The sequence below is a fragment of the Primulina tabacum genome, chromosome 4 (genome assembly GCF_025594145.1).
Source record: "Primulina tabacum isolate GXHZ01 chromosome 4, ASM2559414v2, whole genome shotgun sequence".
In the NCBI taxonomy this organism is placed as follows: Eukaryota; Viridiplantae; Streptophyta; class Magnoliopsida; order Lamiales; family Gesneriaceae; genus Primulina; species Primulina tabacum.
The window spans coordinates 19663135-19735223 of NC_134553.1; the positions used below are offsets into that span (position 1 = coordinate 19663135).

The 72089-nt window shown below is 38.7% G+C and overlaps 1 protein-coding gene across 8 annotated transcripts; it reads right to left on the reverse strand.

The window, feature by feature from the left end:
- Nucleotides 1-8667: 8667 nt before the first annotated feature.
- On the reverse strand, nt 8668-14249 carry LOC142543175 (uncharacterized). Of its 8 annotated transcripts, none has more exons than XM_075650265.1 (9): nt 13654-14019; nt 13509-13564; nt 10871-11080; nt 10675-10767; nt 9702-9846; nt 9425-9535; nt 9258-9340; nt 9113-9170; nt 8668-8949 (listed from the first exon to the last, which is right to left on the reverse strand). In XM_075650265.1, exons 3-9 carry the CDS (start codon nt 11036-11038, stop codon nt 8870-8872), a joined length of 738 nt encoding a protein of 245 aa, XP_075506380.1. In that variant the 5' UTR covers nt 11039-11080; nt 13509-13564; nt 13654-14019; the 3' UTR covers nt 8668-8869. The 8 variants fall into 8 exon arrangements, with proteins under 8 accessions (XP_075506380.1, XP_075506379.1, XP_075506382.1 ...); XM_075650264.1 differs by having other exon boundaries at nt 10871-11086; XM_075650267.1 differs by lacking the exons at nt 13509-13564; nt 13654-14019 and adding an exon at nt 14125-14249 and having other exon boundaries at nt 10871-11086.
- Nucleotides 14250-72089: the final 57840 nt, after the last annotated feature.

A 72089-nucleotide genomic window follows, 5' to 3' on the forward strand; every position in this document is an offset into this window, starting at 1 on the left:
ATCTCATCCTTTTTGATGATCACAAAACTTCGACAGTTAAAACAATTTTAAAGAAAGTGTTAAAAAAATATTTCAGTTTGTGGAATAGCTGAAATAAAATCTCCCCATCAACAACTGAATGAAGTGATTTGAAAACAGTTTTTCAGTTCGAAGGATAATTTAAACAAAACTCCCCCTTAGAAACTGAATTAAAAACTCCCCTTCAAAATTATAAACATTTACGCGATTAATGAAGTTTTAGTATCAATCAAGAACTTTGGGCAACAAATCTTAAAATAGCAGTTCAGTTATGTAAAAGCTAACTAGATGAACAAGATATTTATTTAATCAAATAAGCATCCTTTGTATTATACTTTTGCGCACATCAACAAGTGTAAGGGAAATGGCCACTCCACTGGCAGACTTTAAATAACATCAAACATCAGTTAATTTATACATAATAGAACTGAATATACTAACAACTGGTCACCTTGAATGCTTTGAATGATGCAAAGATTTCGAGTTTCTTTTGCTAGAAGATCAAGTAATTTGCCTTTGGACTTGATCTCTGTGATGGCTAACTGGTCGAGCTGACTAAAACTAAATTCAACTGATACTGAACCGCATTGATCATTTATATTTGATCTGATATGGCAATGAAGCGGCGGTACTTCTGATGATTAAGTTCCACTTAACTCATCAGTTTCAGCTGGTAGTTGGGGTTTCGTCTGTTAATAAGTTGGACTGGTAGACTAGAAACTGAAATTTTGTCCGTTGAGCAGTTTAGTTGAACTGCTGTCAGCTGAACTCAAAGCCCTGCAATCTGCTAAAAACAACAATGTTAATGAATCAAGAGAAGTGGCTACAGTGTTAGTTGCTGAGCCAAGAACCTTCTCTCTCCTCATGGCAAATGCATAAAATATTTAAGAGGATTTTGAAATCCATTTTAAACAACATTTTGAAACATATTTAAAAATATCAGTTTTCAAATGTCCTTCTTAGAACAGCTAGCTCTGATACCATTTGAATGATCGTTTGCAGAGCACCTTGAGGTGCTTCAAAGAAAATATTCTCCAAGACCTGCAATAGCTCGTGTTCTAAGAATGTATACACCGATGAATTATATCGAGTTTGGGAGTTAAAACCAAGCGAAAAACATTCTAAATAATCCTTCTTTAAGAAACACTTATATATTTTGTATATCCTGTGTAATTGAATAACTAAAAAAGGGTAGATTAGTTTTTGCATTCATCAGTTCAGTTATGGTGACAACTAAACTGACGAATACTCTAACTGATCCAAAGAGTTTGAAAACAACAGTTAATCAGAAAAATACACAAGATATGTTTATGGACGTTCGGAGACTTCAAATGCTCCTACGTCACCCCTTCTACCCCCTCGGCTAGGATTCACTAGAAGACTTTGATTAATACAACTCTTTGTACAAACCCACTCTGCTTAGGACTTACACTACTGCCTAACTGAACTCCTAGACTAGACTGAATGCAGCACCTTCCAGTCAACACTTCTTAAACGTCTATGTGAGAAAGACTACATACACAAGTTTATTGTCTTTGTGCAAGACTGTATTTGAGTGGTGGTGTGTGTGTGTGAGAACTGATCTCTGAAAACTACCCGAAAGTGTTCTTACACACTGAGGGAAATATGTTTCTAAACTAAGCTGATAACACGATGAAGTGTCCCTCTGGGATGATTGATTCTTGTAAGCTGATATGCAATATGTGTGCCCTTTCTTTTTATCTTCACACACTCTAGTATTTGCTCTATCTTGTTTTTTTTTGCTGATGGTCTTGAGCGTGTATATATAGAGGCATTGAGACCGTATTTCAAGACTCATCACATGTGATCGTTGCAACTTTGAATGCGTTCCTTGGTATATGTGTCTTGACTTTTCTGACATGCCTCCAGGAATCTCTCGGCTTTAATCTTTGCTGCAACGTCCATTATTGTACCTTTGATTGTACATGTATTTGTATCTTTGTGCGTAGCTAGAGTTCACTAAGATAAGCTTGTCTTGATCTGCAACTGAATGGTTCCTCACTGATGTTCCTAACTAGTCATCTGAACTGATCTTAAGTTGGGCTGATGAAATCAGTTGACTCGTCAGTTTAACTGATTTCACTCTTTTAGTTGAACTGGTCAGCTGGGTTCTTCATCAGTTGAGCTCTTCATCAGTTGGCCGAGCTTCTGAAGGTCTTCTTCTGAACTACCTATCAGCTGGACAATCAGTTGAACAGTTTTTTGAGATATCAGTTGAGCTGATTCAGTTTGGTCGATCAGTTGGTCTCATCAGTTAATCGTCTTGATAGCTTCAGTGTTACCTCGCTTAACTGATCAGTTAGAAACCTGATTAGTTCCAGCTACCTGCACACTAAGGTAAATCATTAGAAACAAAATAGCAAGTTTTGTTAACATCAAAATCAAGATTGCGAACATGAAATGTTCCAACACAGCTCTACTGCTGCTCATACTTTCACCCAATCTCAAGAACCTCAACATGAGGTAGTTGAAGAAATTATTCGAGAAATGGTTACAGCTGTGAGTGAATCACCAAATAGGGCCTTGGTCATTTTCAATGAAGAAGATAGGGAGCAAGAACCAGAATCGTCTGAAAAGCCTTGTCTCCTCACATACCAATGGCTACTGATACTATGATAGAAGATATTCAGTCCAGTCTGCACAATTTAATTTCAACTATCTCCGATATGAAGTCAATCCAATTGCTGCATACTTTGAAGATTGATTCCCCAAAGGAGGATAGCTTAAAAAGCCTACACCAAGTTACTAAGGATATCACTTCCTTATTTCTTCAATTGGATCAATTGAAAAAGGACATAGTGACAGTTCCAACACTTTTCCAGACTCAGGACATGCTAATCAATAGAATGGATTTTATACAAACCAGCATGACCAAGAGATTTGATCTGATGCAAGAAGAGATGATGAAATCTATATCTATAGTCACCTCAGAAGTCTGTATATTATCCAGCAAGGTTGATGGGTTTGACAATAATGAGGAAGAACAGTAGCAGGTATCTAAAAAAAGATCCAGTCAACCAACTGATCAAGGACCAACTGATAAAAGAGCAAATAAATGAAGAAGTCCAGAACAGTTCATTAGAAATTGTGAACCGTTTTCCGTACTTTTCAAATGTTCCATATTTCTAGCCGTTCAAGAAGAACTTTCAACCGCCTAAAAACGATTGAAAATAAATTTTAAAAGCAAATATTTTTAAAGAGTTTATTCACCCCCCTCTAAACTCTTTCTCGATCCTAACAAGTGTTATCAGAGCGGGTTTTCTTGAACGTTGATATCTACAATCAATATGACATCATTTAACAAGATTCTTATGTTTTCTAAAGAAGATTATGATGACTGAAAAATATGCATGCAGACACATTTAGCAGCCCAGGACGATGACATGTGGTATGTCATCACTGACGGGCCTATGAAGATCTTGAAAGTCAATCCATCTGTGGCTATAACTGAAGGTGCTCCCCAAATGGTGGAAAACATCGATCCTAATGGATAGCTGAGGACAAGAAGAAGGCGAATCTTGAAAACGTCACTAAAGATATCCTTTATAAAACTCTGGATAAAAATATGTTTGTCAAGATTAAAACTTGCTCTACAACAAAGGAGATATGGGAAAAACTCACACAACTGTGCGAAGGCAACGACCAGACCAAAGAAAATAAACTGACAGTTACAATCCAGAAGTTTGACAACGCAAAGATGAAGCCAGGAGAAACTCTCTCCGAATTTGATGAACAATTTAGTGGTATTATTATAGAACTTACTTCTCTAGGTAAAGAATACTCTAACCGTGAAATTGTCTTGAAACGATTTCGAGCTCGGAATACGAATTGAAGAAGAACCATCCACTTCTCAAAAACCAAGGCCCTGGAAGTTACCACAGTGACTCTTCCAGTTGAAGAGTCCACAAGTAAGAAATCAGCCGAGCAACTGAGCAGTGAAGCTATGTCCCTATTTTTCAAGAAATTTGGTAAATTTATGCGTAAAAATTAATCTCAATTTGTTAAACCATATTACAAGAATGACCATACAGATGATGGTCAAGCTTGTTTTAATTGTGGAGAAAAAAGGGCACTTTATTACAGAGTGCAGCAGGCCCAAGAAGGATGAGAAGAGACTGGTTTATAGGAGACGGTCCAAAGATGATAAAAATTTCACCAAAAAAAAGAATAAAAAGTTTTAATTGCATAAGGAAAAAGCAAATGGGCCGATTCAGATTCAGAAAGATCCATCTCCGAGGAATCTTTGAGTGAAAGCGACAATAAGATAGTACAATGTCTCATGGCTGATCAAGCATCAGAATCCATCGAAGAAATGGTATTTGATTTTGACTCTCTGGAATTTACATGGGAATACCTTGTCAAGACACTGCATGACATGGTGAATGAGTTTAAGGGACTATCGCAACAATTCGATGAGGCCAAGGTAGAAAAACATGATTTGAAAAACAATTTAACCCTCTCCAGCTGCTCGCAGCAAAAAGAGGTTGACGGTTTGAAAGTAAAGTTAAGTCTGCAAACGGCTGAGAATGATGACTTGTGAAGATTATTCTATGTCACGTTAAAAGAAAATAAACGGTTGATGAACACAGTCCACTCATGGAATAAGTCATCTGCTTCTCTTGAAATGATGCATGAGATGCAGAAACCGGCCGGAGATAGATTTGGGCTAGGTTATAACATCAATGAATGCAGCTCCTCTGAAGCAAAAAACCAACCTCTACAAGAGAAAGACAATTAAAAATCAATTAAATTTGTCATATCTAGTACGGTACATGAACATAATGAGCCTGAAGTCCAAATCAATCAGAATATAAATTTTGAGAACTATGGAAGGCGACGTGGTCTAGGTTATGTCGAATTTGAGAGTGCAAAGTCCAACCGTTCACGGCTCAGACAGGCCAAATTCAACCGTTCACAATGATTCAGATTGGTCCCACAGAAAACCAAGTTCAACCGGATATCACTCAAAAATAAGACCTAACCGATACTATACAACGGTCGACCAGTTCAAAAGAGGTACAAATTGAGTGATAATGACAGACGGCCAAGACAACATATTGTAAAAGAAACAACACTGCACACACCACCAGTTCATGTACCTAACCCCATCAATCTTGAGACACTCAATGAAAAATCCCTCAGGATAATCCAGATGTGGGTTCCTAAGGATCTAATCAGTTCAAGATCCAAATAGAAAAGGGTACCAAGTTCTCATTTCAATTATTTCAAGTATTGAAGAAGAAGAACTTGAAAGAATCCATCTATTTTTGGACAGCAGTTTTTCCAGACATATGACAGGAAATAAAAATCTCCTAACAGAAGTCATCGAATACAAAGGACCAAGAATCACATTTTGTGATAATTCTAAAGGTAAAGCAGTGGGTAAAGTTAAGATTACCCATGACAAAATTATTATCAAAGGTGTACTCTTAGTTGAATATTTATGTTATAACTTGATCGGCATAAGTCAACTTTGTGACAACGGTTATATTGTTTAATTTCATAAGCACATGTGCACTGTTAAAACTGTTGCAGGCAATATTGTATTAACTGGTCTTAGAGAGCAGAACACATATAAGGTAAAATTGAATGATGATAGTTTAAATGCACCTACTTGTTTTATCGCCTTAAAAATGGAAATAAAAATTGGGTATGGCACAAATGGCTCAATCACCTTAATTTCAAATTCATTGCCACTATTAGCAAGCTTAAGTTGCTATCTGGTTTACCTAACATTGATTTTACAAAAGATAGAATTTGCAATGCTTGTCAAGTAGAAAACAGGTTCGCTCAACATTCAAAAACAAAATAAGGAACTCATCAGCTCGATGCTTGGAACTACTTCACATGGATCTGTTCGGACCTATATCAGTAATGAGCTTAGGTGGAAAGAAATATACCCTAGTGGTAATTGATGACTTCTTTCGATTCACGTGGATAATATTCTTGAGTTCCAATTATCAAACCGTTGATCAGCTCATCAAACTCCTCAAGAGACTTCAAAATGAGAAAACTAAAGCAGTGGACAGGATCATGAGTGATAGAGGAACTGAATTTCTGAACCAATTCATGTCATCCTATCTTGAAAACCACGGCATCAAGCATAAACTCTCAACTGCCAGGCCACCGCAACAGAATGGAGTTGCTGAAAGAAGAAATCGCACTCTCAAGGAAACAACTAGAAGTGTGCTAGCAAAATCCGGAATTTCTCAGAGATTTTGGGCAGACGCGGTCAACACTGCTTGTTATACTCAAAACCGGTCCATGATCAACAAAAATCATGAAAAGACTCCATATGGGATCTATACCGGCAAGCAACCCAAAATTGGATACTTCCGCATATCCGGTTGTAAGTGCTTTATACATAACAATGGCGAGATATATTTAACTGCATTTGATGTTAAATCTGATAATGGTTTCTTCATGGGATATTCAGCAGTGAGCAAAGTATATAGAGTATACAATCAAAGAACTCTCACTGTTGAAGAATCCATATATTGTATTTGATTAATCATCCATCTGTTATGACAATAATAGCAACAAAATTCATGATTTAATTAATAAATTAAATGCTACTAACCTTGAATCTAGCAGTGATGCTGAGATAGATTTAAGAAGAACGGTTGAGAACATTTCTGAACAAATTCCAGCTGTCCAAGAACAACTTCATCAGGCAGATGAACCGGTGAACAATCACCCACAGGCCGCAGGAAAGCTAATCAGATGGAGGAGGAAATGGTGGAATAAAAAGATGCAACGGCTCAACCAACAGAGCCCAATCCATATGGATCATGTCTCCGGTGGAAAAAAGATCATCCACTCGAGTTGTTCATAGGTAACCCAACCGCTCCTCTTAGAACCAGAAAATAAATGATAGATGAATTTATGCACGCCGCTTTCGTTTCTCAGTTAGAACCTATGGTGATGCACTAAATGATACCAATTGTATAGATGCCATGCAGGAAGAACTAAATCAATTCGAAAGAAGCAAAGTTTGGCATTTAGTTCCTCGACCTGCTAATCTGCATGTAATTGGTACTAGGTGGGTGTTTAAAATAAGTTGGATGAGAATGATTCAATAGTTAGAAACAAAGCCAGACTAGTTGCTCAAGGTTACAGACAGGAGGAATGTATTGACTTTGATGAATCATTTGTCCCTGTTTCCATACAGAAGCAATTAGAATATTTATTGCATTTACTGTGTTCAAAGATTTTAAGTTATATAAAATAGATGTTAAGTCAGCATTCTTAAATGGTTTGCTTAATGAGAAAGTATACGTAGAACAACCACTTGGCTTCGTTAGTCACACTCATCCTGATCATCTCTATAAATTAGATAAAGCATTATATGGACTAAAACAAGCACCAAGGGCATGGTATGATACTTCAACCAAATTCCTACTTGATCATGACTTCTCGATCGGAACGGTTGAGAAGACACTTTTTAGATTTTCAAAAGACTATCATTCATTATTTGTGCAAATATATGTTGATGATACTATATTTGGATCAACTAATCCTAAATTGTGTGAGAGATTCTCCAAGTTATTGCAGGATCAGTTTGAAATTAGCATTATGAGAGAATTAAACTTTTTTTCTAGGACTGCAAGTCAAGCAGTCAAAAAATGACATCTTCATTAACCAAACTAAATACACAAGAGACATGCTAAAGAAGTTTGGTATGGAGAATTGTTCTAATCCTGCTACCCCAATGAGCTCGTCAATCAAATTGGACAAAGATGAATGGAGATCTCAGTAGACACAATCATCTACCGAGGATTAATTGGTTCACTGTTGTATCTGACCACTAGCCGGCCAGACATCATGTTTGCGGTTTGTTTATGTGAACGTTTTCAAGCCAATCATATGCAATCGCATTATACTGTAAACGTATTCTTAAATATCTTAAAGATACTACTAATGTGGGTCTTTGATATCCCAAATATTGAAGTTTTAATCTTGTAGGTTATTTAGACGCAGATTACGTTGGATGCACCAAGAGCACCAACGGTTCATGTCAGTTCTTGGACGAAAGACTAATATCTTGGTTCAACAAGAAACAAACGTCTATTACCACATCAACCACTGAAGCAGAGTATCTTGTAGCTGGAAGTTGTTGTACTCAAATGTTGTGGATGCAACAGCAACTTAAAGACTATGGAATTCAAACCGTTGAATCTCCCATCTTCTGTGACAACACAAGTGCAATAACAATAACATAAATCTTGTCTTGCACTCTCGGACAAAGCACATTGACATTAGATATCATTTTATCCCAGAACATGTCATGAAGAAAAAATTCGTCTTGAATATGTCCCAATAAATTAGCAGACAGCAGACATATTCACAAAACTGCTGTCAGACGCCAAGTTTTTTATTTCTGAAGTATTCTTGGATTAATTGATTTTTCTTAATCTCTTTAACATTTTTATATGTTTATTCATTTCCAGGATTAAGTTCCAAGATTAAATGCAAAAAATAATAAACGGAAAACATAAAAAGAAAAAAACAAGCAATAAACATAATAAAATTTATTAATAATATTGAGATTTTACATTGCCTATTTCCCAATCCACGGTCTCCTGGAGAGACGGTATTTAACGTAGATTTGAACATATCGATCATCCCTTAAATTGGAAATGATTTATGCCACGATGCCACGCTATTATGTATTTTAACGTGGATTTTAACTAAACACCATCCCTTAAATTGGAGTTGACATATGCCACGTACGATACCATGTGATGTTGCAGAAATGAAAAATGTGATCACTAATAAAAAACCAACTACGATACTGAGAGCAATTTAATGAACAAGAAGTTAGAAAAAGTCAAAAGCAATTCCATTTTTCTTCACATGCACCACAAATCATATCAATGCAAGTTGCTGCGTCGACCGGATAATCTGTAACTGAAGACAAAAAAGGATGAGATATAAATATTTGATGTTAACCAATTAGCCAAAATATTTGCAGTAATCCAAGAGTGGAATAACCATGTGTTACAAAGCTTGTTATTGCCCAATAATTTTTTCAAGTAATGCTGCAGCCACATAAAGATAGATCATATATTACCTGATATAACATCTGCTGTATGTGGCTGACTGATTTCCCCACTTGTCGACATTCCAAACTAAACATAGTAGCAGCAACAGCCAATCAACAGTCATATAAATCGGCAGGCGTCTCAATGTTGAAACAACTTCTGAAAACAAAATACCACAAACACTAGATGTGTCTCATCACTTGTAGCATTGACAAAGCTTGCCACGTCTACTAACTTGGGAGAACGCGTTGAAATGCCTAGAATCAAAATTGCAAGAACCATTCAAAGAAATAACTTGTGCATGATTGAAATGAACAATGCAAATGAATCAGTAACATTACCTACTATCCTTGAATTGGCTGGTAAATGTCGTATCAAGGGTTCCTCAATAACACGCATCAATGTTTCATGGGTGTCACTCGTATGTATACGAGACTTTTCCAGTAACTCCATTACATCAATTCCACAAAGTGTAAGAACTAATTATCTCAAAATAGGAAGGGAAATAAGAAATGCAATTCACATATTTTAGAGGATTACGTGACAAGTAAACTAGATGGTAAGATTAAAAAAACAGTTCTTGGTTTCTGTCAGAATATATTTACTAAATTGGCTTACACATGAGACCACTGAAGCGGGCTAAAGTTCTTGGAATACGAACATGAGGTTTAACCACAAACAGCGATCCATTTGCGATTTTCACATAAATAGCCCCAACCAATCCGTACTTATTAAGTGGGCTATCTAGAATTGCTTTTAACACCTGTATATCAAGTTTGAAGGTAATCAATCATAATTTGAATATAGTTATTTTTCCAGTAACTCATTTTTCTACTACATAGAATGAGATATAGATTAGCAGACAAGTAAATTTGAGGATAAATATGAGTTTTTATGCATATCGAGAAAACATAATATAGCATCATCAAGAAGAATAGATGGAAAAGAGACATAATTTCCCTCACCAGTAAACACTACAGCTTTGACGCATATATATATAAGCTGACAAGAAGAATTCATTATAAGTATACCATCAGTTACGAAATAGAAGCATCTTTCTTTTGGCAGGCTAATTTAGTCTGACAGGTGTTGCAGCATCAGCATGCAGCTTATTAATAACTTAAGAGGACACCTATCAGTTTAGCTTACACTTGAAAGTCAGATTGACACATCTCACAACTCTATTTTTACAACGAAATCGTATCATCATCAACACTTTTAATCTTTTTTCAAGTAGATGAAAGTACAGTGTTTATAATATGAAGTTGTACTTCTCACGTTCAAACATGTTATGATAATGATTGATACACATTAGGTCTGCCAAATCATTCAAAGATATTTACATCTTAGAAACTTAATTTGAAACTTGTTATGATATTGATTAGCATTATAAGGTATGCTAAATCATTTAAAGGTATTTGCATCTTCAAACATGCTATTCATCAGGACCTTCAGCTATCAACAAACATGTAGAATACTAGAAATACAAAACAGGAGAGTTGGCTTCAGGTATCAACAAACATGTAGATTACTAGAAATACTAAACAGGAGAGTTGGCTTCAGGTAAAGGGTGGGCGGAATAGAGACAAACCACGTGCACTGTCTGGGACATGTACTCATCAGGATTTTTGTTCTGCCGTCGAAGAGCTGCTTCATCATCAATCCCATTTGTCACTACCCATTTCTTAGTAATACAGAAAATCCCAAGCACTTTTGAAGTTACATATGCTTTTAGCATTGATATGTATTAGATAGATATGTCATATATATAAATAATATTGACATACCTTCCTAATGAAAGCCTTTTTTATGCCAGCATTGTCAAGAATGAAGGAAACCTTGGGTTTCTGACTAACGAACTCAACAGGGATTTGAGGTGTGAGGGGCCCTCTCTCTTCGTCATGTGATGCTTCCTCTCGTTGTCTCTTCTTTGAGCAAGGTCTCAAACCTTCCATCTTTCCAAGTTTTTGTTGATATAATTGGTAACCTTCCCCAACCTGGAGCTTGAAAGTATGAAAAAAAAGAATAATCAGAGAATACTCAAATGCTAAACACATCAGACTTATGTATAGCTATGTCACACGACCTAAATATTTATTAAATTATATATATATTCATGTAATATTGTAATTTTAGTCCTATAAGTTGATCTGTTTTGAGTTGTAATTATGTAACTTTGCCAAAGTTTAGTTTTCGTTCACTAACTTGGATTTTCTTTGTTTTGGTCTGTCTTATTTTAGACCCAAAACTACAAAATCTATCTAATACGTTTATTTGACACCGATTCTATCCTACAGAGCACATTTATGGAGAATAAAAATTACATCACCCAAATTAAAATTAATCTGATAAAAAAGATTGGATATTACTCAAATTAAGATTTACCTGATAAAAAAGACAAAAACAATAAAGCAATAAGACCCTAATATTTCAAAATGGGAGCTTTATTATCTCTACATATGATACATAAGATGAAATCAGTGTCAAATAAAACATATTCGATGGATTTAGTGGTTTCAGCCCAAAAAAGAACCAAAACAAAAAAAATACAAGTTACTTTACGAAAACTAAACTTTGACAAGTTACATGATTAAAACTCAAAAACAGACCAACTCACAAGACTTAAATTATAATTTTTCATAAATATATATATTGTAATAGATATTTAGGACCTCAAAAACAATAAAAACTGGTCTAGTTAACTATAGTAATAGCTCATACAATTTTAATTTTATATAAAAAAAAAGCTCATATAATCATTCGGTTTCAAGGCTTCCCGATACTCCTTGCTTATAACCCACCCTCCCTAAATCTCAGTTTCCTCTTTCTCCCATTGCAACATTGGTCTCCGGCCACTGTTGCTTCAAAGAACAGCGCAAGTTTTCCATGTTCCTCAACTCAATTTGATATTTTGTATTTGCCTCGGAGTTGAAAGTAAATGATGGGTGAGGTTTTTCTCTAACCAAGCCTTGAATCCTAATTGAGAAAATTGTTGGGAAAGGCTGGAAATCGCATTGCTTTTGTTGATAATTACCCGATTAATCTCCTCCTCACACAGGCCGCGTGACATAGCTATACATAGTCTGAAGTTGTTCACACAAATTTTGATACTGCGGGCATGCAGCGTGCCAAGTGTTTTAAGCACCAATTTGGATGAAAACACTAAAAGTCTAACTTCTATGGAATCAAACGACAATAGATACTAAATTTGATCGTTCGTTATAATTTCCTAGACATATATAATGCCCAAAAAAACGACAACAGAACTTGAAGAAATAAAATCCCAACAAGATTATGTATATATAAATTAGTAGGAATTTACAAAACTTGGAAATATACAAATAAAGTTTCTGGAATAGAATAAACACGTTAAAAGCTAAATAACATTGGAATATTTATGGAAATATTTGTAGATAATTTGCAAAATTTTGTGCTGAATGTGTTGTGTGCCCTTTCTTCTACTGACTCTTTTCTTCAGATTGTTGGGAAGTTTCCCAAATCCCATTATCTAACCCACGATCTAGTCCATGATCTTCTCTTATCCACTCTGAAGTTTGGAATGTAAGGACAAAAACATCAAGCTCTCTTGCTTTGCACTCCAAATTATTGACATTTTCGTACATACATATTGCTTGTAAGTTTGGTTGACAACACGTGATGTTGAGCTGAGCATTGGCCATGAGTCTGGATGTGAACGAACCAAGCCGAGCCAAACTGTATCATGGTTGAGCTCTGCTGAGTTGAGGTATATATAAGTTCGAGCTCGATTCGAGCTTTTATTATGAGGCTCGACTCGGCTCGTTTTGAAATTACTAAGCTCGCGAATAGCTCGAACTCGGTTCGTTAATAGATGATTTATCATGTTTAACGAGTCTGGATCGAGACCGGCTAGTTAAACTTACCTGTTTTTTAGCTTGTCAAGCAAACTTATTTTGAGCTTGTCAAGCATACAATTGATCTAGATCTTGAGTTTGTTCGAGTTCGTTAACAAGCTGAATTCCTAGGAAATGAACAGGGACGACAACCGGAAGATATAGGACGTTTTTGGCTAAATCCGGGACCCGCCCCGCCAAACAGATATGGGACCTGGCTTGTCCCGCCTCTTTTTCAGACCCCTAATAGCCGGCGGGTCCGGGTTGGTCCCACAAACCCACTGTAAATTCAGAAACATGGTAAAAAGGTAACTGAACACAAGCTGGAAACTCACCGACAACATATAGTAGTTGGTAAGTAGCTTTACATGTTTTAACGTTATGCGTTCCAATTCAATAGACGCTGAAACTAATTAAAAAATAACAAAGAACGACATGTTAAATCAAATGTTGAACTTAAGTATTCTTGTCAAAGCAGTGGGTCAGTGGGTGTCTTAACTTGAAAAAAATTTCAAGTTTGTCATCCATGAAGAGTGAAATCACTTTAGCATACCTGCGAGGGATCTTCTCTAATCGCTCAGAATCCTGGGCAACTTCAGCCAGAAGATACTAGAATAAGGAAAAAATGGTAAATGGCCAGAAGCTTGTTCCAACATAAAGCTGAAGATGTCATAAAATAAACTATCTTGCGAATAAACCTGAAAGAAACACTGAAACCTCCTCACGTTTGAGTTTGAGAGAGGCAAGGACGAGGGAGTGAGACAGAAAGAGTGCCGGCGTTTTCATCAGATAGGGCATTAGGGTTATGGTCAGACACAATTATATATCCGGGGCGGGTGCGAATGGGTCTAGGACCCGACCCGTAACTCTTTGAGTTGGTTTGAACCCGTCTTGTTCGGGACGAGTTTGATGTGCGACCGGTTTTAACCTGATCCATTGCCGATCCTAGAAACAAACAAATAGTTGTACGAATCTGTTTCAAATTCTGGCTCACAAGCCCAAATCAATCAAAATTGATAGATACAATGTTACAAACGGTACCTTAAAAACAAAACGAACCAAAAACAAACTCGATAGAACACGGTTGTTCAGAGTGGTGCACGCTAATTTATGCACAAAAATAAAACTGATATAGACCCTAGAAGATATTAAACGTTACGAATCCTTACTAAAATACAAGAAATTCAGAAAAATACGACTTGAGGAAATCTTCGACGTTAGCTGCGCAGCACTACCAGAGTTAATGGGGAATTTAGCCGCAGAAGAATGCGTTTAGAAGTTAAAACTCAATAAGTGTTCGGGCTTTGGGCTCGGATTGAGTAATTTCTTTGTTGGGTCGACCCAATATAATGTTATAAATCTTTATTTGGGAGGCTAATATATATTCAATTGAGTATTTACTAAAAACATGACTATTTTATTTTTATGAAAGTAAATAATACTTTTACGACTCTAAAATTCCTCATGTTCAAAAGAAAACTATAAAATTCCTAAAATTTTATGGAAAAAATTATTTAAGTTTGGGAAGGGTTCAAAATGGGTATATATGGACGAAAATGATATACGGTGATCTTTCCTTTATTTTTAATTTTTTTTATACAAATTCATAAATATTTATGTACCTACTAATTTCAATTATATTAGGATAACTGCTTTTGGTATCATATATCACATAAAAAAAGTTTCCATTATACGATATACTATATATAAGATAAAGCACAATATGATACTAAACGTTGATGCGTTCATGGAAGGTCAAGTTCCAAGAAAAGCGTGAGATCCTTTAGAGTTGTCGAAGAAACCAATCACAATAGGGCGAATGAAGAAGTTCAAGGAGGCACTGCATGTATTCACGAGCAATCAAAGACAGCATGCAAGCAAGGTGTCAAATCTCGAAGGGTTCGTAATATATGAAATGTGCTTTGTGCAGGTTTTAAAAGAAGAGGAGGACAGAACGCTCGGCACTAAGGTGGTCAAATCTTACAGCCTGAGCGCACCCACCTAGGGAACAGACGAAGAGAAGCCTTCGCGCTAGGGCGATAGGAAATTATCGCCCGAGCGCCCCACCTGAGAAACAAGTTATGAATTACAGAATCATCAGCGCTAGGGCGGTCAAATATTACTGCCCAAGCGCGAAGACCTACGAGAAAAATCCTTGTTTTCTAATTTAGAGTCCAATTTAATTATGGATGTAAAGTTTAGAAAATTCGAAATACGTAACTTGTATGCATGCAATCTAGGGTTCTATAAAAATATATGTTTAATGATTTTTATGCACTTCATGCATGATTATTGCATGGGAATGGTTTATTTCATGATTATTTATAAGTTTCATGCATTATGGTTTTAAGTTGCATTTCGCTTTCGAACGAGTAGCGGAGACCGATGATAAGAAGGAAATAATTTTTATTGAATAATTATTTTACTTATTTAATATATGGTGTATTAAAGCATGATTTTTTAAAATAGGCTTTGGTTGAGTATTTTTACTCGCCAGATTATATATTTTACAAGTACGCAAATTTTCTCGATTTGGAGGCCTTTTTGATGGTTCGGGCAATATTTTCCAAATCGTACCTAAACGAAATATTATACGGGAGTGTTTTTGGGCTTGTTGGGTTTATTTTAGTGTTTAATGGGCCCAAAACCCTTTCAATCCTTTAATTTTTAATTAAGGGCTCATTAGTGTAATATATTATGGCTTAAACCTAAAAGATAAACCTAATCCTTTCTAGGCGACCCCCCCCCCCCCACCCCTCATTCAGCAGCTCTCTTTGCTCGAAAAACCAACAGCCATCTCAAATTTTCTCCAAGGCTTTCAAGAAAAATACCTCCCCGTCTCTCCGGTGTGTGTTCTACGCAAATGTCTTCAAGTTTTCGAGCGTTTATATGCAAAGCATGTCTTGTATCTCTTTTCTCATCATTCACACCATTTATATGCTGATATATATGTATTTGCATGAGAAATCCTTTGATTTATCATGTGGTTCCATTTTGTAAAGGTTTGACATGAAATATGCAATTTCTTGACTCATAACTCACGCTTTCTTGTGTTTGTGTAAGGGGCTGTAGATTTTAAGATGCTAGAGGGCTGCATAGGTTGAGAGTGAAGGTGAAAAAGGGCTGGAGTCGAGACATGGTCGGCTTGAGGGAAGGCCGATTGGTTTTGGGTGAAGGACCTAGGGTTTTCGTGGCTAGATCGAGGGAAAGGGTTGGTGCAGTCGTGCATGGCTTGATTCCATCCGTGTATCAAACCTTATTGGGTCGTGACTAGGCCGGGAAATGGCCGTGTGCATCTGGACGTGAAGATAGAAGGAATGGGTAGGGTTAAGGGCTAGTTGTGTCACTCCTTGGCAAGATCGGACAAGGCACGTGCTGGGGCTGTAGGTGAGGTTAAGGTCGTTTCAGTAGGGTGTCCTTGGATTGATCTTTGTCCTAGGTAGCAATGGTTCGATGCTGGCTCGGGTTAGTTGGGAGTAGGGTAGAAGGTGGCATAAAAGGGCATGGATGTTTTTCTGTCATAGGGTTAGAGTCGTGGCACTGCCCTTTAGACGCCACAGTGTTTGGTCTTCGAACATGCAGCGCTGCAACGCTGATTCTGTGGTGCCTAGGCGCTAATCAAGCGTCGTAGCGCCACAGTGTCAGTGCCTAGCCGCTGGTCCAGAGTTTTAGGAGCTCTTAGTCTAAGTGTGATTGCCTCGTTTGGGTATTAATACATCGTTATGACCGAGCTTAGTGAGGTTTAGATTAGGTCATGTGAAGCTTGATTAGGAATCTTTGAATTATGATTTAAGTGTGGTCATCTTCGGGTTGAGTTAGTAGTCCTAGTAGCGCCCTGAACACGAGTTTCATGTTTTAAATGTTTATGTTGTCACGTATATGATTTTTTATGTAATTATGAAACAAATACGTTGCATGCTTGAATTTAAGAAAAAATTACGTATATGCATGATTTTATTAAGTGATGGATATGGTGACATGTTTTTAAGGATGAGAGTTGGTTGTGGCTAATACGATGACACGATGACATGTAAAGCCAGGGCTCAGTGGACGGGTAATGCTTGTCGCTAATGTCTCCGTCATCGGGTACCACAGGTTACATGTAGATGGATCCATCGACTAACATGATAATACGAAAGTCACAACTAATGAACGGAATTCAATTAAAAGGAAATGAAAACGTATATGATGATATGTTGAGATATGCTTTGACTCGTATTCTTTATTATGTTTACGTTTACGCTTTTACGATCATGAAATGTATTTTTATTACAGTACTTTTCACGGTTGTATGTTATGTATATGTAATTGCATAATGTTACAGGTATGTAATTGCTATAATGTTATAGGTATGTTACGTGCTCGATGTGCGCACGTGAACCTGAGAACCATATGTTTTCCGCACATCACGATTTGATATAGGAGTGGACATGATTATTTTATCTGCTATGTTTTGACATGTTGATGGTTGTGAGGATTTTTACTTGTTTCATATTTGTTAATCATTTTAAATAGTAAGTTGGGGTTTGACGATTTATCTTTTATTTAAACTGCAGTATTTTTATCGGTTAACTGATTGCTATTATTTTAAAATGTGAAATTTTCAATGGTATTGCATGCATGCATTAAATATAAATTTCGAGTAGTAGCTTGTAAAAAAATAATAATTCTAGTAGCATATTTTAAACAACAGACGTTTCAATGGAACTTATCATTTGATATTTTTTGATTTGGTAAGCATATTTGGACGAATTTTGACACACTTTTCAGATTAATGAATATTGAATTGAATTGCTTCTTGAGTTTTCTCTCAAACAACCAAAATCTTTTTGCTTTGTTATCAAAAATCAAACTTATCAATGTTTTTACTTTGTGACGTTTGTCAATCGTTTCTTACACGAATTGTCAAAGACGAGTTCTTTAAAGGTTCGTTCTAGTGTCGATTTTTTATTACTAAACCACGTATTTTTGGGGTGAAAGTAACGCATTGCTTGGAAAAGATCAGGACATCACAACATGGATCCTTATTCATTATTGAACTGAGGACGTGATTCCAAATATTCGTGTTTGCTTTTTTTGCGTTCGAGGATTCATATCATTTGGTATCAGAGCTTTGGCTCATTGAATTCAAGTAAGTACGTATTTAAATTTTTAGATCTGCATTATCCTTTCGTTTGTTTGTCAGATTTGCGTCGTTCTATCTTTCTTTGTCTTTCGTGAATCTGTGATTCTCGAAATTTTGTGGTTGTTTCTTTTTTTCGAGTTCCACAACCCTCCTTGTGCAAATCCCAAAAAAATTACAAAAAATCCGAAAAATTGCTACAATTGTTTTTTGATATTTGTGTTATTCTCTTTTGTGAGTCATATTCAATTGTCTCTCATAGTAAAAATATATATATATATATATTTCAAATTTCTTGTCTACACAGTCCAAGTGAGTCGATCACAATTGTTCACGAGTTGAACTTGATTGTTTGATATATACAAATATAAAGCTTAAGCACCTCTTAGGAAACTCTCAAATTCGAGTGAAAGTACTTGAGTGCGAGTGCATTTTCTTTGTAGTAATCGGTGAGTATTTGGAGTGAGAAGAGGACAAAAAAAAGAGAGATGAGTGAATTTTCTTTGGAGTGACCGTGAGGATTCGGATGAGGAATATCTTGTTATTCTACTAACGTTTTCTTGCAGGTACAATGTCCAAAAGGAAAATGGAGAGGGAGGTAGGGAGATAGTTCGAACCAAGGGTTGTCTAAGTTTCAAATAGAGGCGTTGTTCGATCATTTCCAGTAGGATGATGAGGACCGAGTTGGAACCATTACATGAGCGGTTGGATAAGCTTGAAGTTAGTACTAGTGGAGATAAGTACAAACATAAAGATTTGGGTATAGGAGAAGGCGAGGAGGAATATGATTTGGGAGGAGACGAGAAGAGCCAAAACGAGAATTGGGGTAGGAACGGACGAGATAGATGGTTTGGTAGAGGAAAAAGAGAAGCCGTACGGGGTAGATACAATGATGGAAATAGGGATGATAGTAATATGGGTAGTATTAAGATGAAAATTCCATTGTTTCATGGGAAATCTGTCCCGGAGGCATACTTAGAGTAGGAGAAGCGAGTTGAGTTTATGTTTGAATGTTACCACTACTCCGAACAAAAGAATGTGAGGTTGGTAGTGGTTGAATTTATAGACTACGCTCTCATTTTTTAGGTCTAGGAAATTCAAGCTACGTAACCTGACTGTATATAATCTAGGGTTTTACGAAAATATGTGTTTAATTATTTTATTGCATAATATGTGGTTTAGTTCATGATTTATTTAAAATTTAATGCATTAGAGCTTTAAGCTGTATTTCGCGCGAGAACGAAGAACGGAGACCAGGGATAATCAGGAAAAATATTTTTTATTATATAATTATTTTTAATTATTTAATATATGGAGTAATTAAGTGTGATTTTTGAAAATGGGCTTTGGTTGGATTTTCTTACTCGTCGGGTCATATTTTTAATCGGTACGCAAATTTAAGTGAGTCGGAGGACTTTTTGAGGGCTCGGGCAATATTTTCAAAAACGTACCTAAACGAAATATTTTTCGAGAGTGTTATTGGGCTTGATGGGTTGATTTTATTGCTTAATGGTCCCAAAACCCGTTTAATCTCTTTATTTTTAATTAAGGGACCATTAACACCTTTTATTATGGTTTAAACTCCTCATTAGCAAACCCAAACCCTACTCTAACCTCTCGGCCGACCCTCCATCACATCAGCAGCAGCTTTTCCTTCAAAAATCAGCAGCCACTCGAAAATTCTTCAAGGTTTTCAAAAAAACTCCTTCCCCGCCTCTCCGGTGTAAGTTCTACGCGCATACCTCTAGGTTTTCGAGCGTATAAACACAAAGGCACGCCCTAAAACATTTTTTTCTCATCATTAACGATATTTTATGCTGATGTGGGTGTGTTTTCATGAGGAATGCACAAATATTTTACGTTGAATCGTTTATGCATCGTTTTGTCATGAAATATACACATACTTGCTTGTAACTCACAGTTTTTGTTGCTACTTGCGTAAGAGGCTGCCGAAATGTGGCGTTAGGGGATTGTTTAGGTCGAGAGTGAAGGTGACGTGGTGGTAAAGTCGAGACTTGGTCGGTTTGGGCATGGGCCGATGGGGTTTGGTTCGAGAGTCTAGGGTTTCCTTGGCTAGATTGGGAGAAATGGCTGGTGCGGCTATGCATGGCCTGATTCAGGCCGTGGACCAGACACTAATGGGTCCGGGACATGGCTGGGAAGGGGCCGTGAGCAACTGGTCATGAGGGTAGAGGTGTCGTGAAGGGAGCAAGGGCAGGCGTGGCACTCCTTGGCAAGACCAAGCCTTATGCGAGCTTGGGGCTGTATGCATGGTTAGGGCTGGTCCTGTAGGGTGTCCATAGTCTGATATTGGTCCTAGTTGGTGTTGGTTCAAGGCTGGTTCGAGTTGGTTAGACCTAGGATCGAAAAATGGAAGCCTAAGGTGAATTATGATTCGGCTCTCCTTGTGCAGAAATTGTCCAGCAGCTGTTCGGTCATGTTTGAGGGCCTTAGGTGGTCTTATTTAGGTTGTTTAGGGGCTGGTAGGGTGTGTATAAGTGGTGGTTAAAATTTAGGAAAGTTTAGTTAATTTTCGGGATGATTCGGGTTAAAACTGGGACCCCGATCTAAGTTTTAAAATGAATCGAATAAATTTGAAATGGGCTCGAGATTACGTCTAGGGAATGATTATAATATGCTTTGAGGTGTTTTTAGGAGTTTGGTTGGCTTCGGGTTGAAATTTTGATGTCCAGGGGTAAAATGGTCAATTGGGGTTTCCAAGGGCAAAATATCATTTTGCACCGGGTCGTGTTAGTAGTCCTGGCAGCGCCCTGATCCAAATTTAACATGTTTTAAATGTTTATGATATCACGTATATGACTTTTTATGGAAATATTAAAAATACATTACATGTTTGATTTTAAGAAATTTATGTTTATGCATGATTTTTATAAGTGATGAATACGATGACATGTTTTTGAAGGAAGGGAGTTGGTTGTGACTAATATGATGATATGATGACATGTAAGGCCAAGGCTCAGTGGATGGGTAATACTGTCGCTGATGTCCCCGCCGCTGGTACCGCGGTTATACGTAGATTGATCCATCGACTAATACGATGATACGAAAGTCAGAACTAATGAACGAAATTTAAATAAAGAAAATGAATACGTATATTCTGATATGTTGATACATGTTTTGGACACGTTACGCTTCAATATGATATGTTTAAGTTTATGCTTTTAAGATCATGAAATGTATATTGATTACTGTACTTTTCATTGTTGCATGTTATGTATATTTACATTGTTATAACGATTATGATGTTTTGAGTCTTTAGACTCACTAGGTGTGAATAATGCATGTGAGCATATTGATGAGCAGATTGGAGGCACCGAAGACTGAGTAAGCGGGGCTGGATGTGCACACGCTAACCCGAGGACTATATTTTTCCGCACATTACATTTATGAATTAGGAGGAGTGATGGATATTTTTATACACTGTTCTTTTTACATATTGTTGGTTAGACAAGATTTTTGACATACTTTTAACTACAGTATTTCTACCAGTATTGGAACATTTTTATTTTAAAATGTGTGTTTTACAGCAGTTTTTGCATGCGTGCATTTAAATACATTTGCGAGATTTAGTTTACCAAAAAAAAAATTTCCAACAGTTTTTTAAGTAGTAGACGTTTCAGTTGGTATCAGAGCAAGGGTCCTGTACCACTGCCAACTTCAGCAGCTCAGTCTTCAAGCCTCAAGTCTATAAATTTAAATGTTTTAAATGTTTTTAATGCTATCACCTGCATGTTTACATGATATATGATTTTTAGCAATTTAATGTATATGTTTAGCTGTTTACATGATTTAAGGATTAAATGTTTTAAAAACTGGATTAAATTGCATGATGGGTTGCATTTAGAATTTGGACTATATTCTGATACTATGCCTCCCAGACGCGCCCCTAGCACTGACAGGAAGGATGATACTTCCGGAGGCAGTAGAGGCCTCCTACCACCACCATCAGGAGATGCAACTATCCGAGTCCTCGAGGTTATTGCTAGATTGATGGAGCAGGTGCAACAGGATCCCAGACCCCAGACAAACATCTACGAGCAATTTAGACTGGCTCAACCCGAGGGAGTTCGGAGGTACAACTAACCTTTTTGTAGCAGAGGGTTGGATACGGTCATTGGAGCTACACTTTCAGTATTTGGAGATGAGGGATGACGACTGGGTTAGGTGCGCCACTTACATGCTGAGGGATGACGCGTCCCTTTGGTGGGAGGGAGCTGCTCACGGGGTGGACTTTGCTACCCTTGGAGTCAGTTCAAGGATATCTTTTACAACAAATATTTTCCAGCGGATGTCAGGGGACGCCTGACGAGAGAGTTCACCAGACTCCTACAGGGGGACTCTTCTGTGGCAGAGCTCATTAGGAAATTCGATAGGGGCTGTCACTTTGTGCCCCTTATTGCGAGGGACCAGTCTCAGAAGCTGAGGCATTTCATGGATGGTCTTCGACCCACCTTGCGACGGGATGTTATGCTGATGAGACCGGCGAGCTATGATGAGGCCACCGCTTGTGCTTTTCAGGGAGAGCATGCCCTGAGGGACATTGATATGGAGCTGCAGCGGAGGAGGCATCAGGCTCAGCAGAGCTCGCAGCCACAGAAGAAGCAGTTCAAAGGGCCACCGAGGCATCAGGGGCAGTAGAGGCCCCAGGGTTAGTTCAAGAAGTCCAGACCACAGGCGCCAGGGGCTTCTATGCCCGAGAAAGGACAACCGTGCAAGAAGTGCAACAAATTACCATACTGCATATGTGTGTGGGGGACCTTCAAATGATTTATATGCAAAGAAGAGGGCCATAAGGCAGCTGATTGCCCTCGGAACAAGTGCCCCACGACTGGCAGGGCCTATGTGATGCATTCATAGGAGGCGAAGGCTGAGCCAGACTCTACACTGATCTCTGGTTTCCTTTATGTTTAAGAATTTTTATTTACCACCTCGATTGCATGAATTATTATGTTGGTTGTGTGAGTTATTTTTGGGATTAAGAACCTAGAATAAATTAGATTGCATGTTCTAATAGGTGGACTTAAGGGTTGACTGGATGAAATTAAGAGCTTTAAGGACCAAAATTCAATAACCAAAATTACAAGGACCTAACTACAAAATTCGAAATTAGAGGGACTGTCTTGCTTATTTCGAATTTTGGGGCCAAGGTAATAATTTTCGAGAATTTTAAGGTTTAAATTGACTAAATTTGAAATTTCATGAGGACTAAGATGTAATTTTTCAAAATTTTAAGGGCCAAATTTTAAAGAAGTCGAAACTTTAGGGGTCAATGTTCAATTTTAAAAAAATTTGGGAGTAAAATTCGAAACTTTGATGGGACACTAGTAGTAAATCAGTAATTGTTCGAGGATTTTGGGTTTAATTACTGATAGAAAATCTCTTAAGTTTCAACACAATCAGATTTGATGCTATGTTTTGTCGCAGGAAGAACATATATTTCAGGTGTAGCCACATATGTATTGCTAGATTTCGGAGCTACACATTCATTTATATCCGAGTCATTTGTCAAGCAACTAGGATCATATCAGAGGCTATGGATTTGGGATTCAAAGTTCCGATTCCGTCCGGAGATCAGATGTTTACTTCTCAAAAAATGAAGAGATTGGAGCTTCAGTTCCAGAAAAATGTGGTGCAAGCAGACCTGATTGTGCTACTGTTACCGGAGTTCGATATTATTCTTGGTATCGAATGTCTTTCTTCGAACATAGCTGCTATAGATTTTGACAGAGGTCAGTATCTGTCTGACCGCCCAGCGAGAAGCCATTTGTTTTTTAGGCAGCCAGATACCAGTAGATGTCACATATCATTTATTGCATCTGTGCAAAGAAGCTCATGAGGAGAGGCTGCCAAGCTTTTTTGGCCAGTATCGTGATAGTGACCGAGTTAGTCAGTCGGAGGGTAGAGGACGTCGAGGTGGTTAGGGATTTTCCCAGTGTTTTCCCGAACAACGCTTCAGGAATCCCACCAGACAGAGAGTCTATTGAGCTGATGTCAGGTACAGTGCCGTTCCCTAAGGCACCCTATCTTCTATCATCCTGCAGAGATGAAAGAGCTGAAAGATCAGATAAAGGACTTGTTGGACAATGGTTTCATTTGCCTGACCTTTTCTCCATGGGGTGCACCGACACTGTTTGTTAAAAAGAAGGACGACAACATGCGGCTTTGCATTGATTACCGGGAAATGAACCGGGTCACAGTTAAGAACAAGTATTCTCTGCCTAGGATTGAAGATCTATTTGATCAGTTTCAAGGAGCATCAGTATTCTCAAAGATAGATCTCCAATCAGGATACCACCAGCTGAAGGTGAGAGAGTCTGACATGCTTCAGACGGCTTTCATGAAGCGTTATGGGCACTATGAGTTTATGGTGATAACCTTCGGATTGATGAACGCTCCAGCGATCTTCATGGATCTCATGAATCGCGTATTTCAGTTGTATTTGGATCAGTTCGTCATAGTTTTCATAGATGACATCCTGATCTATTCGCAGAGCAGAGAGGAGCAAAATCAATATCTGAGACAGATGGTTGTATGCCAAGTTCAGTAAATGCGAGTTCTGGCTAGACAGATTGGCATTCTTGGGCCACATCATATCCCGTGATGGAGTAGATGTTGATCCCAGTAAGGTCGAAGCAGTCAGAGATTGGCCAGCGCCTAAGAGTGTGACAGAGATCCTCAGTTTCTTGGGATTGGTTGGGTACTATCGGAAGTTAATTCAAAGCTTTCTTCTATTGCGGTGCCTATGACCGCCTTGACGAAGAAGAATGCCCTGGGGATCATAGTGCCATGAGTGTTTTGACAGGCAGAAGCAGACATTGACTTCAGTGCCAGTTCTAGCAATGCCATCAGGGCAAGGAAAGTTTGTGCTTTATAGAGATGCTTTGAAGCTTGGTTTTGGCGCGGTTCTGATGCAGCATGGCAGGGTTATAGCCTACGCGTCTAGACAGTTAAAAGTCCATGAGAAGAATTATCCGACTCATGACCTCGAGCTACCAGCAGTTATATTCGCTCTGAAGATATGGAGGCATTATCTGTATGGGGAGAAGTGCGGGATTTTCACTGATCACAAGAGTCTGAAGTAATTCTTCACACAGAAAGAGCTGAACATGAGACAAAGGAGGTGGAAGTAATAATCCCATAAGCTGCAATCCCATAAGCGTGAAGTGGCCACAAGACATATCGCATATATCTCAAAAATAAACTTTTATATTTTCATGCACGTAATATAATTAAATTCATGTGTTATTTTACCAATTGGGTTGGATCATTCTCAGGCTCGCTGCGACCTAATTCTAACATGAGAACCATGAAAATAAACTTAACTTGACCATCATATCATTACCGAACCGAAAACGAGACAATTACGCCCAACAACTTAGTATCTAACCATGACTCCGTACCAACCCAAACCAACATCGAACCATCATTTAGTCATGATTAAAATAAGCCTAAAATACTGGAAAATAAATACCAAGGGCTGTAATACACGAAAATTTGTGCATGGAGGCCAAAATCATGAAATGCTCTTTCGAGAGTCACTTTGGCACATCGCACCGTAAATTCTCGTACGACCTCTAAACTTAACCAATTCACGAACGGCTAAAAACATGACCTTCCTAACTCAATGAGGTACTGTGTAGTCCAAGTCCATAGGCTAAAAGCCAACCAAGAACTCGAAACACACCTCTGAACCGAAGCTCAAAGCTGCTGTCCAAAAATTCCAGCAGCAGCAACTGTGATTGCATCGCTTCGTTTACAAGGCTATTGGCCATTGGGGCTTAAACCACCGACCAGAGCCTCCTACCAAAATCCTAAGGTATGGTTTGAACCATGGCTAAGGGCCCTAGGCCAACCACAATCCAAGCCATCACCTACGACGATTCCAAGCTTCACCCGAGAACACACATGGCACGCGTGGGGGTGTTGCTTGTTTTTGCTATCATGGATCATTCAAGTGGCCATGTGATCGACCATGGCATGATCTAGACATCATGAGGCATTGTGTGAACCATGGCTAAGGGCTAAAAAGCCAACCGAGATCCACACCAACCTCAAAGAACCGAACCAACTCACACGAAAGGAAATAGAAACCGAAGGGGCATGCTTGTCTTGTTTCTGTCCGAACGACTTGGGACATGGCTCAAGCCACTTAGGGCCGACTTGACCATGTACTATGCTTGCTAGGGGAGGGTCCAAGCCATGGCTACTGGCCCTAGGCCAGACATGGCTCGAACACCATCCTACGCAAGCCAATGACAGCAAATGACATACGAATATGACACTTGTTTCTTGTGTACCGAGTTGGGCACCTAACTTACGGTTTTGGGGCTTGAACCCTTGATCAAACTTGACCCTAACACACCCTAGGACATGACCATAAGCAGCCTTGGGAGCCTAGGAATCGAGCCACCCTGTACATCAACAAAAACAACCAAACCTGTGAGGGCATAGGTGGAAGCCGAAAATATGCACTATGTTATTTCGAAAATGCTAACATGATTTCGGTTTTTGCTTCAAGTTTCATGCACATATGATGTTTTAAAATAATAATATGACTTGATTGAAGAGAAAAGAATGATAGAAACATGCCTTAAGTTGTTTTTACAATAAACAACACGATACGTCGGACCGGGAGACACGGGAACGGAAATTAAGAAACCTTGTTATTGTTGTTGTCTTGGCCAAGAATGGGAGCTGCTAAATCTCTATAATTTCATGCTAGGTGGAGTGAAGAAGGTGGTGAAGGCTTGTGGTCAAATAAGGTGGTGCATGGAGGAGTAAATGATGTCAAGTTGGGGGGAAACATGCATGATGAATGGGTGGCCTTTGTTTTGTTGTTGGGGGAGTTAAATGGTGTCAAGTTGGCATTTTGTGGAGTGGAATTGACCAAGAGTTGTCTTTACAATTGGTGTAGGATTTGTTTAAGCTTTGCTAAGTAGAATCCTAGGTTAGATAAGATTGATTAAAAGGTTAATTAAGCATAATCTTGATGAATTAAGAAGCCTACAATTAAATTGGTGATTAATTAATTAAAATAGACTTAAATCCACTTGATTTCATTAAAATAAATTATTTCTTAGCTCGAAATAAATTTAGGAATATTTTTGGATCATAAAATTCATCTCCGATTTCCTATCTCCAGTCCGGTCTCGCGTATATATCTAAAAAGCTAAAATTTGAAATACGCGATTTAAAAATCCTTAAAAATTACATAAATGATTTAAATGCAATTAAATCAACAATTTCTTAAAATAATAACCATTTAAAAATAAATAATAGAAATTATGCACATATCTACGCATATTGGTTTTTTTTTTCCGGGTACTACAAGAACGCTTCTTGCCTTTATTTTGGGTTGGTTTGACACATGATTTTTTGGGGCAGAACGCTTCTTGCCTTCATATTTTTTGGGGCAAAACACGTGGTTTGACACAATGATTTTCTTTATTTTGGGTTGGTTTGACACAAGAAACCACTTTTACTTTCACGCTTCTTGCCTTTATTTTGGATTGATTTGACACATGATTTCCCCCCAAAATATGAGCCGAAGTCATGGGAGTTCCACTCAATTCACATCATATATCCGGTGGAAGTCACAGCTTTTCGGCGTCCAGGCCTCCCCAATAATATGAGCCAGACACTGTCCGCGGGTAGCGATCAACATGCAACCACGGTTGATGGAAGGCAAGGAAAAATTAAACTCTTTTTATTTTTACTTTTTCGGTTCGATATAAATTTTGAATCATATTAAAAATGAGAAATTTTAATTTTAAAATTGTCTCATCATTTTAATTTAAAAATCGCATGTCATGTTTGTATGTTTACCGGATTCATGCAACTATATTATTTAATAATATACATACATGCATAATACTATATCACATATATCATAATATGACATTCAACAATAAATAAGGATGATAGATCGCTAACACTATTAGATCCATGTGAGCCAAACATAGATCCAGGTCCAAAAGCTAGGTGAATGCAGGGTTGCAAATGCAACTTATTACAAAAGCTTCCAATATTTTATATGTCTTCATCTTGTTCATCGGGCCCACAATCCTCCAGTCTTGATCTCCCACTATTTCTAATAATTACATAAAATAGCCATGGCACATAAGGGATACATCTTATGGGGTGGAAACGGGCCATAAATCAGGCACACTTTAATAATATCAAATATTAACAAAATGAATAAAACAGTAAAATATCATAACATACACCTAACACATTGGTCAAGGCTGTCGATCATCCTTCATGCATTTAATATCAAATATTAACATCAATTTAATTAAACAAAATTAATTAATTGATAAATCATAAATCTAATAATTTTATTACTAACCACCACAATTATTAAAGAATTTAATAAATTAAAGAAACATATTTATTTAATTTTCAATTAAATCAATAATAATTGATTTCTTGTAAAACTCATTTTTACCATAAATAATTAAAATCATATTCTAATTATTTATTTTGCAAGGAAATTATTAATTTTACAAAAATTAATTTTCCAATACAAAAATTGAACCAATTTTAAAAAGTATCATTTTTGCCCAAAAATTTGAAAAATCAGAAAAAATTACACCCTAAGCCCAAACAATTCAAGCCCATCATCCAGCACGGTTCCCGAGACACTACCGGGCAGTTGCCCGCATTGCTCGCCCGCTGCCTGAATGTTTCGGGCAGCGGCAGGACTCCTATGCGCGCAGGACGCTGCGCGTGCTGCCCTACGCGCGTGGTCTGCACGGAACAGTTTCGGGCATATCCGAAATATATATATATTTTTGTTTTCAGAAAAAAAATAATTTTTTTGTGCTACAATTTTCTGAAATATTTTCTTGTGTGGTTAGAAACAAATTAATCAATATCAAAACCATACGATTTAGAAAAACCTTGGCTCTGATATCACTATTGGATCTCGGTTTTCTCGTGTCCAAACGCAGCGGTAGTTTAAAAATTTTTAGTTTATTTTGACAATCAAAATATATTTATTTGAGCAATCGTATGGTTTTATATGATCAAACATTCATAGGGCAGTTAGAATTTATACCTTTGGTGTATTAATTCACTTGGCTCCAACTAATCCGGTATAGACGGATATAGCTCTTGATGAATTCCCTACGAACTTCTTTAAGAACTCCTTCTTCAAACCTTCTATCAAGTCCACGACTGGGAAAATTTGTTCCTCTTCCAAATAGCAGTAGAATATTTGGAAGAAGTTTTACATTGGAGATCAAAAATCGAGAGACGGCTCAACCCTAGAATTGCTTCAAGGTGGCCGAAAATATTTAGAGGAGAGGAGGAGAGCTTTTTCATAATTATGGTTTGTTATGGAGGCTAGGGTTTAAATCTCTTACTTAAATAAAACCTTCACGACCTAATTACCATAAAATAATACATAGGCCTTCTTAATTAACATTAATGGGCTTGATTAATTAATTGGACTAGTCCAACTAGTTTAATTAATTAATCAAAGTCCATTAAAAACTTTAATTATTTAGTATGTTGGACTTATACTCCTACAAGCCCATTAAACATACTTTCCACTATATTTAATTTAATATTTAATAAACTCAACTTTTGAGTTTAGTAAATTAAATCCTCAAATTTTATAAATTCAACTCCTTGAATTTATTATCTCCAAATTTCACAAATTCAACTTCTTGAATTTACTATCTCATAAATTCAATTCCTTGAATTTATTTTCTCAATATTCAATTATCATAAATTCAATTCCTTGAATTTATTATATCATAATATAAATTCAACTTCTTGAATTTATTGTCTCAATGGGAACAAACGATCCAGTGCTTATGTGACCTTCAATGGTTCAGGGATACAGCTAGCCGTGGGTTCATAACTCGTTGTGATTAGGACATAATCCTTTATTTGGGCTTACCCTAATTTGCCTCATTTTATGTATCAACAATTGATCATAAGAATGTCAGAAATCATATTTCTGATACCCATCGAATCATGGTAAGAGCGTCTAGTAGCATCGCCCCATGATTCCCTAGGTATCAATGATAGTGCCTGCAAGAACCATTCGATTATGATTAGCGTACAGTACGGTCCCTTCATCTCATATATCCCGATCGAATCTGCAACCATTGGTTCATCGAGGGTTGCATAATAATTTGATAACTACGTGACACTTATAAATATTGGTATCGCATGTATTATTGGAGAACTCCTTCTCAAACGTACATCTCATACACTGGCAAGAGATTCCACGCACTATTATTTCATCAGATCACATAAGATATCCACACTCGTAGGTGAGTGGTGAATTCCGACTACAATGCACTGGATCCTACATGTGTCGCAACTGTACCCAATCTCGCCACCTGATGACTCTCCTGGAGCTGGTAAACGAGTCAAATCACAACCCTAGCATATAGAGCCTCAGTGTTGTCCCGGGTCGTAAGGACTAATGGTGTACAATCATAACCACGGACGTATCCTCCCGATGAATGATAACCACTTGGAAAGTTCGAGGGAGGGTTGTTCGATATAATCATCATATGACTACCCATATGCATGTTTGGACATCTCTATGTCCTTACCAAGAAACGCGGTACACAACATCACAGATGCTAGTCTCGAGCTCAAGCGACCTTTATCCATATTTTAGGCGGCTGAATCGACTAGGAACAAATTTAGATCATACAATGTTTACAAACGAGTTTCAACATCTAATTACGATTCATTTGTATTAAAGTATAATCAATGTCTTTATCTATGTTGTTCACATGAGTATACAGATAAAGAAATAACAAACCATTAAATAACGAATTATATTAAAATAAAGATTGTTTATTAAAACTGAGTCAATAAAATCCCTAGCCAATAGTTGGCTTAAAGGGAGGGCATCTACTCTAACAGCTAGTCCCCTTCCTGCGCTCGCCCCACGATCACGCGACCATGGATTGTGGCGTCGACCTTTGCCCCTGAACCAGGTGCGACTCCTCCCTTCCAAGACCACCTCACGACCCTCCTACACCCTCTGAACGCAGCCCCCGCCTTGCATGCAGCATGCACCCTCAAATTACCAAAAGCCGAAACCCTATTCTTCTTAAAACCCCAATTTTCGTTCAAGCCATCAACCCTACCTATGCAGTCCTTATTTATGCATCTATGGACCCTTAAACATGTGGAAAAACATCCCTTCAAGTACCCTTACCATGGCAGCCCCTTTGTACATCATTAGGAAGATTTTTTAAAAAAGAAAACTCTACTTTTATGCATATAAAGCCATAAAAACGAAAATAAAAATAGTGCATCATATATTTCATGCAATTATACATCAAACACATAATATGGTGTTATAGATGATAAAAAGGAGATTAAGGCGATGTTGTTGCATTTATTACGCACAAAAACAACTTAGGGATGCGAGGAACGTTTGCGGAGAGGAGACACTTGCTGAATTTTCCTTCAAAAATCGTGAGTTCCCCTTCAAAGTTTTTGTGTGGTGTGTACACTTGCTGAAGAAGGAGTCCTACTATTATTTAAAGGGGGAGGGGCGTGAATTGTGAGGTTTTGGGACTGTTTGTTGGCCTTTTATTTTAATTAAAAACACATGGTGCAAGCTTAGGCCCATTAGCCAAATATAATAGGTACATTAAGTCCATTAGTTAATATTTCAAATATTTTGTTTAGGAAATTTTGTGAAAATATTAGTCGAGTTCTCGAAAAGCTTCGAAATTGAATATCGTTTAAAAATACGATTCGGCGTATAAAAATACCTCAAAACACCTCATTTTTGAAAATTTCATTTAAAATACACGACACAATAAACAATTAAAAATAATTATTTAATAACAATATTTTTCCTTATATGGTCCCCTGTCTCCGTTCCTCGATCGCATCTCGAATAACTTTTAAAACACAGGTTTATACATTTATGTAGAAAGGTACATTTTTAAACATGTAATCATGAATATCATAATTAATTCATGTCATTAAAATAATTTAATTAGTCATTTTCATTTTCCCTAGATTTGCATCCAGTTGGATTACGTCATCGTATTTTGGACCTTACAACATAGCTAAAACCGGTGATGTGGTAAGAGCTTGCTTCAACCAATCAAAGCTGTCCTGACAATCAGCTCCCCATATGAATTTGACATTCTTTTTCGTCAGAGCTTTCAAGGGCAATGCAATGGAGGAATAGCGCTTGATGAATTTGCGATAATAGCTGGCTAAGCCTAAGAAACTGCGTATCTCAGTTGCATTTCTAGGCACGAATTATTCGTTGACTGTCTCGACTTTAGTGGGATCGACCTCCACTCCACTTCTCAAGATAATGTGGCCTAAGAACTCCACCTTTTCCAACCAGAACTTGAACTTGCTGAACTTTACATACAATTTTCGGTCCTACAGTGTTTGTAATAGAAGATTGCTGGGGCACTTGCTGAACTTTACATACAACTTTACATAAATATTATCAGGTGCTGACTATGCTACTCTGTGCTCTTCGAATAGATCAAAATATCGTCTATGAATACGATAATGAATTGATCAAGATATGGCTGAAATATACAATTTGTGAAATCCATGAAGATCGCTGGGGCATTCATCAATCCGAAGAGTATCACTAGGAATTCTTAATGTTCGTAACGAGTCCTGAAAGCTGTCTTATGCACATCTGCTTATTTTACCCTCAACTGATTGTATCCTAATCGAATATCTATTTTCGAGAATATTGAAACTCCTTGCAATTGATCGAATAGGTTTTCAATTCTTAGCAAGGGATACTTTTTCTACACTGTCACATTATTTAGCTCTCAATAATCGATGCAGAGTCTTATACTCCCATCCTTCTTCTTCACAAACAACACTGGTGAGTCCCATGGAGAGAAACTAGGTTGAATGAATCCCTTTTGTAGCAGCTCCTGAATTTGATCATTCTGCTCCTTCATCTCTGCAAGTGCTAAAAAGTGCAGTGCCTAAGAGATTGGCAATGTACCTGGCAACAACTCGATTGAGAATTTCACCTCTCTCGGCTGGGATGCCAGCAACACCATCAGGGAACACGTTCAGAAAGTCCCTGACAACCTCTACATCTAAAATCGACTGACTAGCAGACACATAGATGACAATGGCAAGAAAACCCTGGCAGCTCTTCGCATAAGCTTCTTTGCACAAATACAAGAAATGATGTAGCGGCATTTTGTCTTCTCTATAATGCCTCGAAGATAAATTATTTCTCGTTGGGTGGTCACGTACCTTCCCTTTTTAAATTTAAAATACTACTAATTTTTTTTAATAAACTTTTCCTTTAAAATTCGAAACCATCACATTTATAAAATATTTAAACATCCAAAAATCTACAATACATAAAAATCCATGAGTCGCTAATCGTAAAAAAGTATGATAACTCCAAAATGATCCAACGTCAAAACTTCAAAAAACGTCAAGAATTCTTTATGAAAACATGAGATGCACATGCATAAAACTTTAAAACCATCAAGGCCATAAAATTTTACACATAACTCACATACATGAAATAATATGGAGTGAATGATGCATAAAGAAAGGATTAAAAACATGTTTTTGTGTTTAAAATGCTCGAAATACGAATAACGATGCGGTAGAACGTCGGTGACAAACGAAAGAAGATTTCTACCCTTTTTTCTCATCAAAACCCCACCGAGAACCCACCTTGGGATGCAAGGGAGTTGGGTGATCGTTATTGGAAGAAAGAACGATGAAGAAAATCGAATAACGAAGGAGAAAAAAATTAGAAATCTTCCCCCTTGACAAGCCTTCCTAGTTCGGTCGTGCACTTCTTCACTCACGTAAATTGTATGTGTGTGTGTGTGTTTTGGTGCGTGTGTACTAGGGTTTAGGGTTTTATTTATTTTTAAAAAAAAACAAAAAGGCTTCTTAATCACTTAATTAATGGGCTTTAATGACCGTAGTTTTTAATTAATATATTAGGCCCATTAAGACCAATAAAATCATTAGGCTTCAAGTTTATAAGATTTTTAAAAAATACCTATTTCCAAAAAAATCCCTTATAAAATACATAATTCCCTTGCTCCCACTAATTAATTTAAATTTGACCTTAAGAATGCAATATTTATTAAATTTTTTAAATGTTAGGATCGAATAGACGGGTGAAATTGCTTAGAAGGGGGGGTTGAATAAAAACTTTAAGATTTTTAAATCTTTTTCGATGGGATGAATTAGTTTAGTGATAAACTAAATTCAAAAATCTTGTTGTCGATGTCAATCAGTTAACTAATATAGTGCGGAAATAAACCGATTGACAAATGAAAACTCAAAGAATAATTTAAATAATGAACACGGAGATTTTATGGATGTTCGGAGACTTCAAATGCTCCTACGTCTCCCTTTCTATCACAAGGATAAGATTTCACTAAAAAACTTTGATTAATTACAGAAACATGTAATAACCAACTTCAGTTTGATCTTAAACACTCCCAAACTGAAACTCTTAGTATCTTTACAACTTTATCAGTATGCAACTGATATTATTTTCTAAGCACAACTGATCTTAAAAGATCGAATACAACAAAGAGATGTGCTAGTGCTTTTGCTAGAAAGATAGCCTGAAAGCTATGAATATGTCTGTTAAGTGTGAGCTTTTTCGTAACTGATCTTGTAAGCTTGAATTCAATAATTTACTCAGAATGAATGTGCGCAAAGTCTCTTTCTCAGTTGAACTTCACAAATATTTTAGGCTTTGCTTCCAACGGTAATATAGTACACTTTAGCATTATGATATGCGGCGCTCCCACTACAAGTTACAGTCTTCTTTGTACAAATTGTCTGTTGTTGGCTACGCTTCAGCTGATGACGTGTCCAACTGATTATCATTTGAGTATATAGCCGATTAGTTGAGCTGACTCTGATAGTTTAGTTATCTTCACAGATTCAGTTATCTTTGATGAGTTCGATTTCATTTTATTATTTAGCACATTAGTTTTCAGTTCGGGCAACTTCAGTTTAAGTGATTTTAGTTCGAATATGTTCAGTTGAGCCGATCAGTTCTGCAATCTTCAATCGCTTAATTTGTCAAACTCCGAAATTCTGATTCCAACAATTTCTCTTTTTTTGGTGTTTGACAAAACATAGAATTCAAGAACTGATAGAACTGAACTTTTGTAGATAAAATAATCTTTCATTGTACAGATTCGTACAAGGAATGAAAGAATGAACGAATTGTCTTTTAACTGATCTTTGCGAAAAATACTCTTCCGATTTACAGATTCGTACAAATCAAAGAATGAAAAAACAAAGACTGTCTTCTAACTGATCTTTACTGCTCTTTATTTCTTTGCTCTTTTGTCAGCATGCTCTTGAGCAGTTGGTTGACTTGGTCTTTTCTTAGATTGCTGCTGTTGTTGTTCCTTTTTCCCTTTTTTGTCAACACCAACACGGGTTGATAGAAGGCGGACTTTAGAGCTGACTTGTGATATGGCATTCAACATCTGTTCCTGCATCAAATCCATGCGCTTTGCCATATTTGTTTGCACGAAGTCAATTCGTTTAACAAGCATGTCTTGAGTTAGAAAGAGAGTTGGAACTGTCACTATGTCCTTCTTCAGTTGATCTACGAGGAGAAATAGTGAAATGATATCCTTTGTAACCTGCTGAAGTTTCTTTATTGTATTATCCTACATAGAATCAATCTTGAGTGTGTGCAACAGTTGGGTTTACTTCATATCGGAGACAGTTGAAATAAGATTGTGCAAACTGGAATGAATTTCTTCAAGCATGAGATCTGTAGCCATCGGTATTTCAGGAGACAAGATTTCAGATGTAGCTGGTGCTTTGCCCTTGTCTTCTTCACTGAAAATCACCACGGCTAAATGTGGTGTTTCAGTCGCAGTTTGGTCTAGTTCTTTGGAAATTTCTCAATTTCTTCCTATTGAGGATCTTGAACTGAGGTAGAAGGTTGAGCAGCAGTTAGCTGGATGGCACATCAGTTGGCACTTGTAAATCAACCATTTGTTCAGGGTGCAACAGAGCCGTTTCAGCTTCATTTTGTTGGTCAGTCATGGCAGTTGACTGAACCATTGCTTCAATATTCTCCAACGTAGCCTCTGAGGCTAGTTGTTCTAATAAATTCTGGTCTTCAACTGTCTCAGCTGGTTGAGCAGATTCAAGGTTCAGCTGGATGTCACTGGCAACTGATTGGATAACTTCGTCAATAATGGCCAGTGACAACTCAACGTCAGTGTACAATTGAAGACTGACTGGAGGAGATTTTGGATGAGCAGAGGATGAATATGGTTGATCATCCTGAGGGATAGGAACAATCACTGGCTCAGAGCTCTGTTCAACAACTTCTTCCTTGGATGGCTATGACTGAACTCCAGATGGCTGAGCCTGCTCCACAGATGTTGGACTTTTTGGGAATCAACTGGTATATACAATTTTTGATCCATTTCCCATGCTTTGATCGTCATTTTCAAGGATAAGAGATATGTGTCCAGCTGCTGAAAGACGGCTCTGCCATTGTAATAAGTTGGACTGATCGGATAATAAATCTGTTTCAGCTGAGCTGTTACTGCTGCCAGTTTCTTCACGCGGATCAGATCAAAGAAATAAGATGTCCTCTCCAGTGCCTGAGCGATGGTGACAGCCTTTACTGTCTTCAGGACCAATGTTTCTAGAGCGATGAATTCATTTAAAACTAATTTCTTCTTTAGTCGCCTGGCCAAACACTTCAATCAGAAATATGACATATTCATCAAAATGTTCCAAGCTTCGATTCAACGAACTCATTTATTTTGTTCCAAATGAGATCAATATGAGTATGAATCAGGGTTGGTTGGCTTGGGCTCTTCAATCATCTTGCCCTTGCCTTTCGTATCAGTTAGGGCATGAGAGATACTCAGCTCAAAAGTAGTTGCGTCAACCTTGTCATGTATCACCACGCCTTTAGGTCGAGCTATTGGCAGTACAGTTGGTCTGTTAACAATGATAGGTGGTGCTCAGACTCCAACAAGTTTAAACTTTTCAAGTGGAGGCTCAGTTGGCTTCTTCTGTTGAGTCTCTTCAGCTGTTTGTGGAACTGGAACTGGTTTAATAGTTATAGCAGTTAAGGGTGGTTCAGCTCCAGTTGGCATTAGCCTTTCAGCTGGAATGACTTCAATAGCAACTGATTTGGTCTTTTGAGACCTTGGCTTCTTCACAATTTTTGGAGATGGTGTTTTCTCCGATTCACTAACACGGACAATCAGTTTCCTCTTGATTGTCAGTTTCTTCACCAATTCTTTGGTTCTGGACTTCTTCACGGATTTGGGAGCTTCCACATCCCAATCTGCTATTTGATTTTGGTGAACTTCTCCGGTGAAATGTCCAGCTTTGTCTTTGGTGGCTGAACATTTTTGGCGTTGAACACCTTGAACTTAGATGACTTCTCAGTTGAGTCATCCACCAAACCAGAATTTTTCAGCAAATAGCTGAGCGGCAAAGCGAAACCATTCGACTGCTTCGAATATTGAACCATATTTTTCAGAATGTTAAAAATAATGGTAGACCAGTTCAATCTTCTGCCAGTCATTATTTTTGTCATAACATGGAATTTTTCAAGGGTGAGGGCATCAAATGTACCTGCCTTGGAAAGAACACCATTGGCGGCGATATCTTCCAGCAGACAATAAAGTCTGCATCTCCTCAATATCAGATAGGTTTATCTCAGAGAAGTGAGATAAGCCATCAGTTGGCAGTTGAAAGAGATTGCTGAAATAGTCTTCATCCATGATCAGCGACTGATTGTTGACGGTCATGACAATCTTGCCGTCATCAGAAATAGTATTGTTGGCATAAATCTCTTGGATTTATTTTGGATAAATCACTTGGGTTGCCAACCCTAAAAATTTCTTCAATCTTGCAGAGTCCAACTTATGAAATATGCTTCTTACAGCCTCATCGGAAACAGAGAGGACTAAATTGAAATAAATAGCCACAGCCTTGAGAAAGAAAGCTGGGATTTAGCTTGCCATTTTCGTTGATTCTTCTGCAAAATAATGCTCTGAGATTTTGAATATTTGAGAGATTGAGTAAAGTAAAGTGACCTGAATGGAGGCAACATAATTATTTATGTTAGTGACTGTTCAAATTTTGGGACATGTAATGCCCGAGAATTTGATTACTGTAATCTGATATGATTAATTTTGAACTGATGTGATTATAGCCGGGCTATTCCGAGACCAGATTGGCCAAAGTATATGAAGGGTGCATATTTTGTACAGAACTGTTGGCGCCCGAGCGGTAGAAAAGGGCCGCCCGAGCGCCAATGCATCACAATAATGGATTTTGGACAGAGAGTCTGGTGCCCGAGCGGTAGTTTTTGACCGCCCGAGCGCCAGTGCATAACAAGTTAAGTGTTTGGGCAGAATATGCGGCGCCCGAGCGGTAGTATGTGACCGCCCGAGCGCCAACGTGCAATAAGAAAATATTTGGACAGAACATTCCGCGCCCGAGCGGTAGATTTTAACCGCCCGAGCGCCGTCTGAAATGAAAGAAGGGTAGGCCACGTCTCTTTTACATGCAAGTGGATATATATATGTATATATTAGTAATTCCTTCAGATGAAAAGAAAGGGGATTCAGAAGGAGGGAACGAGAGAAGCTTCAGGAAAGTAACAGAAAATCCTTACGCCTTTATATTTCGATCCGTCAGTCTGATTTTGAATCCGACTTCAGTACCGGGTTGCTATCGACAAGAGCTTCAACTGGACAGTAAGTTTTGTTACGTTTTATTATGTTTTGAAATTATGATGTTGGGGGAATTGAATATGATTCATATATGATGTTCTTGACATGTTAGACATCGTATAATCGAAACCGGATTGAAGAACAGATACCGTATGAAATTGTTATGATTTTTAGAGTTGATTTGACTACCAGATTTGTATCGTTATCGGTTATGAGTTGTGGGAATTGATATCTATTGATTTGTATTGCTGGGTATATTGAGATTGTGCAGTTATACCGTTGAAATAGAATTTGATTAGTTCTGATTATATCCAGTATTGATTGAGTGGGGTATTGATATTGTATTCCTCGTTATTGTCATTTCCAGATTGAGTATTGACAGATTTGAATTTGAGACTTCGACAGATTCAGATTGACAGAAAGAAAGGTATAAATCAATGTTGATTCATGATTGCACAACTCGAGTTAGATTAACTGGAGTTTCCCAAAATCACATACTGAATGATTATTGCATTGATATTTGCAATTCTTTATATTGATATGCTTAGTCAATTGATCTATAGGAAAGCATGAGTAGAGTTGGGCAGATCTGCCTAGTCTTTGGCAGAACCGCCATGGCAGAACCGCCAAGTCACTGGACTTTTGGATATATATCGATATATTGAGGAGAAGACCGACTCCTATTGCAGATCTTCGATATAGACAGTCAAAGTCTAGGACTAAGAACGTACCACCATCTAGCTGGGGTAAAGTAGATGGAAGAACGTTGCGTTCTTATTCAGATCGGGATCCATAGATTAGAGATGAGTCGAGTCTGAGATGACGAGTCTAGAGTTGATTTACAGTTTTATATCGGTACATGTCTTTCAGATTTGATACATGCTATTGATATGTGTTTCATGCTTTTATATATATGTTTTTATATGACTGCATGTTTACATAGTTTATACTGGGATTGTATTTCTCACCTGAGTTATCCGGCTGTTGTCTTGTTTGTATGTGTGCATGACAACAGGTGGGGCGGGATCAGGATCAGGAAGAGGATGAGAGATTACGATTAGCGTGGAGATCCGGACTTAGAGTAGAGTGATTTTCAGTACTTGATGTAGTGGCTGAACTCTAGTTGTGATAAACATACGTTGTACATGATCTGTACTTTATGTTGATATTTATATCAGAGTGATTACTTTACGTTTCCGCATTTGCATTTTAAAAAAAAAATTTACGTCCCACATTTCTTAATTGTTATATTGATTTCTTAATAATGATTAAGAAGACGAATTAGGTTCGGGTCCCCACAGCTTGTGGTATCAGAGCAGTAGGTGCCTTGGACTGAGATAGGAGCTAGTGAGCGGGATAGAATGAGTTTTCTTTCCTTGCTTTTGATTGCTTGCATGACTTACTGCTTTAAAATACATGTTTACTTGACTATCTGATTTGATTTGGTAATGTGTATTATTGAGAATGAATCAGAACCGATTCTTGATCAGCAGTAAGATGATCAGAGGAGGACTGAAATAGGTTTGTTGAATTTGGTTACTAATCCTTTTGGTAATCAGATATGCCTCCTCGAAGAGTACCTGAACAGGGTAGTACATCTGCAAATCCGATGGATGTGACAGCAACACCGATGGAAACACTGTTGAAAAGCTTTCAGTCATTTAAACCGCCAACCCTGAAAGGAACATAGAATTCTGTTGATTGTGAGAGCTGGTTAGATGACATAGAAATGTTATTTGATTCGTTGGATTATACAGATGAGAGACGAGTTCGACTGATAGGACACCAGTTGCATGACGTTGCAAAGAACTGGTGGATCATGACAAAGAGAGCGTTGGAGCATCGAGGTACGACTATTACCTGGAATGTTTTTAAAGCTGAGTTTTATTAGAGATTTTTCCTAGTGTCGTACAGGAAAGACAAGAGACAGGGTCAGTTGAACATCGAGGAATATGTGACCAAGTTCTCTATTTTGTTGAGATTTGCTCCACATGTTGCTGAAAGCGAGGAAGCTACTGCTGATCAGTTCATCAATGGCTTGAACCCTGAGATATTTACATTGGTGAACATAGGGCGACCGAATAATTTTACTGATGCCCTGAATAGAGCCAAGGGAGCTGAGGCCGGTCTGATGAGACAGAAAGGAGCTTCGTTTGTTCCTCCAGCACCGAGACCACAGCAACCACCTCCCAGATTTGAGGGTGGCAGCAGCAGTGGTGGAAAGAATGACTTCTTGAAAGCTAGAGAAAAGCAATTCAAGAAGTCAGGGAGCAGTTCTTCTAGCTTCGGTGGTGCCCGATAGAGCCAGAGCTATACTGGAATGTATTACAGGACTTGTGGAGGGAGACACCCGACTGAGCAATGTCAGGGAGTGACTGGTAGTTGCAACATCTGCAGACAACAGGGACACTTTGCTAGGGTGTGTCCACAGAGAGGTTCCCAGAGATCTCAGGGAGTGGAGTCATCTGGATGAGTGGCTCAGACAGGTGGACGATCATCAGCTGTTCATTCCTTTCAGCCACCACCGACTACTCCGTCACAGCAAAGGCCAGGAGGTGGCCAGACCGTGAGCCAGCCTCCTAGACAGCAGGCCAGAGTATTTGCTTTGACAGAGGAACAGGCTCAGGAAGCACCAGACGATGTTGTTGCAGGTAACTGTTCTTTATGTGGTTATCTTGCTTATGTATTGATAGATACTGGTGCATCGCATACATTCATATCTGAGCGATTTGCATTGATGCATTCCTTGCCTATTGAGTTATTATCTGCTGTAGTGTCTGTATCTTCTCCGTTGGGGACATGTTTGATTTCAGTGAATTCTATGAAACATTGTTTACTACAGTATGACAGGCATGAGATTGAGCTAGATTGCATCGTACTTGGGTTTTCTGATTTTGACTGTATTATTGGTATTGGTATGCTCACCAAGTACAGAGCTACAGTTGATTGTTTCCACAAGATTGTTAGATTCAGACCAGATATGGCTGATGAGTGGAAATTCTACGGTAAGGGTTCTAGATCTAGAATTCCTTTGATATCCGTATTGTCTATGACTCGATTGTTACAGAAAGGAGCAGAGGGATTCCTTGTCTATTCAGTTGATTTACTGAAATCGAGTCCATCCTTGGCTGAATTGCCAGTGGTTTGCGAGTTTGCTGATGTCTTCCCAGATGAGATTCCGGGTTTGCCTCTGATTCGAGAGATAGACTTCAGTATTGAATTGATGCCAGGTACAGTTCCAATTTCTAGGGCTCCGTACAGAATGGCACCGATTGAGTTGAAAGAATTGAAAGATCAGTTGGAAGATTTACTGGCCAAGGGATACATTAGACCGAGTGTTTCGCCTTGGGGTGCTCCAGTACTGTTTGTGAGGAAGAAAGACGGTTCTATGAGACTCTGTATTGATTACCGGCAACTAAACAAGGCTACGGTAAAGAACAAATACCCTTTGCCTCGCATTGATGATTTGTTTGATCAGTTGCAGGGTTCTTTTGTTTATTCCAAGATCGATCTGAGATCTGGATATCATCAGCTGAGAGTCAGGGATTCTGATATCTCGAAAACAGCATTTAGAACCAGGTATGGACATTATGAGTTTATTGTCATGCCGTTCGGTTTGACTAATGCTCCAGCTGTATTTATGGGTCTGATGAACCGTGTATTTCAGAGATATCTGGATGATTTTGTGATTATTTTTATTGAATATATATTGATTTATTCGAAGAATATGATTGAGCATGCTGAACACTTGAGAATTGTGTTGAGAACTTTGAGGGCTGAGAAACTGTATGCGAAATTGTCAAAATGTGAATTCTGGTTGAGACAAGTGGTATTTCTGGGGCATATTATATCTGGAGATGGGATTTCCGTTGATCCCAGCAAGGTTGAAGCCGTGATTTCTTGGCCGAGACCGACATCAGTACCCGAGATTCGTAGTTTTATGGGTTTTGCCGGATATTATCTTCGATTTATTAAAGATTTCTCGAGTATTGCCAAATCGATTACTCAGTTGACTCAGAAGAATGCTCCATTTGTATGGTCCGAAGACTGTGAGTCCAGTTTTCTTGAGTTGAAAAAGAGACTGACCAGTGCTCCGATCTTGACGATTCCATCAGGTACTGGTGATTTTGTAGTATATTGTGACGTTTCTCACAGAGGGCTGGGATGTGTTCTGATGCAGCGAGGCCATGTCATCGCTTATACTTCTAGACAACTGAAGCCACACGAGACTCGCTATCCAATTCATGATCTTGAATTGGCAGCCATCGTCTTTGCATTGAAGATATGGCGACACTATCTTTACGGTGAGAAGTTCGAGATTTATTCTGATCATAAAAGCTTGAAATATCTCTTTTCACAGTCAGAGTTGAATATGAGACAGCGAAGATGGCTTGATTTGCTTAAAGACTTTGATTGTGAAATCAAGTACTATCCGGGGAAATCCAATGCAGCAGCTGATACACTAAGTCGAAAGGTATGTTCTTTATCCTTATCGACGATTGGTGTCTCAAATTTGATAGAAGATTGCTGTTTGTCTGGATTGGTATTTGAGACAGATAGTAGACCGCTGAGACTTTATGCTGTTCAAGTCGAACCAGAGCTGATTTTGGGAATTAAAGCGGCTCAGAAAGGTGATCAGAATGTGCATAATTCGATTTCGATGGTCAGAGCAGGGCATCGATAAGAGTATCAGGTATGGGATAGTGTACTGTATGTGAATAATCGTTTTGTTGTGCCGAATGTTTCAGATTTGAAACGACAGATCTTGTCAGAAGCGCATAGCAGTCGATTCAGTATTCATCCTGATGGCAGAAAGATGTATAATGATTTGAAAAGACAGTTTTGGTGGAAACAAATGAAAGCTGATATTGCTGAGTTTGTATCCAGATGTCTGAATTGCCAGCAGGTGAAAGCAGAAAGAAAGAAACCAGGAGGATTATTACAGAGTTTGTCCATTCCTGAATGGAAATGATATCACATTTCCATGGATTTTGTAACGAAGCTACCGAGATCCTCCCGAGGTTGTGATGCAATTTGGGTTGTGATTGACAGATTGACCAAATCAGCATGCTTTATCCCATAAAAGATGTCGTACAGACATGACCAGAAGGCAGAGATCTATGTCAGAGAAGTGGTCAGATTACACGAGGTGCCGAAGTCGATTGTTTCAGACCGTGATCCTCGGTTTACTTCGCACTTCTGGCAGAGTTTGCAGCAGGCTCTAGGTACGAAGTTACATCTGAGTACCGCATATCACCCACAGACCGACGGACAGTCAGAGCGGACTATCCAGACACTGGAAGATATGCTGAGAGCCATAGTGCTTGATTTTAGCACTAATTGGCAAGATGCATTGCCACTTTGTGAGTTTTCGTACAACAATAGCTATCAGACGAGTATTGAAATGGCTCCTTTCGAGGTGTTGTACGGGAAGAAGTGTAGATCCCCTTTGTATTCGGATGATATCTCTGAGGTTCCTGAGATTGGACCTGATATGATCAGAGATATGACTGAGAAAGTGAAGCTGATACAGAAAAGAATGAAGGCAGCTCAGGACAGACCGGCCAAATATGCCAATGTTCGACGTAGACCATTGGTATTTGAGGCAGGAGACCGAGTATTCTTGAAGATTTCACCTTTCAGAGGAGTTGTCAGACTTGGTAAGAAAGGAAAATTGTCTTCACGTTATATTGGGCCGTATGAGATTCTCGAGAAGATAGGAGATCGTGCCTATCAACTCGCCCTACCGCCTTCTTTATCTGGGATACATAATGTCTTTCATGTGTCATTATTGAAAAAATATCTCTCTGATGTTTCACATGTTATTCAGCCAGACGAGGCCGAACTGGATGAGACACTGAGTTACTTCGAGAAGCCGATCCAGATTCTCGATCGTAAAGAAAAGCAGCTCAGAACGAATTCTATTCTGCTTGTGAAAGTTCAGTGGAGTCGTCATGGCATTGAAGAAACTACCTGGGAGACTGAGTCTGATATGAGGCAGAGATTCCCAGAATTATTTCACTGATATGAGTTCTATTTAGCTTCTGTTACATTTCTTTCTGATATGATTTGATTGCCTGTGATTTTGGGGACGAAATCGTATTTTAGGGGGGGAGAAATGTAATGCCCGAGAATTTGATTACTGTAATCTGATATGATTAATTTTGAACTGATGTGATTATACCCGGGCTATTCCGAGACCAGATTGGCCAAAGTATATGAAGGGTGCATATTTTGTACAGAACTGTTGGCGCCCGAGCGGTAGAAAAGGGCCGCCCGAGCGCCAATGCATCACAATAATGGATTTTGGACAGAGAGTCTGGCGCCCGAGCGGTAGTTTTTGACCGCCCGAGCGCCAGTGCATAACAAATTAAATGTTCGGGCAGAGGATGCGGCGCCCGAGCGGTAGTTTGTGACCGCCCGAGCGCCAACGTGCAATAAGAAAATATTTGGACAGAACATTCCACGCCCGAGTGGTAGATTTTAACCGCCTGAGCGCCGACTGAAATGAAAGAAGGGTAGGCCACGTCTCTTTTACATGCAAGTGGATATATATATGTATATATTAGTAATTCCTTAAGATGAAAAGAAAGGGGATTCAGAAGGAGGGAACGAGAGAAGCTTCAGGAAAGTAACAGAAAATCCTTACGCCTTTATATTTCGATCCGTCCGTCTGATTTTGAATCCGACTTCAGTACCGGGTTGCTATCGACAAGAGCTTCAACTGGACGTAAGTTTTGTAACGTTTTATTATGTTTTGAAATTATGATGTTGGGGGAATTGAATATGATTCATATATGATGTTCTTGACATGTTAGACATCGTATAATCGAAACCAGATTGAAGAACAGATACCGTATGAAATTGTTATGATTTCCAGAGTTGATTTGACTGAGATTGATACCAGATTTGTATCGTTATCGGTTATGAGTTGTGGGAATTGATATCTATTGATTTGTATTGCTGGGTATATTGAGATTGTGCAGTTATGCCGTTGAAACAGAATTTGATTAGTTCTGATTATATCCAGTATTGATTGAGTGGGGTATTGATATTGTATTCCTCGTTATTGTCATTGCCAGATTGAGTATTGACAGATTTGAATTTGAGACTTCGACAGATTCAGATTGACAGAAAGAAAGGTATAAATCAATGTTGATTCGGGATTGCACAACTCGAGTTAGATTAACTGGAGTTTCCCAAAATCACATACTGAATGATTATTTCATTGATATTTGCAATTCTTGATATTGATATGCTTAGTCTATTGATCTATAGGAAAGCATGAGTAGAGTTGGGCAGATCCGCCTAGTCTTTGGCAGAACCGCCAAGTCACTGGACTTTTGGATATATATCGATATATTGAGGAGAAGACCGACTCCTATTGCAGATCTTCGATATAGACGGCCAAAGTCTAGGACTAAGAACGTACCACCATCTAGCTGGGGTAAAGTAGATGGAAGAACGTTGCGTTCTTATTCAGATCGGAATCCCTAGATTAGAGATGAGTCGAGTCTGAGATGACGAGTCTAGAGTTGATTTACAGTTTTATATCGATACATGTCTTTCAGATTTGATACATGCTATTGATATGTGTTTCATGCTTACATATATATGTTTTTATATGACTGCATGTTTACATTGTTTATACTGGGATTGTATTTCTCATCGAAGTTATCCGGATGTTGTCTTGTTTGTATGTGTGCATGACAACAAGTGGGGCGGGATCAGGATCAGGAAGAGGATGAGAGATTACGATTAGCATGGAGATCCGGACTTAGAGTAGAGTGATTTTCAGTACTTGATGTAGTGGCTGAACTCTAGTTGCGATAAACATATTTTGTACATGATCTGTACTTTATGTTGATATTTATATCAGAGTGATTACTTTACGTTTCCGCATTTGCATTTTAAAAAAAAATTTATGTCCCACATTTCTTAATTGTTATATTGATTTCTTAATAATGATTAAGAAGACGAATTAGATTCGGGTCCCCACAGAACACGTGGCGGTTCAAGATTTATTTGAATAAAGACACGTTTACTTCATATGAATATTGAAATAAAATATTTTGAGCGTCACAAAATTTACTCTGAAACTTCAACTGAATCAATAATCAATTAACGTATGTGATAAGATCAGTTAGGTCGAGAACTAAATGATCAGTTGGAAACTAAACCAGTTCAGTTTAAGACCAACTGATAGTTGTCTTATCATTTAACCAATTTTAATTCGACATTCCCCCTAAATGGATGCATTAAATATTAAATGATCTCATCCTTTGAAGATGAATCGTCGTTTTTTGACAAAATTATCTTCATATTCTCCTGTAAAACATAATAATTGCGCCTCTTCATCTGGTTTTGAGTCTATAAATAAGAATGAATTAGTTAGACAAAAAATCACTTGAATAATTCAGCAGATAATACAAGGCAACAGCAAATGGACAGAGCTAGCAGTTCTCAACAAACGGACCTTGCGGAGGAGTTCAAGCTGTCGATCGAGGCAGCTCGGAAGATCAAGATTGAAGACAATGTCTTTGAGAAGACACTGTCTACCTGGACAAAGATCCAGGAACTATTGTCCTTCCGAGAGTAGGGACTAGTTGCCACGAGGAAATGAGTGGCAACTGAAAACAAGCATAAGCGACGCCTCTACGTTGCTCATACTTCAGACATCTTCACAAATGAAGGTGTCTACCTCCTGATGCTCCTCAAGGAGCAGAAGGTTCTGGGAAGGATTGCCTTCTCAAAACACTTCATGAAGACTACTACTGGAAAGTTTGCTGTGTGGATGGCCTCCTAGCAGGATACTGTAGAAAGAGAGAAAACAACGTAATAGCAGCCCGCTTTTATCAATAAAATTTTTGTTTTTGTCCATGCTGTTTTTCCTTTTACTGCTTTATTTATTGCATTCAAACTTGACAACAAATTATCATTTAACAATGTTAGTAAGACTAAGACAAATCAATTAAGCTAAGAATATTGAGAAAGTAAGAAAACTTAGTCTCGTGTAATGGCTTGGTTAATATATTCGCTGTTTGTTGTTCAATTGAGATGTAATCCAGTCTGATCTCCTTCTTGAGAGCATGATCTCTGATGAAGTTATGTCTGACATGAATATGCTTAGTCCTAGAGTGAAGAACTGGATTATAGGTCATCGCAATTGTGCTCGTAGTGTCACAAAAGATTGGTGATTCTTCTACGACGACTCAATAGTCTGTCAGTTGTTGCTGAATCTAGAGCAGTTGAGCACAACACCCTCTAGCAGCTAGATATTCTGCTTCAATTGTGGAGTTGCTATGGATTTTTTCTTCTTGGTGAACTAGAAATCAGTCTATCTTCGAGAAACTGACATGATCCACTGGTGTTTTTTTGATCGAGTTTACATCCTACATAATCTGCATCTGAATAGCCAACTAAATTGAAAGATGAGGCTTTAGCATACCATAAGCCCACAATTTTTGTGCCTTTAAGATATTTCAATATACATTTGGCATCTGAATAGTACGATTGTTTATGATCAGCTTGAAATCTAGCACACATGCAAACAAAAAATAAAATATCAAGACGGCTAGCGGTTAGTTAAAGTAAAGAACCTATTAAACCTCTGTAAAGTTCCGTCTCAACTGATATTACCTCTTCATCTTTATCTAATTTTATTAATAAACTCATGGAAGTATTTGCAGCTGAACATGTTTCCATGCCAAACTTCTTAAGCAGTTCTTTTGTATATTTAGTTTGACTGGTAAATATACCAGTTTCTAGTTGCTTCACTTGCAGACCAAGAAAGAATGTCAATTCACCTATCATGCTCATCTCAAACTTATCCTGCGTTAACTTAACAAATTTCTCGTACAATTTGGGTTTAGTTGACCCAAAAATAATATCATCAACATAAATTTTCACAAGTAAAATATGATTGTTCTTTGTAAATTTGAACAAAGTTTTATCAACTGTTCCAACTCCAAAGTCATGATCAGTTAAAAATTTTGAACGTGTCTCATACCAAGCTCTAGGAGCTTGTTTGAGACCATACAATGCTTAGTTAAGGTGATAAACATGATCAGGAAAAGAATTATTTACAAAACCTGGTGGTTGCTCGACATAGACTTCTTCCTGTAACTGACCATTTAGGAATACACTTTTGACATCCATTAGGTATACCTTGAAGTCTTTGAAGGAGGAATAGAAGGGGAATATTCTTATTGCTTCCAGTCGTGCAACTGGTGTATGTCTCATCATAATCAATTCTTTCTTCTTGCCTATATCCTTGTGCCACCAACCTTGTTTTGTTGCGCACAACTGAATCATCTTCGTCCAGTTTTTTTTCTGTCAATCAATTTTGTACCTATAATGTATTTTGAAAGTGGTCTTGGAAATAAATTCCAGACAATGTTATGGTTAAACTGATTCAGCTCTTCATGCATAGCATGATAGGATCGGGTAAAGGTGAAAGAGTGTTTAGAAGGGGGGTTGAATAAACACTGACAATTTTCACAATCTTTTCTCTTTTTATGAGTCATTTTAGTGATAAACTGATACTCGGGAATCTTGTAAGTCGATATCAATCAGTTAACAATAAAATTGTGTAAATAAACTGACTGATAGATAAATAAAAGTGAAATAAGAGGACACAATATTTTATGGATGTTCTGATATTTCAAACACTCCTAATAACCCCTTCTATCACAAAGATAGGATATTCACTAAAAGACTTTGATCGATACAAAGAGTTGTACAGACCAACTTCAGTTTTGGACTTAATAATGCCAAACTGAAACTCTTAGTTACGAACCAATTTACAATACTCAATTGAACTGAAATAATATAGCACAACTGATCTCTTCAAGATCAAGTATTAAAATAATAACAGTTTGTGCTTGTAAGCTCGAAGTATATCCCTGAATGCTATGAATGTATAAAATAAGTGTGACCTTTGAGATTTGCAAAGATTTCAGCAGAGTAACCGATCAGTTGATAGAATAGTATATTGATCGGGTTGATTCGTAGTTATTCTCAGCTGCTCTTCTCTGCTATTTATAGGCTTTGCCTCCAAAGGTAATATTGAATACGATTTGAAACTTTCTATCCGTTGTTTTACATGTCAACATTCTTTTGACAGTCGTACACTGCAGCCTTTGCAATCCCACTACTTTTTGCAGTAAGCTTTTGTATAGTTGTTGGTTGAACGTCATTTTCCTTAACTGATGATGTGTATAGTTGAAATATCAGCTGATAGGATGTAGCCGATAAGCTCACAACTGATTGTAGTAACTGATCAGTTCCAACTGATCAGTCAGTTGTCTGCGTAGTTCAGTTTGCTAGTCCAGTTGTCTTAGAAAATCTACGTACTAATCTTCAGTTATCGGCAATCGATAGTTTGCGTATTTTAGATCAGTTTCTATCAGTCTTCTTGATCAATTAGTTCAATCTATTAAGTGCTCAGTTTGTCAAACTTCCGAAATTCAGTTTCCAACAATTTTTTCCTTTTTCGTGTTTGACAAAACTTAGAAAATATTAACTGATCAACAGAACTCATTGTAGATAAAATAACCTTTTATTGACAACTCTTTCAATGTACAGATTCGTACAAAAATAAAAAATAAAGAATTTTCTAACTGACTAAAATAATCTTCAAAAATCATCTTCAAAAATCTTCAAAAATCTGCCAAATATCTTCTATTGTTGCCTGGGTCTCTTTGAAGATTGCATTTGCTGATTTTTTCCTTCTTCTTCCCCCTTTTTGTCAAACGCATCAACATTTTTGGATAACATACGAACATCCGATGAGAGGTTTGATAATGCATTCATCAGAAATTCTTGCATCAAATCCATTCTTTTTGAGACAGTGTTTTCCAAAAAAACAAAGCGTCTTTTGAACAAGGTTTGAGTTTGGAAATGTGCTTCAGCTGACACTCTGTCTTTTCTAAGTTCTTCCATTTTGAAAAACAAAGAAGTTACATCCTTTGTGATTTGCTGTAGTCTTCCCATAGTGTGCTCCATTACAAAGTCGAGCTTCATAGTATGCATAAATTGGGTTGACTTGATGTCAGAAATGGAAGTCACACTGATAAGGTTGGTCTGAATGACTTGAATTTCTTAGAACATTGATTCATTTTCTATTGATATACCAGGAGACATGGCTCCAGAGGTTTTTGGTTCCTACTCCCTATTTTCTTGATTGAAGATCACCAAGGCCCTGTTACTTGTTTCAATTTCAAGACTAACCATTTCTGAAACATCTTCTGGTATAGCTTCCTGCTGAAGCTGTGGAGGAGAAGAGAGATTCGGTACAACAGTGGAACTTGAAGGCTCTGTAGTTGATTGATCAGCTAAAACAGTAGTTGGTTCTTCAGTTGGTTGCTAAGCTGATTCAGAAAATGTTTTTTTCGGTTGTTTGAACAACTGAAACTGTGGTTGGCTTTTCAACTGGCACCTCTTCAGAGTGTATCTAGTGCAGCTGAGCCTCTTCAGTTATTGTGGGGGCGACTTGTTTAGTCATGGTAGATGACTGAACTGGCTCTTCAGTTTCTGTGATAACTGCCTGTTCAGTCGTGGCAGTCGACTCAACTTGCTCTTCAGTTGCGATGAGTTCTTCAACTGCTTTTGAAGTAGTCAGCTGAATATCAGTGGCAATTGATTTAATAACTTCTTCGATGTTTTCCAATAACAATTCATCATCATTATATAGTTGAATTTCTGCAGTTGAGGACTGAGGAACAGTAGTTGACGGTTGCGCATCCTTCAAAGAAGAAGCAGCTACTTGCTCAGAAGATTCAGCAACTGGTTCCTGGGATGGCTCTTGCGGTTGAACGGATTGTTCAGCTTGCTCTTCTGATGAAAGATTTTTGGGGAATCTGCCAGAATAGTCAGTTCTTGATTCAGTTCCCAATGTTTAATCTCCATCTGCAGTGATAGAAGATCCGAATCCAGTTGATAATGAAGTTCTTTGTCATTAAAGGCAGTTGGACTGGTGGGATCATAATTTTGGTGTAGCTGAACAATCATTTGTCTTAACTTCTTTACACGTACTTGATCAAAGAAGTACTTCTTCCTCTGCAAAGCTTGAACAACTGAGGCCGCTTTGACCATTTTCAGGACTCTAGTTTCCAGGTCAATAAATTTCTTCAAAACTGATTTCTTCTATGGTTTTCTGGAAAACACTTCAGTCCTAAACCTGACCCATTCATCATAAGCCTTTAGCTTAGTCTCAGAAAACTCATTGACCTCTTTCCAGATTAGGTCAATATGAGTTTGAATTGCATTTGTAGGTCTGGGCTCTTCTGTCATCTTGTCTTTTCCCTTTGAGCCAGTCAGAACATGAGGAATACTCGGTCCTAAGTTAGTTGCATCAATTCTTTCTCTAATCACTACCTCTTTGGGTTTGGCAAATGGCAAAGTAGTTGGGCCAGAGATAGTGATCAGTGGAGCTTTAACTCCAGCAAGTTTCTTCGTATCACCAGATTCGGTGAGAGTTTTCTTGAGTTCAGCAGGAGGAGGAGGTAACTGATCTTCAGTTGAAAATTTAACTGTTATTGCTCTCAAAGGAGTAGCCTTGATCGGATGTTCAGCTCCAGATTGTATCAGCATGTCAGTTGGGATGGTGCTGAGAACAATTGTTGGTTTCGTCTTGATAGTTCTGGGCTTCTTGGTGATTTTCGGAGAGGGAGTCTTCTCAGAATCAGTTTCACTGACAATCAATTTGCGTTTGATTGTATTCTTGGCTTTCTTGACTTATTTGAGAGCCTCCTTCATTCTAATCTCCTTTTTCACCTTAATGAACTGTTCAGGAGAGATGTCCAGCTTGAGCTTCGGCAGCTGAACACTCTTGATATTGAAAATCTTGAACTTGGATGTCCTCTTAAAGGAGTCACCCACCAAACCCTTGCTTTTCAGCAAATAGCTGACTGGTACTGCAAATCCCTTCAATTGTTTAGATGACTGAAACATGTTTTTGAGAAGGTTGAAGATGATACTTTTCCATTGCAGTCTTTTTCCAGCCATGATAGCAGTCATGACTTGAAATTTTTCCAGTGTGAGAGCAACAAAAGATCCTGCTTTGGCGAGTAGCCTTTGGCTACGATGTCAGCCAGTAACTACACTTCTGGCTTCAGTTCTTTTTTGGGATCAGAAAATTTGATTTTCCGTCCATCAGCAGATAGGAGAGTTTGCATCTCCTCGACATCAGATGTTTTCACCTCAGAGATATTTGCCAGTCCATCAGTAGGCAGCTGGAAGATGTTGTTGAAGGAGTCTTCTTCGATTATCAGCAACTGATTGTTGACGGTGGTAGTGATGTTGCCGTCAGCAGAGATAAATCCATTGGCGTAGAGATCTTGAATCTCTTTTGGATAAATTTCTTGGGAAGATAGTAGCAGAAATGTCTTAAGTCCAGCAGCCTCCATTTTGAGAACACATTCTTGATATCCTCGTCCTAGACTGATAGGACTGAATCAAAATCAATTTCCATTGCGTTCAACATGTATGTCGAAACTTGATTTGCCATTGCTGAGAGATTGGTTATCTGAGAAAGAGAAAGTTATGTGTATTGATTTGCTCTGTAGACTGAAATGTGCGTAAAGAAAAACTGAAATGAGGCGGGGACAAGTACATATGTATGTGACATTTCAATTTGTGGACACGTGTTAGTTCAAGATCTATTGAATATAATCGTGTGTATGTGTGATGAAAACGTGTGTTGAATTTAAATGGGCTACGCGGGGCCACGTGTTAAAACACTATTCATTGAAAGAGTCAATTAAATGTGTAATTATCAGTCACATCACTTATTATGGAATATTTATCGATTAATTAGTTAAATTATTGGAGAAGATCAGTTAGGTCCGCAACTGAGTGATAAGTTGAAAGCTGAGTCATCTCAGTTGAAGACTAACTGAATATTGTCTTCTCAGTTAACCGTTTAAGTCGATATTCCCCATCAAAAGATGCATATTAATAAAAGAAAGGGTAAGAGAAGCTTAGTCTGAGTAAGTCAAAGGCTTTCAATTGACTAGAGTCTCTTCGTCTTCTTATATTACTTCAATATCATTTATCATGAATTGTCTATAAATAAGACCACTGTCATTAGATTATAACAAAGACAATTAAACACAGATAGATAGAGCAAGCAGTTCCAACAACCCTCCTTCTCCAGCAACACTTCGTTGTCTGGAGAGACAGAAGGAAGTTATGGAGAGTTATGTCCTTGAGAAAGTCATGTCCACCTGGACTAAAGTTCAAGAACTCCAAACTATTCAGCGAGATGGGATGGTTACTACTTATAAACAGAGGGCAATCGAGATAAAGTATAAGAGACATATTAATGTGATCTACACTTCAGATCTTGCTACTGATGAAGTTCTATTGGAGTTGATGCTGATGAAGGAGCAGAGAGCACTGGAGAAGATTATCTTCTCGGAAGACTACATAAGAATTTCATGTAGAGCATTGTCTAGTTGGATGTTCTCTTGGGTAGATGTCGTACAAATAGAACTGAATCGTGTAATATGTGAAAGATTTCATCAATAAAATTGTTGTTTCGATTTGTGAGAAGCCGAGATTTTACGATCTCAAGTAAATAAGGTAAGAAATATACGAGCTAAAAACTTAAGCTTAATCTAAGATCAAAATACTTTCATTCTAATTATAAAACTTAAATATGAACTTAGATTTTCAGCTAGTAACTCGTGGAAGTAACTTCAAAGCTCGGGAATGAGCTCAACCGGAAGCCGAGATGCAAGTAACCACATCCATCGAAGTATTGTCACGAGAGGAGTAAAACCCCAGGCTTAAGGACTCGATCTTTCAGCTCAAAGCAGCTCAACCAAGCTTGTCCTAACAAGACCAAAAAGAGAGCTATAAGTTGAGCCAAGAGTTTGGACAAATTAAATATGCAAGAAATGACCTTCGCATTAACCCATGAAGGAGCTGCGGGAGGAGCTAAGAGCTAGGACATATTGATGATGTAGGAAATGACCCTTTAGAAAATCAAGATGACATTTAAGGAGTGCATGAGATTTTGAGCCACATTCATGACTAATCTAGAACTTGAAGAATGCATGGGATTTTGGATTTTCATGCATGAAACTTTGTACCTACATTATGAGCACCATTACTCCAATCTTGAGGACCAAGAAATCGGCCATGAGGAGAATGAAAGGACCAAAAATCACCTATAAATAGGACATTAATGTTGATAGAAAAACACACTCAAAAAGCCTTAAAATTCGGCTCCCTATCCCCCACCATAAAACCTCTCGGCCAATTCAACAAGAAGGAAGTGCTGCTCGTGCGGTTCAAGTGCTAAAGACCGGGGTCGAAGTGCTGCTGAAATAAAGACGTCATCTGTAAAAGTTCCGTCGAAGTGCTGTCAAATTTTCGAGAGACAAGTTCGGGCCAAAAGTTTGCAATTTCGTACCTACCTTCAAAATTACGGTAAGTGGGCTTTTGTTATGTACTTCGTTTGTATTTTTAAACCTTGATATCAATAACATGACATACATTGTTAGTGTGTCCTTATTTTCGAAAAATCAGCATGTTTTATTTTAAAATTTCCGATCGATTATGTGTTCCCGTCTGTGCTTCGAATTTCATGATTCTACTGTGTCAGTATGAAAACTCTGAAATCTGAATATCTGAAAAGTTCTGTCTGTTACTTCTGAATTCTGTTTGCACTGTTACGAATTGATTTGAAATGGGACGAGAATTGTAATTCTGTCTGGCCCCCATTGGTGGGTATAAAACCATGTTCTGTTCTGGCCCCCATTGGTGGGTATAAAACCATGTTCTGGCCTCACCCCTTAGAAGACTAACATATTGAGGATAATTTGACCATGGAAATGAGATGAGTAACAGTGTTCTGTCTGTTCTGATATGTTCCGTTCGGAATTGAGTTAATTTGTTTCTGAATTGTTCTGAATCATCTGATGAATTCTGTCAGTTATTCGATTTGTCTCTGTCCTGATAAGTTAAGAATATTAAGTTTTGAAAATCTGTTAAAAGAACATTTTAAGAAAACTAAGTTCTATATGTATCTTTGGAATCGATCGACCCCCACTTGCTGAGTGTTTCCCAAAACACGTCACCCCTTACAAATTTCAGATAAAAATGAGAAGCAACTGGATGAGGAAGAGCAAGAAGCGTTCTGGGGATGGTGATCAGATTTCGGGATCAAGTAATCGAGAATTGTACTTCTTTTCTTTTGTTTAGCTTCTGCAACTCTGATGTAAAAGTTTATTCTTTTGTCATTGTAAGACAATACTCTATATATGAAAAAGACTGGTTTGATTTGATACGAGACTTTATTGTTTTTCAATGTAATTGTTAAACAATGCCGGATGTCACCGACGCTTCGGACTCGGGGCGTGACATTTAAGTGGTATCACAGCCGCCAGGTTCATAATCCCGCTGGGATTTTGATAGACAAAATTTGGCGAAGTCAAAATTTGGCAAAAGCCTAGTGTATCCCAATTTGAGTCCAACTTTCACCCGTTCTTGAAGTCTAACTTTCATCTGTTTCCTAAATTTCGAATAGACTTCAAAGATCTATCCCTTCGATCATTCCACAAACTCTGAGTATCGAAAAATTTTCCACGACAACTTTGTTTCTACTATTTGTGCCTTTCTATCCTTTATACGATTCTGATGCTTTACTTCCATTTTTATCCTAGGAAATGGCTGCTCCTCGTACCCTGCGCACAGGCTGCTCTTCGTATGGGTCAGCTTACCATAGATAATCAAACTAGGGAGATTGAGACTTTGAAGGCGCAACTGGCAAAGGAAAAGTTGGAGAAACTGGAGCTTAGTGAGATTAGACACATGCTTGAGATTGATGTGCAGCGATTGACTCATCATCTGGACTTGGCGGAGAGCCAGCTGTTGCAGATACCGACCGATTTCGTTCGCATCACACGCTTAGTTGCACTTAACGGGGATTTATTGGAGAGAGTAGAGATAGAGCGTGGACGTGCTGCTCAGGCCGGTCAGCGCCAGGAGGAGTACAATGCCAGGCAGGATCGGTACATTTCGAAGCTCCACAGCTGCTATGGACAGACTGCAGGATCAGAATAACTACCTACATTTGGTAATAGAGAACATGGAGGAAGAGGAGGTAGCACCGATGGAGGTGGCCGGAGACGACTGTGCCAGCGACAGCGACGGCGGAGAGATGATCGATTAGATTAGCATTATAATAAAGTATCTGGATTGTAGTAAACTTGTGACTAAGAAAATAATATGTGTACCAAACTATTTTTAAACTTTCTATTATCTTATTGCATATTTAAGAATGGATGAGTATCTTATTTAAATGTTTTTATAGGAAACCAACATGGACTTTCAAAGCATTATAAATGAACTTATGAAACAACTTCAGGAAAAGGAGTTAGAAATTCAAACACTGAAAGAAAAGAATGATAAACTTGAGAGAGATAACTATCAGTTGGACGGAAATAACGTGTGCATGATGGAGGATCTTCGTGAGGCCAGAGTGGAAGAGAAGAAACTACGCGAAGATGTTAGACGTTACGCGGCTTATCATTTAGAGTCAGAGCGTCAGCACGAGATCACAAAGCAGGAGTTGAAGAAGTGGCAAGATAGGATTTTTACGCTCGAAATTCGGGAAAATAGTCTTCTCAAAACCCAACGTCGTCTTCAGGAACGGATTGAAGAGCAAGAAATCGATGAAAAAGTGAGCCAATCAACAATACAAGAACTACATGATCAATTAAACAACCTCGATCACCACAACACACAACTGCAGAATTACATTGAGCACCTACAAAATGAGATGGTCAATATGGAAGAACTCATAGAACAACTGGAAGAGACCCTGTGGAGGAAGAAATTAACGAGGGGCAATAGGAGACGGAGAAGTAATAGACGAGTAGGGAGAGAAAGTTCTAGAATAGGCTTCGATTGTATCTAGAAATATTTGATTAATCATTTTGAAAAATATTTGGTTGTATGAAAAATTTTACAATTTAATGAAATTATTTCTTTGATTAAATATTGTGGCAAACAAATTAATAAAATACCTGTTTATAGGAAATGGCAGGTAGACCACCCCGAAACAACCGTAACCCTCGTGGTGCCAACCAAGATGAAAACCCACCACCACCACCACCACCAAGAGTGAATCTCAGTCAAGAGGATATGATGGCAATAGCCACTATCGTAGCTGCGACGTTGCAAGGATTCGTGAACCCATTGGCTAACGCCATCCAACCACCACCTGAACCGCGACCGCGTGGGATTAAGTACCATTACGAATCTCTCAGAAGGAATCGAGTTCCAACTTTTGATGGGAACCCAGACCCAGAGGTCAGCCACAACTGGCTCAAGAATGTCGAAACACAACTACATTTACTGGAGATACTTGAAGAACTGAGAGTGGAGGTTGTAACACCGTTTTTGGAAGACCGAGCTAGGAAATGGTGGGAAACTGTGTCGCCATCCTTGGCAGAAGTGGAAGAAATCACATGGCAGATTTTTAAGAGAGAATTTTGGAAATAATATTATCCAGCTGAGTTTCGACTACAGAAGTTGAGTGAGTTCGAGAATTTCAAACAGGCTCCGGACATGTCAGTAATGGAATACACTTCCCGGTTCAACGATCTAGGAACCTATGTCCCAACGATCATGTCGGATGGGACGTTAAAAATGCATCGTTTCAAAAAGGGGACTCAACAGTCGAATTCAGTCGGCATTGGCAGTATTCAAGCCAAACAATTTTGCGGATCTGATGGGCGCTGCAATGAGCGCAGAAACTGATATCAAGCGACGCGAGGAAGAAAACAAGAACAAAAGGCCGATGAGCAGTCAGTCCACTCAGAATGGTCCCAAGTTTAAGAAACCAAACTATTCAGGTGGGTCTTTCAAAGGAAGTGCTGGCAACACCGAAGGAAAATGGTGTGATACATGTCGACAGAAACATGTTGGAGAATGTTATCGGAAGACATGTGCTTGTTTAAAATGCGAAAAAGTGGGCCATAGGATTAAAGATTGTCCTGACAACAAGGGCAAAGGGACGGGGCCCAGCAAGCAACATGAAAACAATACTAATGCTCGGGTTTATGCAATAACCCAAGAGAAAGCTGATAACACCAATGAAGTGGTGGCAGGTACCATCTTACTCAATAAAATGCCTGCATATGCTTTGTTTGATTGTGGTGCCACACATTCATTTGTGTCTAGAAGATTTGCTAAAAAGCTTAAACTTGAGCATGATATTTTTAGTGAACCGTTAAGAGTAGCAACACCTGCCAGCAAAACAATTGAAACGCACAAAGTGTATCGAAACTGTAAAATTTGTATCAGCAATCAAACTTTTGAAGTGGAATTAATTCAACTCAATATGGTTGAGTTTGACATCATCCTTGGAATGGACTGGTTAGCTAAAAACCATGCCATGGTAGACTGTCAAAAGAAAGATATTAGACTTCAGACTTCGACTAAGGAGGAAGTCATATACCATGGGAAGTCCAAAGAAAGGAAATCTCTGTTATCTGCCTCACAAGCCTGGAAAGCCATAAAAGGAGGAGAAGAGATTTATCTGGCAATGATCAATGAAGTCAAGGGAGAAGAAATTCCAAAGATGGAAGCTATACCGATTGTTCAAGAATTTCCAGACGTTTTCCCCGAGGAACTACCGGGAGAGATACCAGATAGGGAAGTAGAATTTGAAATCAATTTGGTCCCTGGTGCTGCACCATACCGAATGGCTCCAGCTGAATTAAAGGAGCTAAAGGAGCAACTGCAGGAATTATTAGACAAGAAGCAGATTCGCCCCAGTGCATCCCCATGGGGAGCCCCAGTGCTTTTTGTAAATAAAAAGGACGGAAGCATGAGGCTATGCATCGACTACCGGGAGTTGAACAAGATCACCATAAAGAATAAGTACCCTCTCCCAAGAATATATAATCTTTTCGATCAGTTAAAGCGAGCCAAGGTCTTCTCAAAACTAGATCTGAGATCTGGTTACCATCAGTTAAAGGTCAAAGAGGAAGACATCCCTAAAACTACTTTTAGGACAAGATATGAACATTATGAATTCACGGTAATGCCTTTTGGTCTAACAAATGCTCCTGCAGCATTCATGGACCTGATGAATCGGCTATTCAAACCATATCTCGACAAGTTTGTGGTTGTCTTTATAGATGATATCATTGTGTACTCACGAAGTAAAGAAGAACACAAAGAGCATCTGCGTCTCACTTTGCAGACACTTCGAGAAAAGGAACTATACGCCAAATTCAAGAAATGTGAATTTTGGTTAAAAAGTGTGGCGTTCTTAGGGCATATAATTTCTGAATTAGGAGTGTCAGTAGACCCTAAGAAGGTAGAGGCAATCAAGGATTGGCCACAACCAAAGACAGTGACTGACGTAAGAAGTTTTCTGGGATTAGCAGGCTACTATAGAAAATTTGTGGAAGGATTTTCTTCAATAGCCATTCCACTCACCAAAATTACTCAGAAAAATTCGAAATTCATTTGGAATGAAGCTTGTGAAAAGAGTTTCGAAACCCTAAAGACAAAACTCGCATCCACACCAGTACTCATTCTTCCCGAGGAAGGTAATAATTTCACTGTATACAGCGACGTATCAAAGGAAGGATTGGGTTGTGTGCTTATGCAAGAGGGTCAGGTAATCGCTTATGCCTCATGGAAATTGAAACCATATGAGCAGAATTACCCCACTCATGACTTGGAGTTAGCCGCAGTAGTATTTGCGCTTAAAATCTGGAGGCACTATCTTTATGGAGTAAAATGTGAAGTGTTTACCGATCACCAGAGCCTCAAGTATATTTTCACTCAAAAGGAATTAAATATGAGGCAAAGAAGGTGGATGGAACTTCTCAAGGACTATGATTTGTCAATTAATTACCATCTGGGTAAGGCAAATAAGGTGGCAGATGCGTTGAGTCGAAGGAACCCTAGGAAGGTGAACTTAAATCCCCTATCAGTGAAACCAAATCTCCGAGAGACCATCAAATTGAAGCAGAGTCAAGACACCTCCATCCTTAAAATTAAAGAACAAATCCAAGAAGGAAAAGCTCCAGAATTTCAAATTGATGGAAATGGAATACTCTGGATGAAAGGACGATTGTATGTGCCAAACGTCGATGGAACTCGAGAAGAAGTGATGGTCGAGGCACATAAATCGAGATTTTCAGTACATCCAGGAAGCACCAAGATGTACCGGGATTTGAAAAATAATTACTGGTGGAACGGTATGAAGAAAGATGTAGCTGTCTTTGTTGCTAAGTGTTTAGTCTGTCAACAAGTCAAGGCGGAACATCAAAGGCCTGGAGGACTTTTACAGCCATTGGAGATACCAGAATGGAAGTGGGATAACATCTCCATGGATTTCGTAGTAGGACTACCACGATCAGACAGGGTCACAATGGGATCTGGGTGATCATTGACAGATTGACCAAGTCCACCCATTTCTTGCCAGTACGAATGAATTATAATTTGGAAAAATTAGCCACTTTGTATGTGGACAACATAGTGAGGCTACATGGAGTTCCAGCGAGTATACTGTCTGACCGAGATCCGAGATTTGTGTCAAGATTTTGGAAAAGTTTCCAAAAGGCTATGGGAACCAATGTTACTCTCAGCACGGCCTATCATCCCCAGACTGATGGCCAAACCGAAAGGACAATTCAAACCCTCAAAGATATGCTGAGGGCATGTGCACTGGATTTTTCTGGAAATTCGAGTGAACAAATACCGTTAATAGAGTTCGCCTATAACAACAGCTACCATAGTAGTATCGAGATGGCTCCAAATGAGGCTTTGTATGGTCGGAAGTGTCGGTCGCCTCTATATTGGGACGAAGTTGGAGAAAAAGCTGTTACAGGACCAGAACTCATTCAGTTAACCGTTGATAAAGTAGTCATAATCAAGGAGAGACTCAAGGCAGCCCAGGATAGACAGAAGAGCTGGGTCGATCTAAAAAGAAGACCGTTAGAATTAGAAATTGGTGAGAAAGCTTACGTCAAGGTCTCCCCTATGAAAGGAGTAGTTCGATTCAGTAAATCCGGAAAGTTGAATCCGAGATACGTGGGACCGTTCGAGATACTGGAAAAGGTAGGAACCTTAGCCTACCGATTAGCGTTACCACCAGACATGGCCAGGATACATAACGTTTTCCACATCTCACAACTGAGGAAGTATGTCTCAGACCCGAGTCATGTACTCAAAGTTGCACCACTGATGATTGAAGGAAACCTCAACGAAGAACTCAAATATGAAGAAGTCCCTATTCGAATAGTGGACACAAAAGATCAAGTATTGAAGCACAGGACAATACCTTATGTCAAGGTATAGTGGTCAAATCATACTGAAAGAGAGGCAACTTGGGAACTCGAGGAGAAGATGCGGTCACAATACCTTCACCTATTTGAATGATCAAGCTAATGCAAGTTTCGGGGACAAAACTTTTAATAAGGAGGGAGGGATATGAGAACCCGAGATTTTACGATCCCAAGTAAATAAGGTAAGAAATATACGAGCTTAAAACTTAGCTTAATCTAAGATCAAAATACTTTCATTCTAATTATAAAACTTAAATATGAACTTAGATTTTCAGCTATTAACTCGTGGAAGTAACTTCAAAGCTCGGGAATGAGCTCAACCGGAAGCCGAGATGCAAGTAACCACATCCATCGAAGTATTGTCACGAGAGGAGTAAAACCCCAGCTTAAGGACTCGATCTTTCAGCTCAAAGCAGCTCAACCAAGCTTGTCCTAACAAGACCAAAAAGGGAGCTATAAGTTGAGCCAAGAGTTTGGACAAATTAAATGTGCAAGAAATGACCTTCGCATTAACCCATGAAGGAGCTGCGGGAGGAGCTAAGAGCTAGGACATATTGATGATGCAGGAAATGACCCTTTAGAAAATCAAGATGACATTTAAGGAGTGCATGAGATTTTGAGCCACATTCATGACTAATCTAGAACTTGAAGAATGCATGGGATTTTGGATTTTCATGCATGAAACTTTGTACCTACATTATGAGCACCATTACTCCAATCTTGAGGACCAAGAAATCGGCCATGAGGAGAATGAAAGGACCAAAAATCACCTATAAATAGGACATTAAGGTTGATAGAAAAACACACTCAAAAAGCCTTAAAATTCGGCTCCCTCTCCCCCACCATAAAACCTCTCGGCCAATACAACAAGAAGAAAGTGCTGCTCGTGTGGTTCAAGTGCTAAAGACCGGTGTCGAAGTGCTGCTGAAATAAAGACGTCATCTGTAAAAGTTCCGTCAAAGTGCTGTCAAATTTTCGAGAGACAAGTTCGGGCCAAAAGTTTGCAATTTCGAACCTACCATCAAAATTACGGTAAGTGGGCTTTTGTTATGTACTTCATTTGTATTTTTAAACCTTGATATCAATAACATGACATACATGTTGGTGTGTCCTTATTTTCGAAAAATCAGCATGTTTTATTTTAAAATTTCTATCGATTATGTGTTCTCGTCTGTGCTTCGAATTTCTTGATTCTGCTGTGTCAGTATGAAAATTCTGAAATCTGAATATCTGAAAAGTTCTGTCTGTTACTTCTGAATTCTGTTTGCACTGTTACGAATTGATTTGAAATGGGACGAGAATTGTAATTCTGTCTGGCCCCCATTGGTGGGTATAAAACCATGTTCTGTTCTGGCCCCCATTGGTGGGTATAAAACCATGTTCTGGCCTCACCCCTTAGAGGACTAACATATTGGGGATAATTTGACCATGGAAATGAGATGAGTAACAGTGTTCTGTCTGTTCTGATATGTTCCGTTCGGAATTGAGTTAATCTGTTTTTGAATTGTTCTGAATCATCTGATGAATTCTGTCAGTTATTCGATTTGTCTCTGTCCTGATAAGTTAAGAATATTAAGTTTTGAAAATCTGTTAAAAGAACGTTTTAAGAAAACTAAGTTCTATATGTATCTTTGGAATCGATCGACCCCCACTTGCTGAATGTTTCCCAAAACACTCACCCCTTACAAATTTCAGATAAAAATGAGGAGCAACTGGATGAGGAAGATCAAGAAGCGTTCTGGGGATGGTGATCAGATTTCGAGATCAGGAAATCGAGAATTGTACTCTTTTTCTTTTGTTTAGCTTCTGCAACTCTGATGTAAAAGTTTATTCTTTTGTCATTGTAAGACAATACTCTATTTATGAAAAAGACTGAATTGATTTGATACGAGGCTTTATTGTTTTTCAATGTAATTGTTAAACAATGCCGGATATCATCGACGCTTCGGACTCAGGGCGTGACACGATTCATTGCTTTTTCCTTATCAGCATATGAACTGATATCAGTTGACAAACAGTTAACTAACTGATAATGGCTAATTGAATGGTTATTAAGTTTTATTTGACTACTAAATTAAATAAACAATAACTGACATAACAACATTACCATTAATATAATTAAGATAGAACAATTAAACCAAGATTATTCTGAAAATGAAAAAACTTAGTCTCTGGTAATGGTTTAGTGAAGATGTCAGCTGCTTGTTGTTCAGTTGGTATGTATTCCAGCCTTATTGCTTTCTTCAGAGCATTATCTCTGATGAAGTGATGCCTGACATCGATATTCTTGGTCCTAGAGTGAAGAACTGGATTGTATGTAATTGCTATCGTGCTTGTATTATCACAAAATATTGGTGATTCTTTTGCAATGACTCCATAGTCTTTCAGTTGTTTCTGAATCCAGATCAGTTGTGCACAGCAGCTTCCAGCAGCAAGATATTCAGCTTCAGTCTTTCTCCTAGAAACTGACATGATCCACTGGTGCTTTTATGATCTAGCTTACATCCTGCATAATCTGCATCTGAATATCCAACTAAATTGAAAGAAGAATCTTTATCATACCATAAGCCCACATTTTGTGTGTTTTTAAGATATTTTAAGATGCGTTTGGCCGCTGAAAAATTCGATTGCTTACGATTTTCATGAAATCTAGCACACATATAGACAGCAAATACAATATCAGCGTGACTAGCAGTTAGGTATAATAATGAACCTATTAAACCTCTGTAAAGTGTCGTCTCAACTGATATTCCCCCTTGATCATTGTCTAGTTTGATTGGTGAACTCATGGAAGTACTTGCAGTTGAACATGTTTCCATGCCAAATTTCTTAAGCAATTCCTTCGTATATTTGGTCTAACTGATAAAAGTACCAGTTTCAATTTGCTTCACTTGCAGACCGAGGAAAATGTCAGTTGACCCATCATACTCATCTCGAATTTTTCCTGCATTAACTTGGCAAATTTCTCACACAATTTGGGGTTAGTTGACCCAAAAATAATATCATCAACATATATTTGCACAAGTAAAATGTGATCATTCTTTGAAAATTTGAACAGAGTCTTATCAACTGATCCAACAGTAAAATCATGATCATTTAGGAACTTTGAAAGAGTTTCATACCAAGCTCTTGGAGCTTGTTTAAGACCATATAAGGCTTTTTTCAAATGATAAACATAATCAAGAAGATAGTGATTAATAAAACTTGGTGGTTGTTCAACATATAATTCTTCCTGCAACTGACCGTTCAGAAATGCACTCTTCATGTCCATCTGGTAGAATTTCTTGAATAAAGCATAAGCAAGGAACATTCTGATTGCTTTCAGTCTTGCAACTGGTGCATAAGTTTCATCGTAATATATTCCTTCTTCTTGCCTATATCCTTGTGCCACAAGTCTCGCTTTGTTGCGCACAACTGAACCATCTTCGTTCAGTTTGTTACCTATAATGGTTTTAGAAACTGGTCTTGGAACTAAGTTCCAGACATTGTTATGGGTAAACTGATTTAGCTCTTCTTGCATGGCATTTATCGAGTTAGGATCAGCAAGAGCTTCATCAATTTTCTTAGGTTCCAGTTGGGAAACGAAAGTTGAATGAATAAATAAATTAAACATTTGATTTCGAGTTCTTACCGAATCAGATGGATTATCTATTACTAATTGTGGTGGATGTGATTTATTCCATCTGTACTCAGCATTTGTTGCATCTGTAGAACCCGTAAATCAGGCTACGTATAAGCCATGCATAATTTCGAGTATTTAAATTAAAATGATTTTATTGCATGAGTATTTAAATTCATTTATTTAAATTTAATTATTTAATGCAATAGTTTAATTGTTACCTTTCAGTTAAATAAGTGAAGCCGGACTGAGTTGGAGTGTAAAATCCAAGAATTTTAAGCTTTATCATTTAAGTTTTTATCACGATAGTATATTTTGGATACCAGGATTTATCTCATTTGAGGATGTGAGATTTGTAAGATTTTACCAAGATTGAATAATAATAATATCGTGTATATTATTTGAAATTTCGCAGATAAATGTCTAAGATTTGAGTTGATATGGAGATACCAGGATATAAATCAGACAAATGATAATAAAATCTCTAGAATTCGAAATTTATCAGTGTATATATATGCAAATTTCGAGATTTGCATGGGATAAAAGATTTAAATTTCGAACAAATGACGGATAGATATATCACGATTCGAGATAAAAGATTTAAGTCAGATTTCAACGCGATATCACTCGATCCCGATAGCAGCCAACCCCTATAAATAGGAGGGCCCTGTATTCGAAAATCACACCTCACACAACACACTCAAATTTTCGAAAATAGTGCCTAGTCTCTTTAGGAATTTTCGAGCACAGCGAAGCGCTGCTGCAGTCCAACCACGAAGCTAGGGTTCGAAATTTCCAGTGCAGGATTCCCCTCTATTCACGTTTTTCTACGATATCTAAGGTAAGTGGGCTTGTTTTAAATGTGTAATTTCGGTGTATGCATTTTCGTATTTTCGAAATTTCGGTCGAGTACAATTCTTCTTCTACCCCTTCTGGCTATGATTTGTGCATGAGTTTTATGTTTACACTGTGAGGATTCAACTTGATATGGGAGGGAATCCCAACTATGATATGACCCTCATACGGTGGGGATATAACCGATCCGGCCTCGCCCCCTTAGAGGAATAAAAATTAGGGACTGACGTCAGTAAACCATTGAAAGTAGAGGAATCTCAGTGTCAGGTCAAGGATACGAATGTGGTATGAGTCAATTTATGAATGGTGTGTGTGTGTATGTATTTCGAATTTTATATGCATGTTGTTGTGTACTCAAACGGCCCCCACTTGCTGAGTATTTCCCAAAATACTCACCCCTTACAACCTTCCCAGATAAACCAGAAGATAAATCAGAGGAACAGGTTGAGGAAGAAGAGTCGGATCAATTTTGGGGCTGGTGAAATTATTTAAATTTCGAGAATTTTGTTGCAAGGATTTAAGAATTTTAGTAGGTTTATTTTAATTGTAAACGCTTCCGCAATTTATTCAATTTATTCAGTTGTAAAGACAATGGTTGTTTTTTTTGCGAATTTATGAAATAAACTGGTTTCGGTTTATACTGTGCTACGAGGCTGGTTGTTTTTCGATTGTGTGATTGATGAACAATGCCGGTGTCAAATACCGAGTTTTGGGGCATGACATTTAAGTGGTATCAGAGCCGCCAGGTTCAAAATCCGAGTGGAAGAATCGAGTTTCAAAAAAAAAAAAATCGGATTTCGGCCAAACAGCACCTTACGTGCGCCGCCGAGCTTTTCCGCCGATTCCGGTAATGTGTGTTCAATCAGAGACCAGTTCCGAAATCGTCTCGACGAAACGAACAATAGCCCTCAACCAATTTCAGATTTAGTGTTCGGGTGAAGCCGTAATTTCAGATCTAAGAACTAGGGCGTGTAAACCCTAAACGCCGAATTTTGTTTTGTCCAATTACCCTACCAATACTACTCCGATTTTAAATTAATTTTACTCAAACGATACACAATCCATGGGTAACGTTTCTCAACAATCAATTTTTGGATTGGATCAACCAATCGTAAACGCCCAAATTCGAGATAGTTAGCGAGTTGCGCGAATTTTTCCGGCCAAATTAGGTAACTTCCGACCGATTCTGGCCGTGACATCGCCGGTTCCGAGACCCTGACCTCTTCGCCAACGCGTGCCTTTACTCCGACCGTACTCCGGCGAGTCAACCCGGCGAGTCAACTCGGCCGAATCATCGAGTCAACCCGCCAGCTTTAACCTCCTATTTTCGGAAATTTTCGAAAAATACATATAAATTTCGATACCTTGCTCTATTAGTTCTTGATATTTATTTTATCCTATTTTTGATATTCTGAGCGTTTCCTTTCTTTATTGTTTCAGGAAATGGCTCGTTTCCGTGTCACCGCTCGTAAGAAAGTAACCCCGATTACCCATAGGGAGACTATTCAGTTGGATTATCACCGACCTCGCACGCGCGCTCAGGCTGCTATACATTTAAAGGAATTGGCTATAGGACACCAGGATAGGACTATCAGGAGACTGAGAGCTAGTAATCTTGAGAGGAGACAACAAGTGGAAAATCTACTACCAAACTGGAGACAGCAAAGAAAAGAATTGACGAAGTCTTCCAAATGTTCGAGCTCGTTAAAGAACATAACTGCGAACTGCGAGAGTCATTACAAATAACGATGAGTCAAGCCAAGCAAGCTAAGGAGGAAGTGGATAGATGCACCATAAGACTGTCTGAAGCATGTCAAGCCCGGCTGAGGGATAAGAAAAAAATTGAAGAATCCTGGAATGTGATCATGCAATTATCTGAGAATAACCAAAGGCTATCCAAGGAGGTAGACGAAAGGAAAGCAAAGGAGAAGGAGCTCATCCAGAAGAATGAAACAAACTGCGCACACGCAAGAAATGAATTGAATGACGCGATAGGAAAGATTCTGACCCACAGGGAACAGATTGCTGAGTTGGAATCGGAAAATCATAGCCTTCAGATGCAGCTGGCAGATTTCATAGACCTAGAGATGCCTGATGACCCCGAGGAGGAAGAAGCCCCACCTGATGTGGCAGTGGGAAATGGCGAGATAGCAGATTAGAACGTTTAGTGGACCATTTCTTTTTGTAGTATTTCCGTTGTTGCTACATTTTTTTTTCTTCAGTACATTTATTTATTTAGATTGGTCATGTTCATTTATTTTCCTGTTTGAGAAATCAATAAAATATTTTATTTGTTCCATTGATTTCAATTTACTTCTGCGCAATCTATTGCATGAACCTACTCGTACAAATTCTTAGAACTTGCGATTGTAGGAAATGGCCGGCAGACCCCCAAGGCAAAACCGCAACTCGCGTTACGCTAATGCCGATCGCGAAGAGAGACAGGAGAATGGACCATCGCCTGCAGTTAATCTAAGCCGAGCTGATCTTATGGCCATAGCCACCATAGTGGCCACGACACTGCAAGGGTTGGGAAACCAAATGCCAATCAACCACCTCCACCACCACCACCGAACGGAATCAAATTTCATTACGAGTCCCTTCGTAAGAACAGATGTCCGATATTCAGAGGGGACGCTGATCCCGAAGTTGGCCAGAGTTGGCTAAAGAGTGTCGAGACTCAGTTAAGACTTTTGGAAGTTCCCGAGGCTCTCAAAGTGGATGTGATTGTGTCTTTCCTGGAAGACAGAGCAACTAAATGGTGGGAAGCAGTCTCGCCAGCCATGATCGCTGCTGGACCAATCACATGGCGAAACTTCCGAGAAACATTTCTGAAACAGTACTACCCGGCAGAAGTCAGATTGCAGAAGTTAAGTGACTTTGAAAATCTTACTCAAGCTCCAGACATGTCAGTAGTGGAGTACACGTCTCAGTTTAATGCCCTTGGATCTTATGCTCCGGCCATCATGGCGGACGAAGTTTTGAAGCTGCACCGCTTCAAGAGAGGATTAAACAGTAGAATCCAGTCAGCCTTAGCAGTTTATCAGCCCGCCAATTTTGGAGATCTTATGGGCGCAGCTATCCGAGCTGAAACCGACATCCGCCGCAGGGAGGGAGAGAATAAGAACAAGCGACCCCATGCCGGTCAGTCTTCTCAGGGCGGTCAGAAGTTCAGAAAGCCAAACCAATCAGGCGGACCTTCCTCAGGGCAAACCTCAGCGGCCAACCATCAAGGACCCAAGCCATGCTCGAAGTGCGGTTTCAGACACCCCGGGGAATGTCGAAGAGCCAGTGGTGCGTGCTTCGGATGTGGGAAAGCAGGGCACAGGATCGCAGATTGTCCTACGGCCGCCAACCAAGCAGCTGGGCCCAACAAGGGAACTGGGCCGAATGTGGGAGCTAACCCCAACAAACCAATGGAGAATAAGCCTAATGTCAGGGTGTTCGCTATGAACCAAGAAGAGGCGGACGACGCCAATGAAGTCGTATCAGGTACCATCTTACTTCAAAAAGTACCTGCTTATGCATTGTTTGACTGTGGTGCTACACACTCTTTTGTGTCTAAAAGGTTTGCTAAGAAATTAGGACTTAAGCCCGAATCTCTAACTGAACCTTTTCGGATAGCCACACCTACGAGTAAGGCCATAGAAACTCATGAAATTCACAAGGATTGTAAGATCGGTATCGCTAATCAGACTTTCAGTGCCGACTTGATACAATTGGTTATGGTCGATTTCGACATCATTCTAGGGATGGATTGGTTAGCCAGTAATAATGCCATAGTGGACTGTAAAGGGAAAAGAGTTAAGCTCCGAACCCCAAATCAGGCAGAGATCGTGTATCATGGTAAATCCAAGGAACGAAAATCACTCCTTTCCGCTTCCCAGGCATGGAAGGCTATGAAATTCGGAGAAGACATCTACCTAGCAATGATCAACGAAGTGCAAGGAGAAGTCGAAATGAGGATAGAAGACATCCCAATAGTATGTGAGTTCCCGGATGTTTTTCCAGAAGAACTCCCAGGGACAGTTCCGGACCGCGAAGTTGAGTTCGAAATTAATCTGGTTCCTGGTGCAGCACCAATCTCTAAAGCACCTTACAGGATGGCGCCAGCTGAACTCAAGGAGCTAAAAGAGCAACTCCAAGAATTGCTGGACAAAAAGCAAACTCGACCTAGTGTGTCCCCATGGGGAGCCCCAGTACTCTTTGTGAAGAAGAAAGATGGGAGTATGAGATTGTGCATCGACTATAGGGAACTGAACAAGATCACTATCAAGAACAAGTACCCTCTTCCGAGAATAGATTATCTATTTGACCAGCTCAAGGGAGCCGCAGTCTTTTCTAAATTGGATCTGAGGACTGGATACCACCAACTGAAGGTCAGGGCTGAAGATATCTCCAAAACAGCTTTTCGGACAAGATATGGGCATTATGAGTTCACAGTGATGCCTTTTGGGTTGACCAATGCGCCTGCAGCCTTTATGGACCTAATGAACAGAGTGTTCAAACCATTTCTGGACCGGTTCGTAGTGGTATTTATTGATGACATCCTCATTTATTCTCCCAACGAGGAAGAACATGAAGAGCACCTCCGCCTTGCACTACAGACACTGAGGGAGAAAGAGCTATATGCTAAGTTTAAGAAATGTGAGTTCTGGCTTAAGAGTGTATCCTTTCTAGGACATGTGATCTCAGAAGCAGGAGTATCAGTGGATCCCAAGAAAGTTGAGGCAATTACAGAGTGGCCAAAACCTAAGAACGCCACAGACATCGGGAGCTTTCTTGGACTGGCAGGTTATTACAGGAAGTTCGTCGAAGGTTTTTCTTCCAAAGCTATACCACTGACTAGACTCACTCAGAAGAATTCCAAGTTCATCTGGGACGAAGGTTGCGAGAAGAGTTTTAAGACATTAAAAGAAAAGCTCGCATCCACGCCAGTACTAGCCTTACCCACTGAAGACAAGGAATTCACCATCTACAGTGACGCTTCTAAGGAAGGTCTAGGATGCGTACTCATGCAAGAGGGAAGAGTGATCACCTATGCGTCAAGGCAGTTGAAACCGCACGAAAAGAACTACCATACGCATGATCTTGAGTTAGCAGCAGTTGTTTTTGCCATAAAAATTTGAAGGCACTATCTCTATGGTGCCAAGTGCTAAATTTTCACAGATCACCAAAGCCTAAAGTACTTGTTCACCCAAAAAGAACTAAACATGAGGCAAAGGCGATGGATCGAACTATTGAAGGATTACGACTTGACTATAAGTTACCATCCAGGTAAAGCGAACAAAGTGGCCGATGCTCTGAGTTGGAAAAATGGAGGCAAGACCACTCTAGCTTCCCTCTCGGCCTAGCCATGTCTGCAGGAGACCGTCAAGTTAAATCAGGACCGAGACCCCGAGCTAAGGAAACTTAAGGAGCAAGTCGAAAGTGGGAAGTCTCAAGATCTACAAATTGATGACAAGGGAGTCCTATGGATGAATGGACG

Coding starts and splice junctions, on each gene's coding strand:
- LOC142543175 (XM_075650261.1), bottom strand. Junction 9,536..9,701: donor CCGCTTCAGTGGTCTCATGT/GTAAGCCAATTT, acceptor GAATTGATGTAA/TGGAGTTACTGGAAAAGTCT. Junction 9,341..9,424: donor AGCCAATTCAAGGATAGTAG/GTAATGTTACTG, acceptor TTTTGATTCTAG/GCATTTCAACGCGTTCTCCC.